This window comes from Pipistrellus kuhlii, unplaced genomic scaffold (assembly GCF_014108245.1).
Source record: "Pipistrellus kuhlii isolate mPipKuh1 unplaced genomic scaffold, mPipKuh1.p scaffold_m20_p_8, whole genome shotgun sequence".
Classification (NCBI taxonomy): domain Eukaryota; kingdom Metazoa; phylum Chordata; class Mammalia; order Chiroptera; family Vespertilionidae; genus Pipistrellus; species Pipistrellus kuhlii.
The window spans coordinates 19,468,984-19,539,849 of NW_023425584.1; the positions used below are offsets into that span (position 1 = coordinate 19,468,984).

The 70,866-nt window shown below is 46.6% G+C and overlaps 1 protein-coding gene, 1 long non-coding RNA gene and 1 pseudogene across 5 annotated transcripts in view; 1 reads left to right on the forward strand and 2 right to left on the reverse strand.

The window, feature by feature from the left end:
- Positions 1–201: 201 nt before the first annotated feature.
- On the forward strand, positions 202–48,964 carry SH3TC2 (SH3 domain and tetratricopeptide repeats 2). 3 transcript variants are annotated; one of them, XM_036423907.2, is made up of 17 exons: positions 202–455; positions 10,065–10,163; positions 13,602–13,729; positions 17,141–17,246; positions 18,169–18,312; positions 20,231–20,432; positions 21,201–21,274; positions 23,745–23,940; positions 29,568–29,701; positions 32,199–32,240; positions 32,364–34,049; positions 34,157–34,337; positions 41,159–41,309; positions 43,193–43,315; positions 45,036–45,186; positions 46,286–46,482; positions 48,093–48,964. In XM_036423907.2, the coding sequence occupies exons 1-17, from the start codon at positions 404–406 to the stop codon at positions 48,282–48,284; spliced, it is 3,858 nt and encodes a 1,285-aa protein (XP_036279800.1). In that variant the 5' UTR covers positions 202–403; the 3' UTR covers positions 48,285–48,964. The 3 variants fall into 3 exon arrangements, with proteins under 3 accessions (XP_036279800.1, XP_045432388.1, XP_045432389.1); XM_045576432.1 differs by having other exon boundaries at positions 13,602–13,711; XM_045576433.1 differs by lacking the exons at positions 202–455; positions 10,065–10,163; positions 17,141–17,246 and having other exon boundaries at positions 13,612–13,729.
- Positions 14,751–14,849, reverse strand: LOC118711919 (annotated as a pseudogene).
- Positions 48,965–57,310: 8,346 nt separating the features above from the next.
- The window catches only part of LOC118711029, a 33,282-nt gene continuing 19,726 nt past the window's right edge, over positions 57,311–70,866 (reverse strand). Inside the window, exons 1-2 of one of the 2 annotated variants that reach the window (XR_006740692.1) lie at positions 62,751–63,047; positions 57,311–57,456 (exon numbers count right to left, since the gene is read on the reverse strand). This is a non-coding gene — a long non-coding RNA (uncharacterized LOC118711029). Of the gene's footprint in view, positions 57,457–62,750; positions 63,048–70,866 lie in introns of those variants that run through there. The other variant, XR_004985616.2, reaches the window with a different exon arrangement.

Below are 70,866 nucleotides of genomic sequence, written 5' to 3' on the forward strand. Positions count from 1 at the left end.
CAAGAACAGCAGCCTGCTTCCTGGTGCTCTCTGGCCTCCTCCTCCGTCCTGGCTGCCCCCACAAGGACCAAACTGTGTATCTGAGTCTTAGAATGCCAGGAATGTGCCACAGCCTGATAGGCATGAAGCAGTCTGCAGAGAGGCAGGGAGGAGCTCTGCTCCAGGCAGAGGCCTGGCAGTGCAAGGACTGTGGGGCCTGAGGGCTGGGCAGCCCCTCCCATCCTCCCTGGGCCTCCTGCTGCAGCGGGATTTCAAAGGCTGCATTGTGCATTGAGCCGGGGCCTTGGTCCCTCGTGTGCCAGGGAGTAGGCGGGAGGAGGAACACCGTGGGGAGGCTGTGCCCTGGCAGTGCTCTTCTGGCTGGTGTTCTCAGGGTGCTCGGCCCGTGGAGGATGGTGAACACATGGGTGGCTGCTTCTGCATCCCCAGGGAGCGGAGTCTGTCCTGGGGCCCAGGTGAGTTTCCTGGGGGGCCCTGGCCTGTGTCTTGGCTGACGTGTTGGTTCAGTGAAAGCTCAGGGGTCTGCTGGGGTGGGGAAGTTGCTCTGCCAAAGTTGGGGAGATGGTTGTGCTTCCCGGCTCCCTCCTCCCTCCGTCAGTGTTTGTCACTCTGGCTTTGTAAAAGGGCATAAAGCTCGGGAAGCATCTACTTTTCCTGAAGAGAGAGGCCGGGAGCCGGCTCTGCGCAGAGCAGTGTTGCTCTTGGCTGCCACTCCCAGGGTGTGACTAAGCCCTTCCTTCCTTTCTTCCCAAGATTCCCTAGGTCAGGAAGAAAGCTCAGGCTGTGAGTTCCTCTGGGGCCTGAGGGTGGTCATAAACTTGGCCTCCATCCCTCAAACCCTATTTTCGTCAGGGTTGCTGTTATTGAAGAAAAACAGGCGTTTCCTGCCTCCTACCTGTGCAGTGTGATATACTTTTTTTGGTACGTCAACTTGAAGCCACGGAGAATTATTGCTCTGTGAGATTGCCAAGTTATTGAGACTTGTCATTGGCTGACCAACATCCGGGTCTGCCTGGGACGGAGGGCTCCCCCAGGCTCTAGTTGAGGCTAAAATTGGGACAGTCTCAGGCAAACCAGGACGATTGGTCACCCTAATGCAAGTTCCTTGCTTCTCTTCAGAGCAGGCCCAAGGTGAGGCTCTGCAGTCTTGTGAATGGCATTTATCGGGATGAATAGCAGCTTTGGGGTGGGGGTAATTAAATTGGGGGAGAGCTAGTGAGGAGATAGAAGAGCATCACACAAGGAACCATTTCTAACTCTCTCTGACATATCATCTCTTCCTGGAGCACCACCATGGCTCCTTGGAGCGGGAGCCAAGGAGAACCCCTAGACAAAGCTTTCTACTCCCTGACTGATGACTCCCCCGGGTGTCCTGTTACTTGGGTTGGTCAATGCCAAAGTGAATGGGAAGTAGCCGTGTTCTGGAGCCTGAGCACCTTGGCACCTCCAGCAGGGAGAGGCTCCGAGACTAAGGCCACCCCAGATCTATAAATTATAAATAAACAAACCCCTAAACAGTGCCACTGAGGCAGGCATCATCATGGTTAATCACCTGACCTTTAAGGCCAGAATGCCTAGGTTTTATCTCTGTTCCTTGACTTGTGTTGAGCAATTTCCTTAACTCTCTGTGTGTCAAGTTCCTCATGTAGATTTTATGGTATCATTGTTTTCCTTATAGGATTGTGGTGAGGATTAAAATTACATGTGAAACAACCTGGTACACAGTTGATTAAGCACAATAAATGTCAGCCACATCAATTACATGTCTATGGCCCTGGCACATCATGCTCTCTCTCTAGGCCTCTGTTTGCTCATCTGTAAAATGAGGGGGTTGTGAACTCGCCCTGGGACCTCTGCTCCTGCTCCCTGACCTCAGTTTCTGATACAGCAACTCTGCATCTGTGTTTTTTCAAAAATATATATTTTATTGATTTTTTTTACAGAGAGGAAGAGAGAGGGATAGAAAGTCAGAAACATCAATGAGAGAGAAACGTTGATCAGCTGCCTCCTGCATACCCCCTACTGGGGATGTGCCCGCAACCAATGTACATGCCCTTGACCGGAATCGAACCTGGGACCTTTCAGTCTGCAGGCCGATGCTCTATCCATTGAGCCAAACCAGTTTCAGCTCTGCTTCTGTTTGATGCCCTTTCAGCCCAAGATTTCATATAATAAAATTCTACAGTTCAAACCCACCAACCAACCACCATTGAGAAAACAACCTCAAACTTCTCAACACTATCATTCAGTTATTTTATTGGTTTGCTTGACTTTGCTATTAATAATTGGCTGGCATCCTAGATTCACTTTTTCACCAAGAGTCAACTTGCTGTTTATTTCTATTGAGGCTTTTCATGACACCCTCCCAGATTGTTCTCCAAACTTGTCAGGGCCTTTTTTTTTTTTTTTTTTTTTTTTTTTAGGGTATTGATAGAAGTGTTGTAGGTCTGAGGTCAGTTGACATAAACATTCCCTTCTAGGTGCCCCTATTTACCCTAGAAAAATGAAACAAAATATGAGACACATTTTGGAGCTATTTAATAATTGTGTGACATTGGGCAAGTCTCTTATTTTCTTTGAACCTGTCAAATGAACATAAATACAATAGGAGTCTTTGGCTAGAAAGAAAAGATAAACATTTATTCAAGGGTCTGGAGGTGTGCAAACTGAAAACACAACTAAGCAGTACTCAGAGTAGTGTGAAGAAGCAAGTAAAGCCAAGGATTCTTACAGTGAGGAGTACATTCTTGAGAAGAATTGGTTCTGCATTCTTAGACTCTGTATGGGTCCAAGATACTGATCCTAGAGGACTGGTGGTCTGGATAATGGCGTCAGGTGTTGTGAAAACTCTTTCCTTAGCTCTTTAAGGGATAATCAGAGGGTTATCTGGAGGTTTGATGGCTATCATGTATTGACCCAAGACTGGAAAGTTCAAAGGGGTATGTTCCCAGGCTCATTAAAACAAGAATAGAACTGTTTCCTCATACCTCAATCTGCTTGCTTTTAGTTAGTTTGCATCTTGACTCTAGTGACTTCATTTTATTTCTGCATTCTATTTGTCAAACCTCAGTTTTCCTGTCTGTAAACGGGATCTAATGGAAGTATCTAATGGAGCATTTGTGAGGGTTAAAACAGATCATTCATCTCATGGATTTAGCACAAGGTCTGGCTTCTGAAAACCCCTCAGTAGTGGGCTGTTTTATTGTTAGCTAGTAGGGACCACTGCAGCGTTCCTTCTTCCTGTTTCCTGACTCCGTAGGACTAGGAGTCTGTGCTTGTAATTCTTTGGCTGCTTCTGCCATTGTGTCTGTTTAAGTGGGAGTAAACAGTGAGGATCAACATTCCTCAGGGGTAAGGGAGACAGCAAAGGAGAAGGTTCTTGATAGAACTGAGCCCTGGCTGGCTGCCCAGCTGGCTTGCTGCTGTGTGACACAGTGACTGATGTTGGCTCTGACAACCCCAGGCATGCTGCGTTCTCACACGTGTGTGCTGCCTGCAGCATTAGTTCCCTGTGCTGACTCTCATTTGCTCATGTAAATCTCCTGACTGCAGGCGCTGAGAGGGCGAGTTACTGGTCAATTGACATCATTGCTGACTTCTGGGACCCTTATATGTTCTTGCCATTGTTTAATAAACTACCGTTGCTCACGTAGGAGTACAGAGCAAACCATAATGAATTTTGTCTGTTTAAAAGCTTTCTCCTTATTTTCAACACATTCTTGAAGAAATTTGGCAGACTTATACCCTTAAACAGTTGCCGTGGGAGAGATATATTTGCCTACAATAATCCTGTTTGTAACTTCCCTTCAACCTTTTTGGTTGAAATACTAGTCATCAGAGTAATAATAGGAGATTGAAGGAGAATGCCATGGAGTGGATTCTCATTTCCAGCAGGTTTCTGCGAGTTAGATGTTTCCCGGATTAGAGACTTTAGACCTCAGATTTCCGAGGTCAGGTTCATGTAGTTGAAACTGCAAGGTCTGCACCCAATGATCTGTGTGGAGCCCGGCTCTGTCACAGTTCTCTGTCATCCAGAAAATATATGGATGGCAAATGAGCACACACACACACACAAAAAAAATGCTCAGCACCATTAGTTATTAGGGAAATGCAACTGAAATAATGAGATAAAATTGAGCATCTGTAAATGGCTAAAATGAAAACAAGCAATACAGTCAAGTATTGGTGAGAATGTGGAGCAACTGGAGCTTCACACATTGCTAATGGGAAGCAAAATGCTACAGTCACTTTGGAGAGTAGTTTGATAGTGTTTAAATAAATCTGTGTTTTCTGAATTAAGTGTTAGTAACTTTATCTAAACAGTATTAATAATAAAGAAACTAGCTTCCAGAAAGTAATTCATTGAGTCATAAATGAAAAGTCCCGAGGTTATTTGTTTCAGGTATGGCTTCATCAAGATGTCCAAAAAATGTTATCAGGAAGTTATCTTTCCTCAGCTCTATCTGTACTAGGTTGGTCTCATCCTCAGGCAGGCTTTCTCTCTGTGGTGGGATCTACAGCTCCACGCTGTCATATTCACAGCTTCAAGTTCAGTGGAAAGAAATCTTCTCTTCCCTAAGAGTGCTGATGAGGGTCGTACGTCCAATTTTCATTGGCTTAACTTTGGCTGCATGGCTATGGCAGAGCATACTCGATTCACTTATGCTGAGTCCTGTGACCACATTTGGAGTTAGGGATGAAGGGAGTCAGCCTCATCTGAGCCACAGAGACTGGGCTCTCCTAGGTCACATGGCTAAGCTAATGAAGAAGCCGGGCTTTGAGTCCAGGGCTTTCTGAGTGCAGAGCCCCAGACACTGCTTCACCTGCCTCTAGTGTTAGAAGACAGTACAGAATATTTGGAAAGTAGGCAGAAGTATAGGAAAGATAATTTAAAATAACTCAGCAATAGCCACCATGGGCCTTTTGGGCTATTTCCTTTCAGTCATTAAAATACTATATATTTTCCCTAAAGTACTTTATTCTATGCAATAGTGTTTTGTTGTCTTCAATAGTGTCTGCTTCTGCCGAAACCGGTTTGGCTCAGTGGTAGAGCGTCGGTCTGCGGACTGAAAGGTCCCGGGTTCGATTCCGGTCAAGGGCATGTACCTTGGTTGTGGGCACATCCCCGGTAGGGGGTGTTCAAGAGGCAGTTGGTAGGTGTTTCTCTCTCATCGATGTTTCTAGCTCTCTATCTCTCTCCCTTCCTTTCTGTAAAATATCAATAAAATATATTTTTAAAAAAATAGTGTCTGGTTCTTTCACGAGGCCCAGCTCAGATCTTGAAATTCCATATATGAAAAAGCTTTGTGACTATAAATCCTGTGCAACTATTAACTGCTCTTCCTATTATAAAACTCACTCTCACGTCCCAGATTCCTTATTGTTTCTTAAGGAGCTAGCCTCTGGCTCACGCGTCCCAAGGCATCCTGTGAGTTAGTTGCCTCTATATACTCTAGAGCAGTGGTCACCAACCTGCAGTCTGTGAGGTCTGAAAGGTTGGCAACCGCTGTTCTAGAGGATATTGGAAATTCCCAACATGTAATTATTATAAAATATGTTTTATTGCTTTTTCACAGAGAGGAAGAGAGAGGAATAGAGAGTTAGAAACATCCATGAGAGAGAATCATTGATCAGCTGCCTCTTGCACACCCCCTACTGGGGATGTGCCCGCAACCAAGGTACATGCCCTTGATGGGAATCGAACCCGAGACCTTTCAGTCCGCAGGCCAACGCTCTATCCACTGAGCCAAACCGGTTTCGGCCCCAACGTGTAATTAAAAACACACATCCCAGTCTACCTCTAGATATTCTGAGGTAGAGTAGGTAGAGAAGGACGCCAGGAATATCTAAAAATTTACCCTTTTATTAAAATTAACCATTTATACAGAATTGAGCATAAAGTTAGATGTGTACAGCTTATTGAATTTCCACAGGGGAATATATCTAGCCGAGTCTGCTTTCGGTGGCAGTAACTCATTTATTCCCATTGCTGCATTGTATTTAATTGTACATGCTACCATTCACTTATCCATTCTAATGTAAACGGACATCTGTATTGTTGCCAGGGCTTGGTTCTTATGGCTACGGCTGCTCTGAATATTTCAGTAGATATATTTTGGTGAACATATGTATGTACTGTTTTGAGTATATATCTTCTCAAAATTGGAATTGCTGAATCTTATGCATGTATATAAATGGATATGCTCAGTTGAATTGAAACTCTCAGTTTACCAAAGTGAAAATTTTCAAAGCTTATTCTTACACACTTGCTATAAATGGGGTTCTAGTTTATGAGTATCCTTACAAACACTTGGCTTTATCTGTATTTTTTATTTTAGCTGGCCACTGTAAAGGTGTTTCATTGTGATTTTAATTTGTATTTCCCTGATGAGCTTGAAAAGGTTTTTATAAATGTATTGGCCATTTGAATATTTGAATATGTTTTTTATAAAATGTCTATCCAAGCTTGTTGCCCATTTTTTCTAGAAGATTGCCTACATATTAAAGATGTATTAGCATTCTTTGTATATTCTGGGTTCTAGCTCTTTGATGAATATACATATTGTCTGTATCTTCTTCTACTCTGTCACTTATCTATTCTCTTAATTGCATCTCTTTATTAACAGAAGTTTCTAATTTAAATGTATTCTAATTTCATTATTTCTTTTTGAATATAATTTTATCAATTTCAGAGAGGAAAGGAGAGGGAGAGAGAGATGGAAACATCAATGATGAGAGAGAATCATTGATTGACTGCCTTCTGCATGCCCCACTCTGGGTATTGAGCCCACAACCTGGGCATGTACCCTGACTGGGAATTGAACTGTGACCTCCTAGTTTATGCTCAACCACTGAGCCATGCTGGCTGGGCTATTATTATTATTATTATTATTATTATTATTATTATTATGAGTAGTGCTTTTCCATCCTATTTAGAAAATCAATGGCTACTCCAAGTCATGGATATTCTTCTATATTTTTCCTGTACAGGTATCTTTTACAAAACAAGCATGTTGTGTGAAATTCTGCAATTTCCTTCTCTAAACCTCACACGTCTTTAAGAGCTGTGCACCCACCCTTCATTCCCACCCCCCAAACCAGAACCATCATCCTGGCCTTCCTTCTTCAAGGTGGACTCATCCATGGGTCCTCATCATCCTATAACAGGGACACACTCTCAGAGCTTGCTGAGGCGGAGGGTAAATGAGTGAGCTGTCAGCATGGGGACGTGTGGCTGGAGAACAAATGGCCTGTAAAAGGGCAGCAACCACAGCCTCCACTGTTGCCACTGAGAATGAGGGCCTCGGGCTCATTTGGCCTGTAAAAGGGCAGCAACCAACAAATGGCCTGTAAAAGGGCAGCAACCACAGCCTCCACTGTTGCCACTGAGAATGAGGGCCACTGAGATCTTCCAATTCTCAAAGCAAAGCCAAGCAAAGCCAAGCATCCGAGTTATGCAAAATATCCCAATTTCTAAATGATGCCAAGCAAATTCAAACTTTAAAATTCACTGTGTAGAGGGGGCGGGGAAAGAAAAAGGAGAAATATTTGTGGGTTTTCTGCAGCCTGTGGCTTCTGGTCTACCAGTTTCCAAACTTTGTCCTAGAGTAGCAAAGCAGGCTACCATTCCGAGTGTGACTCTGGGACCAGCAGGAGCATCACCTGGCACCATGGTAGAAATGCAGACCTCGGGCTTTCAATTCCAGAAGCAGCGTCTGCATTTTATTAATATCCCCAGGTGATTCACATGCACATGAAGGTTTGAGGACCACCGGTGTAGACAAGTGGTTCTTAACACTGACTCAAATTAGAAGCATTTGGGGAACTTAAAAAAAAAAAAAAAAACCTGTGGCTGGGCTAACTGCAAACCACAGGAATCAGCATTTATGGAGATGAGGGTAGGCACTGGTATTTTAAAAAATCAAACTGGGTGCTTCACATAGGCAGCCAGTGTCGAGAAACACTAATGTAGGCCAATCCCTCATATATGGGTGGGAAAGTGAAATCTCAAAAATGGACACATGAAATGTCTTGCCCATGGCCACCTCACTGATGTGTGGGAGAATCTGATGGTGCCCAACCTTGAGTCTCATGATTCCAAAGCCAGTGTCCTTTTGCTACAGTTACTTTTGGCTCCTGGGGGCAGAACCATGAAATGATCCTGTTCAACTAGAGCTCATTATCGCCAGCTTTCCAGCTAAGCTGCTTAGCTTTTGGCTCTGAACCCTACCAAGATTTACCGGGTGAAGGGCTGTGAGCTGATGGGCCCCTCCTTCTGCCAGTTTAGGCCAAAATCCATTTCATTCTCCCTGTTCACCACCAAAAGAGGACTGACTGTTTTCAATATGAAGAAATGGAAGTTCCCCACTTGGATCTCAAAACCCCACTGCACAGGCACAGAAGGAGGCATAGACTCTATGCAGCAAGATGAGGATTCCTGTTCAGTGTGAACCGGCTGTGACCGGATAGAGCACATGTGTCAAACACAAGGCCCTCGGGCCAAATCCGTCCCGCCAGGCCTTGCAATGTGGCCCGCACTGCGCTGTCATCACTGCACTCCGCTGCGTTTCCATCACAATGACAGTTTATGACTGTTTAGTAAACCATTCGGCCCCGCGATTTAGGCTGGATTTTAGATTTTGGCCCCTTCTCTGATTGAGTTCGGCACCCCTAGGATAGAGCATGGTTGCCCTATCATTTATCATGCTTGGGATGCATCACCAGCAGCAAAGGTCTAGAGTGAAAACCTGGTAGCCTGCTTGTCTTTGACCTATCACCATTGTGCAAGAGAAGAAATGGTGGTGGGGGGATTAAATGAGTGACTCTAACAGTGATTGCCAAGATTGCTAACCCCTCTTTTCAGGGCCAGGTAAAATATGATTCAGACCCCATGCTATAGTCCTTGAACAATGTCATGGTCAAAAGAATGAAGTAGCTAAAAGTAATGTGTTAAAGACTTGAGTTGTCTCATATTTGGGGGCTGCCATAAAAGAGACCCACTTTCCATAGCCATACTTGTGAAATTTTCCTTTATTCTTTTTTAATTTTTTTTTTTTTACATATACAGGATATCCCAAAAAATGTACCCACACTTTAACAGCTGATAGTTCAAATAATGTTTCTTTCTTTTCAAATTTAACCCATTGGAATTAATAATTATTCAAAATGTGTATACATTTTTTGGGCACACCCTGTATATATCTATTGCCTCATGCTTTTTAGTCATACTTCTTCTCTTTTCAACTCTCTGCCATCAATCTACCCTTCTCCCTAAGCCTGGTCTGTGTTATAATCTTTTTAAAAATATATATATATATTTTATTGATATTTTACAGAGAGGGAGGGAGAACGATAGAGAGCTAGAAACATCGATGAGAGAGAAACATCGACCAGCTGCCTCCTGCACACCCTGTACTGGGGTTGTACTCGCAACCAATGTACATCCCTTGACCAGAATCAAACCTGGGACCTTTCAGTCTGCAGGCCGACACTCAATCCATTGAGCCAAACCGGTTTCGGCACAATCTTCTTTTTTTATCTTTTTCACTCCAATTCTGTAGCTGCAAAGACAGAAATATTTGGAGAGCTGGGGAGGAGAGACATCCCATATAGGACTCTATTTAGTGGGCAGACAGAGGCCAGTCTGGGGACATTCATGTTTCAGGATTATAACAGCCATGCCCCAGCCAACTCCCCAACCATGCCACTCTCCCTTTTCTGCTCCAGCACTTCTGTTGTCCTTAAACAACGCTGTAGTCAGATCTGTGATGGCCTTGTTGACTCAACATATATTCCGCACTTCCAGTGCACTATGCCAAGGGACTCACTCAGTCTGGCCTGTGGGTGGAAATCTGTTTTTATTTAAATAAAATGGGGAAACTGTGACTGTTGCATGATTGAGATGGCATGCATGCTTTTTTTTTGGATCATAGTTGAGTACTAAATACTTATAAGGCAATGATGATAGGAGTCTTCCATGCCACCAGCCCTGGAGAAAAAGCTCTCAGTCTCTGTTTATAACTTGCTTACACTTTCACAATGATCTTGCATTTCATCTCTTCCAGGTAAAGAAACTCTTTCCAAGGATCCAGCCATATCCAGTGAGTTTATATCCTCACCTGAAGATAAGGAAAAATGTTTCCTGTTACAGAACATGATTCCAGGTATCTAAACCCCAAAGACAAACCCTATTTCAAAAACAAACAAAACATTTTCCATGTAGAATACTGCAGTAACCTCCTTGCCACTCCCATCTGCGGGATCCCTTTCTCTTATCCTTGTTAGGACCTCACAAAATTCATCCTGTAGGCATGACCTTGATATGACATTGCCTTGCTCACTAGTCTTCCAATGCTCTCCACTGTCTACAAGATTTAAGTTAAACCTCCTCAGGCTGATACTCAAAGCTCTTCACAATCTGGCACATAGTAGGAGCTCCATTCATATTTCTTGAACTAACAAAAGTTCATTTGGTTAAATTTTAAAATCAGGGGTAATTTTTTTCTAAATATAATAATTATCAATATATATTCTACATGGTATCTAAAAGAATTACCTGTACATAGCTGGTGCTCAGAAAATGTCCAGTAAACAAATACAGCAATAGTTGAATAAATATGTAGCAGTCACATTTGTATTCCATATACTATCTGACACCACTTTATACATTGCAGGTTCTCAATAAATATTTGTTAACATAATGAATAAGTGAATAAAGGGCTGAATGTGTGAAGTGATTGACTGATCAGAAGGGCATCTGTATGAATTGTTCAGAAGCAGAAAAAAAATTTGAATTAATGTGAAAATTAAATCTTATTCTTGATGCATGCCTCTCATAAGGGTCCCCTTAAGTGATTTCAGGAAAGCTGGCAAAGGGAGAGTTGTCATCAGAGAGCTGACTCTTGACATGAGACTCGGGATAAACCTGTAGAAGACTCAGTTTTTGTTCTGTAGTAAAAGGGGCCTTTTTTGAGGGCAAATCTTGTGCAAAGTGTGTGCTAAGTGACTCTTGTGTGTTGTGCCCATCCTGCCTTGCTCACCTCGGGGAGGTGGTGCCACACTCCTCACTCTGAGGTGGCAAACCGAGTCTCAGAGAGGGAGGGGACTTCCCCACTGCCACAGCTAATAGGAGATGAGAAAGGCTTTCAAACCCCAGTCCTTTCTCACAGCCACACGCTCCACCGCCCCTCCAATCGTGTATTTCTCTCCAGCAGACAACAGGTTTGTGGAAAAGGTTTATATTTTGCATGTTCTACAGGACGTAAATCATGTAAATCGATATTGTGTACGTGTCTTACCGGGTTTGTTCTTTTCCTAATTCCAAACTCTGTCAAACTGCTTGGTTGGCCATAAGCAAAAACCTTACCCTCCACTTCCTTCTTTTGTGTCTATCTGCTTATCTGCCTGTCAACTGGGGCCATCCCCACCAAAAGCTGCATCACCATCTGCTGTTTTATGAACACAATGGATCAGCATTTTGCCTTATCTGAGCCCAAAGGCCAAGGCCAGTGAACAAGGGTATGTGTAGGTGAAACTTAATCAACCAAGGCTGAACTGGTTCCTTTTTCAGTGTTTTCTGCCAGGGCACTGCTTCCAGGAAGGTCATGGGGAGAGAAGGAGGACTCGCCTCCCGCTGCCAACCTCTCCTTTATAAGGAAGAGTTGTAGACAGAATCCATCAGATACCTTATTATAATATGATTAAAAGACCAAACAGAAATATGACAAAATGCACTTCGCTGTGAACTAGAGTGAACTTGGCTTCACCTCTGTCTGGTGACACCGAGGATCCCGCAGTGGGCCCAGAGTCTGAGATCTCAAAAGCAGTTTGCTTATTTACATCCTGGTCTTTTGCATTTCATGCCCAGAGTACACTGACATGTGTGGCAAGGGGATCTATATAGAGGGGGGCTGTCAGTCACCACGGGCATTCATTACCAGAGAGATTCCAGAGGGGAGTTTGGATTAGGTTTTGCAAGAATGGAACAGACAAGTATGGTGAAAAGGAATCAGAGACTCAGAGTCAAGGTTAAATATAGGTGTGACAGATGAGGGCAGTGAGAGCAGTAATTGCTGCAGTACGGGGTGGGCGTGGGGATTTGTGAGGGGCAACAGGAATGCTTATTGTGTTTAGTGAACATTTAGAATGTACCAGGCACCAGACAAAATCTCTATGTGCATAATCTTGTTTAGTAAGCCTCTGCAAACTCCTGAGGCATAGGTACTCTAAAAGCCATTTTGCTAATGAGGAAAGTCAAGCACTGGGAAGTAATTAACTTCTCAGGTGGTGCGGTTAGCAAGGGCAAGGCCAAGCCTTGAGTCCTTTCCTTGTGACTCCTCCCCCCGGACATCCCCTCCTTCTAGAGATCAGTGTGCAGAGGGGCTGCCCGATGCAGGGTGGACCTAGGCTGCCGATGACATAGGGCTTGGATGAGATTAGAACACAGGCCGGGGAGGAACGGAAGGCAGCAAACACCCAACTGAAGTTCACACCAATGCCAGGTCAGTTGCGCATGTCATGTTGCAGCTGGGCTCAGGACTTCTGGGTTAAAGGCAGGCCTCTCTACGGTCAGGGCCCAGCACTGCCCCGTGGACCCAGGCCTGTGTGACAAAGGCCATCTCGAATGTGCTCGGGAATTGCCAAGGTTCTGGCAACTTTGGGCTGGAGGAGAGACTTCTGTGATTCAGCCCAGCACCTTCTTGCTTTATTGTGTTTGATGATGATCATTGGCATTGCTACTGATTGTCTGAAGAAGACACACAGCGAAGTGCAGCTCTAAGATGAACCTCCTGAGTGTGGCCTTTCCTGACAACGCTGCCCAAAGGCACACCCCACTTCCAAGCGCCCCGTCACTCTGCCCCTTTACCCTGGTGCATGCTCTCATAGCACTTCTCTCCACAGGAAGTTCTTGAGTTTTCGGACCTGGTCTGCCAAGAGTACAAGTTCCAGGAAAACAGGGCCCATGTCACTAGGTTTCCCTCTGTGTTCCAGCACTGAAAACAGTGTCTGCTCACAGTATTCAATGTGTCATTTGAAGAAATTGAGGATAGATTTTAATAATTAACCAATTACCCCCCAAAATTAATAAATGTTTACCAGAAAGAGACAGGTGAGAGACTATGTATGTGTGTATGTAAAATGCGTAAAATATATCATATCTATTATAATCCATAAATGTGTACATATGAATACATTTCCCTAAATACACAAATAGTTAGAAACTTTCACAAGTTATCTACAGGAGGAGTATATGTCCTTGCTGGTTCTCCAGCGAATGCTTAATGTGCTTGGTGAATGTTCAGTGACAGTGTCCGGTTCTGTCACCTCAGTACCAGGCAGTGTAGGAGTAACCTGGCTCACAGCAGAAATAGCCAACCCAAGTGTACCAAGTCCTGGGATGCCCGGGCACCCCGGACTTCAGCATTCCTTTCTGGGGGACAGTTTAAAGGAGGTGCCCTGAGGATCGTTAAGATCACCCGTAATCTCTAACTAAGGAGGGCATCTAAGTCCTTTAGGGTTTAGATGTGGGAAACACTGGTGCTTATCTAGTTCTTCCTTCCCTTTGCATTCCCAACCTCATCCATTTCCCTGTTCTCTTTCAGACCTGACACTCTCCTTCAGTGTGAAGAGCCGCTCCAGGAGGTGTGTCAATGGCCCCTTGCAGGAAGCAGCCAGGAGGCGGCTCTGGGCACTGGAGAATGAGGACCAGGAGGTGCGTGCTCTGTTTAAGGTGAGCTTGGGTGTGTATCATCTGCTCCAGGCTTCCAGCACCTTAGATGGCACGGGAACTAAGTGGGCGCCCAAGAAAACATCTGACTGAACAAATGAGGGACACATTCTCTGCTCAACAGGAGGGCAGGAACTCGGATTGGGGGAGCCCGAGGAGTTGCAGAGTCAGAAAAAACTTCCTATCAAATCTGCCACCCTTCTCTGTGTGACGTTCCCACATTGTGTAACCTCTGTGGGATGGGAATCATTACACCTCCTTATTAAGTAGACTTAAAAAAATGGTGAATTTGAATTTTATTATTTTTATTGTGATAATATACATCTCATTAAATTTAATCATACAGGTCAGTGACACTGAGCACATGCACATTGGTGTGCAATCATCTCCACTGTCATTCCGAACGTTTTCACCATTGAAAACTGAAACTACCCGCTAAACAATAACTGCCCTCCATCCCCCTTTCTCAGCCACTGCTAACCACTAAGAATCCATTTTCTTTCAAAGTACCAAAATTGCCAATCAAACATTAGTAACTATAATATGAATATTAGAATGTGAGAAGAAAAAGGCGATAAGGTAAGTAAGCCAATTTCTGACCTTTCATAGTGGGAAGATACTATCTTCGGTTGTTAAACCAAGCGAGCAGAGTATGACCCAATTGCTTACAGTTTAGGAGGCATTTCCTAGGAGAGCTAAAGTCAGAATTGGTTAAAAGTTGTTGCTGTAGAGGTGGGGGGAGGAAAATAATACTTTACACAACAAACTATGATGTTCTAGTTATTTTTACAGGCTCCGCATTCAGTGGTACATGTTTAAAAGAGAAATGTGCTTTATTACTCTTGCCATGTAACCAAGGATCACACCTGTATTTTGGAGGAGTGAATGAGACAGTGAGGGCAGAGAGCTGGGCATGTGCTCAGGGGCGCTAAGTATTCCATGCCTAGTAGATCACAAACAATAGGGTGGTTTTGGTTTTAAATTTTCAGAATTCAGGAACCATAGAGTTTCTTTCTTTTTTTAAAAAATAATAGAACACTTTACAGATTTGCATGTCATCCCTGCTCAGGGGCATGCTAATCTCCTTATTGTTCCAGTTTTAGTACATGTGCTGCCTAAGCCATCAGTTTCTTTTAACCTGAGTCACTTTGGGCAGGGGCAAGAGCTGGGTTTGGCTGAGTGAGTGGGTCTGTGGGCCGAGGCCCCAGCAGGGCCAGCCTTTGGGGAAAGCCAAGGCCTGGTGTCATCTGGATCTAGGCAGGGCGCTGCAGTGCACTCACAGGTGACCTTGGGCAACTTGCTTAACCTGTCTCTGTCTCGGGCTCCTTCACCGTAAAACAGATAATCTCATTTTCCATTTAACCTGAAATGGCGTTTGATTATAAAATGCACCATTATTTTGTTCACCTCTAAGGATGAAAATAAATGCTGTCCGTCAAATATGATGCCATGCTTCCTTTATCTTCTGTTTCAGAAATGGTTAAATGTGTTAAGGGTGCATTTTAGAATGGATTAAGTACTATAATTGTACGTTTCCCTGGGGTTACTGTGGGAATTAAAGGCGGCATTGCTCATAAAGCTCTTGGTGAAGTACTTGACAAATAGTGAGTTCTCTGCAGATCACTGTTGCCTAGACCCCTGCCCTGAGTGCTGGGCTCTTCCTCCTGAGGACTCGGGCCTCCGGGGCCTGCTACGGCAGAACACCTCCATCCCCAGGATTCTGGCTTTGCTGAGCGAGGGGCTCTTCCTTCGGGTCCTTCCATCCTCTTCTTCCCCCACGCTTCTCCTAGGTCAGGGCTCCGGGGTTGATCAGTGATGTGGGACCTGGCCTGGGGAGACAGGGACTTTCTGATCATCACTCATTACAGTCAACTCCAGAGGCTTGGGCAAGCAACAGAGTCAGATTCCAGGGGAAAACCAAGTTTGGTCAGTGACTCAAGCTCCTGTTTTCAGGTATTAAAAGGGCGGGGGTGGGGATGGGGAGCTTGCTGGTCTCCTCTTTCTCTGCTTGTGAGCACATAACTGCCATAGCGTTTTTGGACGGCAGCTGACTCCTGCATTTTAGGACTGAAAATGTACATATCTTTGCATTATCAAGGATGCTTCTCAAAATTAATTGTGTCTAAACAGTCCAGGATATACACAAAGGTTTAGGTATAGGTTGTTTATCACAGTATTATTTAAGATGTTGAAAAACAAACAGCTCAAATGTCCAACCCTCAGGAAGTGTTTAGCATTCATTATATTAATGTAACAATGGCATTGTAACCATTAAACATAATGTAGACCAAGCATCTCAAACTCAAAGAGCAACATGGGCCAAATAAACAAGGTTTAAGTTTATGTGGGCTGCAAAAGAGCAAAAGCTTCAATTTTCATAGAAACATAGGTTTATTTTGAAAAGTATAAGATGTAAAAAAAGAACTAGAGCAATGGTAAAATTAATGTTTTCTTCCTGACACTTGGCTTCTCTTCTCTGCTGCTATCTTTCCTACTTTGGGAAAAATCTTGTTCTCAGTGGTTAATTTCAAAACTGACCCAAGGTGAATGTCAGTAATTCTGGGTCTGACAGGAGACTTATTTCCCTTCATAACTGTAAATAACTGTTCCCACTGTTATATTGGTTGGACCACAAATATTCGTAGTGGGCCACGAGTTTGATATGCTCAATGCAGACCAATCATGTCAAACTCGAGGCCCACGGGTCGCATGCCTCATTTATTTGGCCTGTGTTAGCCTTTGAGTTTGACCTGCTTGATGTAGATCATTTAATGACATGAAAGATGGTTCACAAAATATTGTTGAGCAACAAAAGATTACAAAACAATTTAAGTCATGTGATGCTATTTATATAAAAGTAGTTACATAGAAACTCATGTATAGGAAAAAAAGACTCAGTTGATGCACCAAAGTGGGATCTCTAAGAGAAGGAATTATGGGTGACTTTTATTTTTGTTTGCTTTTTCTGTTTGCCAACTTTATAAAAATAATCAGTAGACACAGATTCATGATAAAAGGTGCCATCTTCGATTTATCTCCCCCCCCCCCCAACTTTAAATATTTTTATTTACACACTAGGTAGCATTCGCTGCACTTGGTTCTGCACCTTGGTGTTGTTTTTCTTGGTCGCTGCCTTGTCCCATTTAGCAGTGTATATTTGGAGGTTGTATCAGTGTATAGAGTGTCTTTATTGTTTCTTGGCTGCATGACACCATAATACCCCACTCTCTGGATGAACCATAATTCATTTTCACCAGTCTTCTCTGATGGACACTCAGGTTGTTTCCAGTTTGTGTGTGTTTTTGATGTAAAATTCAGTGCCATGATCAAGAAATTGATACAAAGCATTTTGTACTCATGTGGGCTGGTTAACAGGACTCTGTCACCGGCTGACTCACCCTTCTCTTTGCTCAGGACCTCTCAGCCAGGTTGGTGGGCATCCAGTCCCAGCAGGCCCAGTTCCTCATCACCTTCAAGACCATGGAGGAAATATGGAAGTTCTCCACCTACCTGAGCTTAGGTACGGCAGGGAGCAGGCAGGGGGACGAGAGCCCACGCCACAGACCTGCCTGGCTGCAGGGCTTGACGTGCAGGAATTGGTTTGGCTCAGATCATTAAAAGAGGTAGAGCCCTAACATGGGTGTTAATTTTGAAATGTCACAGAATGCCTGAACTAAACCAAAAGCCAATGTTAACTGTTACTCTAAAATGCCAAACATAACACTGCTTTGTATTCAGGGAGAGACTTCTTTATTAGTCAGTTAGTCAACTGGCAGTAGTTATTGGTTAAGACTAAATTCAAAGAGCTGAGATAGATGTGAAATTGGTGGTTTACAAAAAAGAGCCGGTCTTGAGTAAGATCAGAGTAGCTCCTTAAGTATTATCCATAATTGTTAGAATTCTGCAATTTGCATGGTTTCTAGTTGGATTTTTAACATGCTTACTGGGCCTGGGTGAGGCGGAGGGTCAGAGTGGGGACATTGAAAAAGTCCTGGCTCTTTTGTGGACCATGGAGAACCCCCACTGCAGCCACTGTATCTCCAGGGGAACAGGAACGTGAGCCTCAGCTCAGGGGAACTTGAAGGGGGAGCCAGGAGCCCCCAGACTCAGCATTGTCATCTTGGAGATTCCTCTGTGGCTACATTAGAAAAAGGTAATGGGGTTTGGTCATCTCACTATGCATTTATGGAGACCCATAACCATGTTGAAATGGTAAATATCATTTAAAATTACTTGTATTTCCCAACAGATGCTGACAAGAATAAATTCATTCTAGAAATTGTTAAACTACCATCTTATGTTCTTCCAGTTCCAGTGAAATGGGGACGAATTGGGGACCAGAGTCTGGGAGGGAACTTGAGGAGGGGCTCGCTCACACTCCTCTGTGCTCAGCTGGTGGCTGCAGTCATGTTGCTCAGGACCCTTGTGGCCTTGCCTCCTAGGCTATGTGTCTGCATGTCTGGAGCATCTTCTCTTCGACCACAAGTACTGGCTCAACTGCGGATTGGTGGAGGACACAGAGGTCCAAGTGTTCGTAGATGACAAACACCTGGAGACAATATTCCTGGCCCTCCTTACACAGGAAGGTGAGCAGGGAGTAGGGGTGGGGTCTTATCTGGGTATTTATTTTCAAAGTCCCTGAAATGATCAGGTTACAAAGGAGGCAACAACCATTAAAATGTGGTAATATTTACAAATGAACCCACCTATTATTATATTTCCCCAAATATCTTTCTCAATTTAACGTTGACATCACAAGAGCAGCTTTGCTGGGCAGTCTCATGATTCTCTCATGTTGGAACCATGGGGGAATTTTTTTTAAATCTTATTTTATTATTTTTAAACTAGTGGCCCAGTGCATGGATTTGTGCACATTGAAAGAAAATTTCCTATTGTTTCATTTTGGGTTTTAGCAACATCTATTTTAGCTTTAGGTGCAATATTATGAAGTTTAAAAACCGCTGCTACCAAGTCACAGCAGCTTGGCAGTAATCCAGATTCAGGGCTGACAGTGCCCCCGCAACAACGTAACCCATAGCCAAAGGTGGAGTCGCCCGGGCCTGTGAGGAATGGGGCTCCCTCCTCTCTGGTTCTGGGAGAACTGCTACTGCCAAGTCATTGCAGCTCGGCAGCTCCTGTGTTGAGCATCTGCCCCCTGGTGGTCAGTGCACGTCATAGGTACCAGACAGTCAGATGATCTCTTAGCCTTTTATATATATAGATACTTTTATTACTTTTAGAGAGAGAGAAGAAGGGAGAGAGAGAGAAAAAGAGAAACATCAATGTAAGAGTGAACATCAATGGGCTGCCTCTTGCACATCCCCCACTGGGGATTGAGCCTGAACTCGGGTTTGTGCCCTAACAAGGAATCTAACTGGTACACAGGATGATGCCCATCCAACTGAGCCACATGGGCCAGGGCTTCTTGAGAGTTTTTAGAAGATGCCCTTGCCAGAACTCCACCCAGACCAGTAACATCTCATGAGGTGGGGGCCCAGGCCTTGGCCTAGCTTGAAAGTTGCCCAGGTAATTCCAATGTCCATCCAAGATTGAGAATCACTTTTCTAAACCTATGCTAGAATTTAATTGTAAAGTAAAATTGCAAATCTTACAAAACCTAAAAGGTTTCATGAGGTCAAAGAAAGGGGTGTTGAGGAACTGCTTGAAGCTCCCACCAATCTATTTGCAAGGAAGGGTCAGATCAAGGCTCCACCTGACCAGATGATAAGTGATGACATAATAGACACATTAAGGGCCAGATTTGCATAGAATCTTTTGCAAAATGATTCCCTTTATTATTACATTGCACAAATTGTATAAGAAGGAAAGGATATGACACTGTGCTACTATAAAACCTACTTGGAGAAATTATATTCATTAGAATCAACATAATTTATTCTATACTGGTCCTGAGATTAAACGTGAGGTTGTGGTTATAACTGTTAAATATATTTTCATAAGTTTTTGTTTCATTCTTTTTCAAGGTGAAATCCCAATTAAGTTTTAGTCTCATGAATTACTTAGAACTTTTTGTTTATATATATATATATATATATATATATATATATATATATATATATATATATATATTTGATTTCTAGATATAGAGGGAGAGAGGGGGAAAAATGATGTTAGAGGGAAGCATGGACTGCTGTCTCCTTCCCACCCCTTATTGGGGATCAAGCCAGAAACCTGGGCACATGCCCTGGCTGGGATTAAACCGGCAACCTTTGGGCACATAGGATGATACCAACCAACCGAGCCACACTGACGAGGGCTTTTAATGTCTGTTTTATGTGAATTCCTCTTAGTGGCTTTTTTTTCTGAGACCAGTTTTTTGGAACCACAAGGATCTCCTGCAGTGCCCTCTCCCCACCTTGACCAACTGTGTGCTTTTCTCCCAGAAAGAAAAGTGTCTGGGCCATGGAGAGAAACGTGACGTAGTGTTGTAATCCCTTTTCGCTTCCTGCTACTCCTCGGAAGGGCTTTTCTCATTATTTGCAGGCCACTTCTTCTGCAGAGCCATGTTTGCCGTGGCTCAGCCAGCTGAGAAGGAAGGCGAGTGTCTGACGCTCAGCGAGGGTGAGCTGATCTCAGTGAAAACAGCTGACAGCGGGTCCGAGTGGGAAGGCATGTCCCTGGTGACGGGTCAGCGGGGCCTGGTGCCAGTGTCAGCCCTGGAACATCTGCCACTGCCTTTCCACCAGTGAGTAGCCTCCTGACTCCCGGGGAGGGTCCCAGAGCATACCCAGGTATGTGCGGGATGAAGCCTGCATGCTGGGCTTCTGTGCTGCCAGGGAGGGAACACAATCTAGGTGGCTTTTTCTCTTTTATTTTTTGTAACAGGCAAGGTTTGCACAATTTGATGGCATTGGAGACAACTCTCAATGTCAGATGGGCGTTGTACCTAAAGGATAATATTCTACCTGGTCTCCAATGTGGTATTTCTCAATATGGGGACTGGGGATCATTTGTATCCTAATTCCCTGGGGATTTTACTACAAATTTAGACCCCCTAGCCCTTCTCCAACTCTCTTGGGGTTGGATCCAGGAACCTGCATTAATATAAGCTCCCTTAAGTATAGGGGGATGTTTTTTATACTAAAATGTGAGAATCCTTGCTGGAGGATACTGTGAACTCAAACATATATTATGGCAATGAACATTACCCAGGCCAGGGACCCGTGTGCGGCTCTGGCAGAGAACCTGATGGTGATAATGGAAAGGGGGTCAATGGTTAGTTATTGAACTGACACACTAATCCCAGAGCCAGCAAGCATGCCAGGCAGGCTGAACCCTCTCCCTTGCACAATGCCTCACACAAAGTAAGTCTTCAGTAATGCCTGCCAGCCCCGGACCACGTCATACCAATCACACATCATCACGACTATCACTGTTGTTTTAATGGACTGTTTTGCTCTCTGCTCTGATTTTTTGAAATCCATATTTGCAAACCCCATGTTTCCATTGACAGATGGTTCCTGAAGAATTATCCAGGAAGCTGCGGCCTTCCCAGACAGAGGGATTGGACGGGCTCCTCTCAGATTGGTACGGCTGAGTTGAAGAGAGTGTGGTCAGGGGGATCATGTTGCCCTGACTCCTCATTTCATCTGCAGATTTGGAGTCAGTAGATCTGAATTCCTGTCTCGCACCAGCTACTGACTGGGTTTGGGGAAGCCAGTTACTGTCTGTACATGTCTCTCCTCACCTGTAAAATGAGCGGTCTTGGTCCAGGGCTGTAGATGCCAGTGCCTGTAGGAGCGGGCAGAAGGCACATGCATGAGGGCCTGGCAGAAAGATAGTGGGGAATGATAGGGACCTTAAGGATGTAAAGACATGAGGAAAAACAGGCTGCTTGTTTTTTTTCTCTAAATTAAATTTATTGAGGTGACATTGATTATATAGGTTCCTGGTATAGTATATTGACCACTCCAAGTCAAGTCTTCTTCCATCACCATTTATCCCCCCTTTACCTTCTACTTCCCTCAGCCCCTTTCCCTTTGGCAATCATACTATTGTCTGTGTCCACGTGTCTTTCTTTTTTATCTTTGCTTAATCCCTTCACCATTCTCACCCAGCCTCAACTCCCTCCCCTCTGATATCTGTCAGTCTGTACCTGTAGTTTATTTTGTTCATTAGATTCCACATACACTGAGCGGCCAGATTATTATGATCTCTGAATGCAAAGTAATCTGGCCACTCAGTGTATATACAGTATAATTAAGATCATATGGTATTTGTCTTTCTCTGACTGGCTCATTTAACTAAGCATAATAATCTCTGTTCATTGCAGTGTCATTTACAATGGCCAAGATTTGGCAGCAGCCCAAGTGCCTATCATTAGATGAGTAGAGGAAAAGGCTGTGGTACATTTACATAATGGAATACTACTCAGCCATAAAAAAGAAGGAAATCTTACCTTTTGCAGCAGGCTGCCTGTTTTCAATCTCTGGTCAAAAAGTTTTTCATTTCCCTTAGAGTTTTGTGAAATTAATCTTGAATTTAGGAAGAGTAAGAATGCCTGGCACTTAGTGGGTAAGCATTTTTTTTGAATAAATAAATGAAATACACATACGTACACATTCATGTTAGGCAGTCACTATCTGTATATATGCATATGTCTGTGTGTATATGTGTATGTGTCTAGTGGATATTTTTAATGTTTGCCAGATACCTAGAATATAAATTCCTTTCATCACCATCCTTAGAGTACCGCCCCCCCCACCTCCTCCCCCTGCAGCACAAAGTAACATTTTGTAAGTTCTAAGCCTGAATAATACTTACGAAAAAAGAAATGGTGGAAATTATGGAACCCAGATATTAAATCTAATCAGCAATGGCCATAAACAAGATTTTTGATTACCTGAGGCCTTTAGCCTTGCAGTTAGTGATGAACATGGGGCTGTGAGTTCTATTCTGGGTTCAAATTCTCACTCCACAACTTAAAGCCAATGTGACCTCAGCCAATTCACAGGTCCTCCTTATGCCAAACTGTCTCGTTAGTAAGTTTTACCAGAAAACCCACAAATAGGTGGACATTTCTGATCTTGAAGACACTATCAATGGAAACTTGGCCAAAAATGTCAGGGGAAATGCCAGTAGCTTTAGCAGAGCAGCTAAAGCAAATACGGAAACCAAGGCACATAGAAAACCATGCTGTCAGTCAGAGGAGAATCAGCAGAAAGCAGGGTCACCCGCAGTGAGAGACCCAGCGTCGTCACACATCGTTCTCCTGCTTCCCTGTGCCCCCCACTTTCTCATCCATAAAAAGAGGGTTCCGATCACTGCTCTGGGGCTCCTGCAGAGATCTGAGGAAATGGGCACAAAGGGGATTTGTAAATTGACAGTACATGCTCATAAATATGTCATTACTAGGTCCTCTCTGGGCAATTCATCAAGCTGGGCACTGACCACAGTCTGAAGGGGAGACTTCAAAATCTCTCTGGGCCATCAGCAGTTTTCTGTTCACCAGTGAGAGGGGCTAACGGTTGTTGAGTGTTGACTGGGTACTAGTCATCGTGACTCTTCCCAATATTCGCAAGAGACAGGCATTCTTCGGTTCCTGTCTTACAGTTAAGGAGGCTGAGAGTCACGGGCCAAAGGAGCTGGGAGGAAAGGAGGGGATCCTACAGTGGTTCCCACTCTAGTCTGTGGACTTGTGCCAACAATGATGAAGTGTTCACACGATGCTGGCAAACAGGCTGTGGACAGTATAGTGAGCTTTGAGGTTTAAGGTATATCCAGATTCTGAGATTACCTTGCCTCCATGTGTTCAAACATCTTTATAAAGTGATGGCGAAAGTGCTTGGCTGTTCCTTTTATTGAATGTCCTAGTTTGGCAAAAAGAAAGCCAACTGCCCTATGACATTCCTGTGAATTTATTTTTTGGGGGGAGGGAACTATATTGGTCCTTGAAATTCTAAAGTATGGGACTCCCTCCCTTCATATTGCATTGAAAGCTAGTGGAAGGCTCTGCTGTCTGCCTCACTTAGCTGACCTGTGTGCTGTTTCCCCGCAGGCAGAGGGAGATGCAAGGCCTGGAAGGACTATGAGAGGGAAGAGAAGGATGAACTGGATCTCCGCCAGGGAGAAAGCATCGAGATCGTGGGCTTTGTCATCCCCGGGCTTCGGTGGTTCATTGGGAAGTCCGCGTGCTCCGGAGAAGTGGGCTTTGTCCTCACCACGAACATAGATCCCGACTCGTACTCCCCCATGTGAGTGTGATGGAGAGACCCCTGCTTCACCTCAGGAGCCCCCATCCTGAGCAGGATTGCAGATGAGCCTCTGTTCCCTGGAAACGCGCAGCCAGAGGAGCACACTGACAGGCAGGGCGACACACAGGAGTGACAAGAAGAAGGGGGTGACTGATCAGGGAGAGAGTCAGTTCAGGTCCTTTCAACAGCTGGTCCCCTGACTTCCCTCTGTGCGAGGAGAAAGGCCTGCTGCTGGGCCTCAAGGGTGCAGCATTGGTCCTCGAGTTCAGCCATGCATCTGATCTAATTGAGGGGCCCCATGAAGAAAGGTGCACTCCCAGGGCCTATAGATTACAGATGTCCCTGGAGAGCCCCTCCCATGAAGGTCTGCCTGCTGACAGCTTCATGTGTGACGTTGGTGTGGGCCCGGACCATGGAATGCATCTTTTACTTCTTCTGGCATTCAGACCACAGGGCTGAGCTGGGTGCAGGTCCCCCACTGTCTGCCCAGGCTCTCTGGGACAGCTTCCTGCACAGGGACCGGAAACAGTAGGAAGCCTGAGCCCAGGAAGTGAGAGGGAACGCAGAGTTGGCTGCTATCAAAGACTCCACAACAGGAAAACATGGCCCATGTCTCAGCTCTGAGCACTCAGACTGGGTCCCCTCTCTTGTGGGAAAGAGTCCCAGGGAGAGTGGATCCAGCCCTGCCTTTTGTGGGAAGTGGAAACAGAAGGTCATTTTCCCTGCGCAGAAATGTGGGATCCCAAGGAACTCTAAACCAGACAGATCACTCACTGAGCTGCTGGAGGGGGTGGAGTGCTGTGCGCGTCTGCAAGGAGGAAAGGGTAGCAAGCGAACTGTGACATCTGAGTTCAGTTCTGCACGGTGTAAAGGCATTTCAGCAGATATCAATGGGGAGGGGAGGGGACAGGGGGGACAGTGAGGGGATGTTATAGAACGACTCCTGCCCTGGGGGAGGGAGGTTACCAGGAGGTCACGGGTGCAGCCAAGGTTTAACGGGCCATGATGGGGAAGGCTAGAAATGCTGGGCCAGGCAGTCTTTCACCTGGCAGGGAGCAGGGAGCCACTGAGAATGTCTGAGCAAGGTGACCTGATGCGACTGGAACTTTTCTCTAGGAAGCTGATCCTGGCTTTGGATGAGGCATGACCAGGTGACCAGGTGACCAGGGAGGAGGCAGAGCCTGGTGGCACTTGGGAAGAGGTGGGGTGTAGAGAAGAGAGGGCACTGCTGAGGACCAACTGTGTACGCCTCTTCAAGGTTCTATCTCATTGGTCTGGATGGAGCCCGGGCAGCTTTGGTTATGAAAGTGCTCCAGGTGGGGCCAGTGTGCGGTCGAGGTGAGACCACTGGGCAAACCACCCTCATTTTACGGTGGGGGGGCATGTGAAGGCCCAAGGGTGAGAGGGCTGGACTCAGGGCCTTGGATCTGGAACCCCAGAATCCTGGCATTAAATCCAATGAGCGTTTGCACCGAGGTCCTTTACCGAGCAGGGGAAAGTAGCAAAGGAGGCGGGGTGCCTGCTGAGAGGGAAGGACCCGCCACGGGAGGGTGTGTCTATGATGCTTAACACGATCATAGGCCTTTGGGATTGGTCACTAGCAGGTCACTGGTCATTGCGAGGTCACTGGTCATGGGAGTCAGCAATCAAGACTTTCAGAGCCAAACTGCTAGAAAGGCATTCAGGGCCATGTGAGTGCGGCCTGTCTCCCTGCGCTGACCCGCTGTGCCTGTGGGGATATCTCTACGCCTCAGTTCTGTCATCTGTAAACTGCTTACAGGGATCATATTTTTTCATAGGATTGGCATGAGTTGAAATGAGTTCATACATGTCAGATACTAAGGGTGGCGCCTGACACTGTGTGTGTGTGTGTGTGTATGTATGTGTGTGTGTGTGCGCGCGCGCGCGTGTGTGTATGAAATGTGACTGTTGTGACTTATTATTGCTGTGACTGTTGTGGGTGGTAACCTTTGAGAGACAGCTTTAATAGGAGATTGTAGGCAGGTGTCAGATTTGATAAATTATATTTGGGCTTCACCTCATACCTTGTTCGAAATGACAATGACACAATGCCACAAAATTAGTTTATCCATTTTAGTTGCTCAGTTGTCAGGGATACACTCTCACCCTTCAGCCCCCGTACTGCAGTGGTGGCATGAGACCTTCTCCTTATTTCCACAGTGTCCTCTGTTGTCCTGCACCTGGTCCCCTGGGAGACCCAATGCTGCAGAGACTGCACACGTGGTAGGGAAAGGGGAAGTGAGCCAGGAGACAGGGAGGGGTGCAATGAGGGGAGGAGAGGGGAACTGGCTCATTGCATCCCCACAAGGCGCTCTCTAGATTGCAGACCTCCCTGAAGCAGCAGTCAGAGAGACCCCACAAATGTCTTGGACAAAGCAGCAGCCAGGGGCTGGAAGTCCTGGGAGTCACTCCTGTAGGCTGTGTTGGTGGTTGGCCACTGGGTGTCACTCTTAGCCCATGTTTGTTTGGTATCAGGATTTTGAATATGGTTCAGCATTTGCTGAAGTCTCCATCCTCTTCCCACCAGTTCCCTCCCTGTCTGGTATACTACTCCTTAAAGTGTATGTGTATGTGTGTGTGTATATATGTATGTGTGTGTGTGTGTGTATGTGTGTGTGTTAATCAGTTAACTTATCAAGCAAAACTGTTTTTCTGAGTCAAATTTGCTGTCTCTGACACGTGGGAAAGGGGTGGTGCTTGTCCACAGGAGTAAATTTGTGGGTTTCCTTTTTTTAGAGCACAGATTTCAATACCAGCCCCCCAGTTTCACAGCAACAGCAGCTGGGAGACAAGCTCTTATGACTGTCAGGCATTCTATTTCTTCTTTGCATTTGGCAAAATGGCTTCAGGGATCTCAGAGCTTTTGAGAATGACAGAACTGCACATCCTTCCTTTAAAAAATAATGAGATTTTATTTTTAAATCAACCTCTGGGTGTGCGTGTGTATGTGTGTGTGTTTTAAAGAAACTTTGTCTTTAGATCTAACTGAAGTTAGATCCTTTTCCCTTCCCACTCTCATCCTCTGATCAGATCCCCCACCCCAGAGGCAAACTCTATTTGAAGGTGATACGTATGTTTCCAGTCAGTCCTTAGTCTAAGACATTTTAAAAATAGGTATTTGTTCATAAGCAAGCATTCTATAGTTTTGTGTAATTAAAGTTTATATAATCCCTCCTCCCCCCCACCCCATAACTGCCTTTTTCGCAAATGACTTTGTAAATTTAGGATTTATTCCCATTGTAATTGATACAGTTCATTTTAATCGTGTTACTTAAAGGAAATTTATATACTTAAATGCCTAAATTTAAAAATAGCCCTAACTGGTTTGGCTCAGTGGATAGAGTGTTGGCCTGTGGACTGAAAGTTCCCAGGTTTGATTCCGGTGAAGGGCATGCACCTTGGTTGCAGGCATATCCCCAGTAGGGGATGTGCAGGAGGCAGCTGATGGATATTTCTCTCTCATTGATGTTTCTAACTCTCTATCCATTTCCCTTCCTCTCTGTAAAAAATAAAAATAATAAAAATAAATAAATTAAATAAATACATTTAAATAAAGATTGTCCAGCCAGTGTGGCTCAGTGGTTGAGCATAAACCCATGAACCAAGAGGTCACTGGTTCAAATCCTAGTCAGGGCACATGCCTGGTTGTGGGCTTAATCCCCAGTAGGCGATATGCAGGAGGCAGATGATTGTTGTTTCTCATAGATGTTTCCACCTCTCTATCTCTTGCTCTAAAAAATATATATATAAACTCCACTACCCCCCCCTCTATGCTGAAAACCACTCTTAGAGTTTGCCTATCTTCTTGGACTCTCCAAATACCTGGGCCTCAGGATGTAAGCAGATGAGCCGTGAGGCAGTGGACGCTGAGACAGGAGCCCTCAACTTCAGTCTCAGCTTTCCCACTTACTAGCTGTGTCCTTTTGAACCTTTCTGAATCTTCATCTCCAATAATGGATGAAAGTATCTACATCACAGGGCTATTACGAAGGGTAAATGAAATAGTAAATTCATGAATGCTTTGTAAAATTTAAGAGTTCTGTTGAATTTGGGATTCTATAATTCTTTTTAATCTCAAACTAGAGGCCTGGTCCATGAAAATTCATGCACTGGAGGGAGGGGGGGGTGCTCTCAGCCTGGCCTGCGCCCTCTCACAGTCCGGGAGCCCTCAGGGGTGGGAGGCGACCCGGCTATCAGGGGAAGGTGATGCCCCCATCACACCTCTGCTGCTGCCACTGCCGGCAGCACAAGGCTCGGCCAGTCCTGGTTACTGAGCCTTGGGTGGCCCCTAGTGACTAGGCAGCCATTATCCAAGGCTTGCCTGTATCTCAGGCTGGCCCTTGGCAGCTGGGGGGCTGCGAGGACTGGGCTTGTGGCTGTGGGCACTGCCATCTTTGAGGGGGTGGCAGTCAATTAGTATATCCCCTCCTTATTGGCTATGGGTGCTGCCATCTTTGTGAGGGCATGATGGTCCATTGGGATATTCCCTCTTTATTAGATAGGATAGGTTTAGTCATAGATTTCCATCAGATGCTCTTTTGAGAATGGGCACTCTCACAGAGAATTGGAGGCCAGGCCAGAGAGATGGGGCATCAGCAAGTGTCGTGGGAAGAATCCTGGGCCAGATGTCAGGACACAGCTTGAGAACCAGTTCTGTCCTAATTAGTGGTGTGGCCTCGAGCAGTTCATGTTAGCTGCTAGTTTCCTCATCACTGGCTTTCAGACTGCACTTATCTGAGCCATGGGGACAAAGGGTAGGTGCCTCCTAGGGCAGATGTGTATATTAAATGACATAACAGTGTCCAATTGATAACAAGCAACCCAACATTTTTAGCTGTTATTAACTCTTAAGATTCCAAGTTATTTCTGTTTAAAATTGGATTCTGAGGTTAACAAAAACAACTTTATAAGTAAGATATCTTAGCAATTGTTCAGATAAATACTGGATTGAACACTTTCTAAGGCATGTCTAGTTTTCAAATTCTTTGAGTCTAAGACGAATCTCTAGTAAGCAAGTTTAACAGTTTATAAGACAGGGTGGACATAAAGATCCTTACAATTTATAATTATTTCTTCCAGCTCCCAGTTCTTTTTCTACCCACTTCTACTCCTTAGCTTTTTGATTATCTCTGGATGCTACGTGACGCTGTAGTTCTGTGCTTTGGAATCTGATGTTGGCAGTTGGGAAAGGTTCCTTCTGACCATAGCCATACTTTCTTCATTGTCCCTCTAGATTGTGTCACCTGTCCCTGGTGTTTTCTTGCAGTAACCTAACAAAGAAACTTCTTTTAATGGTTCCTTTCCAACCCTTACAATTAGGGAAACCAATTCCTGTTCCTCTTATTAAAAATAGGCACCATATGGTCTTGAAGAAAGGGAAGGAGTTGAGAGAAGGGCTTTGTTTTTCTTTGGGGATGGAGTTTTAACAGCGTTCTTCTCGGCCATAAAATAACGCACTGTACAACAGTGAGGCAGAGTCTGATGCTAGCTGTGGCACATGGGTGATAGCTTCTTGATGTTCTTTACTGCGTCCTCACAGAGAGGGAGAAGGGGTCATGCCTGGAACCTCCCACTGATCTGTGTCCATGTCTTTTGTCTCAATACAGGAGCAAGAGCTCTGCCTTTTTCAGTGATGAGGAGAGATACTCTCTGGGAGTCCTGGGAAGTGACGGCAAAGCTGAGAGCACCAGCTTCCTCCACACGCTTGCTCAAACTGACATAACGTCTCTCTACCGGCTTAGTGAGTGTCTGCTCCTCCAACCCCTGGGAAAGCCTGGGCTCCTCAAGATTAAGCGAGTGTTTCCAACCGGGAATTGAGTCTCTTTAAGTTCTAATCCCACCCAGGAATTTGGGGCTGTGGTTACTATTCAGTTGATAACATGGATACTAGTTCATTACCAGCACTTTCACTTGAGATTTAAGGCAGTTCTGGATTTGGTGGGACTTGTGGCCTAGAAACTGTGAGATATGTTGATATCAACTCAGCTATCTCTTGGGAGGTCAGCCATATTGAGCCTTCCTTTCTAATCCTTGAGAAGAAAAACTTCCCAAGTTGTGGCTGTGGTCCCTCCTTTTAAGGCTAAAGCAAGTCTAGGTTCCCAATGATAAAGGTGGGGGCATAGAATGCTACAATTGGAAGGACCTTAAAAACCATGACATCTCCTCCAATTTCACAAATTGGGAAACTGAAGCCCAAGTGAATTAGTGCCTGATCCGGGAAAAGAATTGCCTTCAACCATTTTCTAGTCAACACAATCCCTTCTTTCACACAGACCCCAAAACAACATTGGACTGTTGGGTATGTTAGACTTGGGTGGGTGAGGGGTCTTGGTGACTAGCACAGTTTTCAGCAGTGTCAGGGTGATTGACAGGGTAAATGAATGACAGGCCCTTCCCTTCCTTTGGAGAGGGCCTGTTGCTCTGTGTCAGGAAGTACATTCCCCCGTTGACAGTGGTTTGATGAAGGATTCCTATTTCTCCCATCTCTTCAGCGATGGTGATATTGTGTTCACTCCCATGTGGCAAGATTAGTTGGGGCATGTTTCCTGGGTATAGCCAGAGGTTCTGCAGGAGGGACCCTCAGGTCAGCCCCCGGAGCAGAGGTGGGAGCTGGAGTCTTTCCCCAGCACAGGGAGGAGCACCTGGCTCTCCATCAGCTCCAGCCCCGCCATCACATTGTCCACCAGGCTGTGAGGAATCTGAAACTGTGGGTGCTGCCTGGTAGGTGGGGACTGAGATCTGAAAATTAAGGACTACTTGGGGGGTGTCATGGGCCAGGTCGGCCACAGACTTGAGCTAAGGTATCTGCCAACCATTGACCCTGTGGTTGGGAGAGATCCAGGAGCAGGTTCCAGGCAGCCCATGGCCTCTTACCTAAAGACCAGGAGTGCAGCTCAGCTGGATGCAGAGCTGTGCCTTGTGGTTGTCCCAGCTGCTTGGTAAATTCCAGCTCCCCAAGGGCTATGCCCAGGGAAGAAGTGCCTCCTGTAATTCTTCCTCTAGAGGAGCATCTTTTGGAGGCTCCTGCACTTTGTGGTCCTGGCCTGGAGAGGAATGGCTGTGTCCTCCACATCAGTGAGGGCCGGGCACATGAACACCTAGCTCTCCTGTATTTGCCTACGGGGCCTCCTCCCCCTCTGGGTTACAGATCTCAAGTATGTGCAGTGACACTCACAGAGAAAGCCTTCCCTGGAGAATAGGAGTCTGAGGCTTGACTTGGTGAGGGGCCTGATGTCCTCAAGTTCACTGGAGAGCCCAGAGTGGACTGCTGCTTCTCTGTCAGGAAGAGGGAGAATCTTCCTCGAGCAGACCCTGTCTGCGGAATGCGTCTGGCCTTTGCCTTCACAGCCCCCTAACAGCTGCTCTAGCCAAGAGGGTTCGCTTCTTTGCTGCACACTCACAAGGTCTTCTTGTTTTTCACCTAGTCTTGTTTCACTTTTGTGACATTAAGTGGTGGCACCATAAGGCACCTTGGTCTCGCTGTCTCTACTTTCCTCTCTGACTGTGCCTTCTCAGTCTCCTTCTGACAACTTTTCTCCCGCCAGATCTATTGCATTCTCTGTCTAGAGCTCTTCCACATACTGCAAGCTCAGTGTCTAAAACAGGGCCGAAGACTGTCCTTTCATCTCCTCCTCCTTTCCTCTGAGTTACTTCAGAGGACAAAACCACCAGCCTCTGATGCACCTTTGCTTTCTTTTCTTCATTAGTCATATTCGGTCACCTTGTCTAGTCAAAACACACCGCACATACTAAATCAGTGTCTGTTGAGTGGCTGGATGAAGAATGAAAGAGGAAGGAAGGAGGGATCTGGGACACCCGGGAACAGGAGGCGATGCCACGTGCCACAAAGTGCGCTGCCATGGGGTCTGTTCACGGCTCTGTCGTAAAACTGCTGAGAGATTTAAGGTGAAATCTTAAATCTGCTGAATTCATCATCGCCCACACCCATACCTCTGGGCATAGAGCTGATGTTTTCACCTTTTCTTCTCAGACTCTGGGTCTCATTTCCAACTCAGTTCCCAGCTGTAAAGCGAGTGGATTAAGTGAGATAATATTTAGGTTTTAGCAACTCTAAACTGATGGTGAAGGAGAGAATTCTGCCCAGTTCCTTAAAGATGCTGATGGTCTGAAGCACAAATACAAAGTCCCCCAAGGGGACTGGTCTGGGGCACACCTGCAGGCACAGGCGTGGTGGCCCACGAGGACCTAACCCCGGTCTGTCCTTCATCTCTATCCAGGTGGGTTCGAGTCCATCCAGAATCTTCCAAACGATCTGAGCGGTGAGTAGAGATCATGCTGACCCTGACTGCCAGTCCCTCGTGACGGCACCCTGTCCTCTTGCCAAGCACTGGCCACTGTAGTTGCAGGGGCTTAGGGTTGCTCAATGCTGCTGTCCCTTACAGTGTCCCAGCCCGACAGCTTCCAGGAGGCCCTGCCAGGGGAGGAGCATCAGGCCTCAGGCTCCGGACGGTCCAGCAGCTCCGAGGACTGCAGTCTGGAGGAGCTCCTCTCCGCCGCCTCAGATAGCTATCACCTGCCGGAGCCAGACGACCTGGACGACCCAGAGCTGCTCATGGACCTGAACTCTGGTCAGGAGGAGGAGGAGGCAGAGACCTTCGCCCCCATCCTGGCTTTCCTGGATCACCAGGGTTACGCCGACCACTTCAAGGGCCTCTATGATTTGTCCTTCTCTTTCCTCACATCTTCCTTTTATAGCTTCTCCGAGGAGGACGAGCTGGTGGTCTACCTGGAGGCCTCCAGGAAGTGGGCCAAGCGGAGCCACATGACCTGGGCCCACGCCCGGCTCTGCTTCCTCCTGGGCCGGCTGAGCGTCAGGAAGGTCAAGCTCTCCCAGGCCAGGGTATACTTCGAGGAGGCCATCCACATTCTCAATGGGGCGTTTGAGGACCTGTCCTTGGTGGCTGCCCTGTACATCAACCTGGCTGCCATCTACCTGCGGCAGAGGCTAAGGCATAAAAGCTCGGCCCTACTGGAAAAGGCAGGGGCCCTGCTGGCCTGCCTGCCTGACCGGGAGTCCAGTGCCAAGTACGAGCTCGATGTGGTGGCCTACGTGCTGCGCCAGGGCATTGCGTCGGGCAGCTGCCCCCTGGAGGCCAGGGCCTGCTTCCTGGCCATCCGATTGCTCCTGAGCCTCGGCCGGCATGAGGAGGTCCTGCCCTTCGTGGAACGGCTGCAGCTCCTCTCTGGACACCCTCCCGCCTCGGGTGCCGTGGCCACCATCCTGAGTTTTCTGTATGATAAGAAATACCTTCCGCACCTCGCAGTGGCCTCCGTCCGGCAGCGTGGTCCCCATAGTGCACAAGGGATGTCCCTTCCGATTTGGCAGGTCCACCTGGCCCTCCAGAATGCCACCAAGCTCCTCCGTGTTCCCTCCACAAGCTGGAATGAAGTTTCCCCCCTGGCCTGTCCGGCGCTCAGGCAGGCGCTGGCCGCCTGTGAGGAGCAGGCAGATCGGCGCACCCAGAGAGCCCTGTGTCTCATCCTGTCCAGAGTGTACCTCCAACACAGGTCTCCTGATGGTGCCATCTACTACCTGAGCCAAGCCTTGGTGCTGGGGCAGCTGCTGGGTGAGCAGGAAGCCTTCGAGTCTTCCCTCTGCCTAGCCTGGGCCTATCTCTTAGCCAGCCAGGCGAAGAAGGCTTTGGACATCCTCTACCCCCTCCTGCACTCCCTGAAGGAGACAGAGAATGTTATCCAAAAGGGGGTAGTCCATAACCTCCTGGGACTTGCACTTCAAGGTGAAGGCCGGGTGAACAGGGCAGCCAAAAGCTATCTCCGGGCCTTGAACGGGGCCCAGGAGGTGGGGGATGTGCGTAACCAGGCAGTGACTTTGGCCAATCTTGGCCACCTGTCCCTTAAGTCCTGGGCCCAGCAGCCAGCCAGAGACTATTTCCTGCAGGCCGTCCGACTCTATTGTCAACTCCAGGCCAGTGTGGAGACAGACATGGAATTAGTGCAGGTGCTTCTCTGGTTGGCCCAAGTCCTGGTGTGTGGATGCCAGCTGGCCAGTGGGCGCCTTTGTTACGAAATGGCCTTGCTGTTTGGCTTAAGGCATCGGCACCTAAAGAGTAAGTATGTCCCCTGCTGCTGGGCAGCTTGAGAGGAAAGTGTTAGAGCACATTTTGCCCTTTTCCTGTCTCAGGTTGTCTCATTCATGTCCCTGCTTTATGTTCAGGTCAGCTTCAGGTCACCAAATCCCTCTGCCATTTCTACAGCTCTGTGTCCCCCAACCCCGAGGCATGCATCACCTACCACGAGCACTGGCTGGCCCTGGCTCAGCAACTCAGGGACCGGGAGATGGAGGGGCAGCTGCTGGAGTCCCTCGGGCAGCTGTATCGAAACCTGAACACGGCCAGGTGAGTCTGGGTTAGGGAAAAGCCCTAGAAACATCCTTTTTCCTTAAGGAGAAACACTGTTCTTTCCTGCAGGGTGTCAAGTCCAGTGCCCATGGTATGTTTATAGCATCAAGGAGAAGAGCCTTGCTTTGCAGCTTCAGTGCAAACCCAGTATCATCATCACTTACTAGCTATGTGACTTTAGACCAGTTTTTTAATTTCTCCAAGCTTCAACTTCCTCCCCAGTCAAAGAAGGATGATGATGGCATCCATGCTATAGTATTTTTGTGAGGAATAAGGGAGTTAATGCACATGGACCACTTGGAATAGTGCTTAATACAGAGAAAGGGCTCAGGAATGTTGCCTTGGTTACAGTTACTTGTGTTTCCATAACAACCCATCACCTGCCCATGGCTGAGGATGCCTAATGCAGAGAGGTGGCTGTTAGGAACCTCAGGTCTCCCTCACCTGAAGACAGCTGGTACGAGAGAAAGGACACAAAGTAAATACATTTACTGAAAGTGGGTGTAACTTTTCAAGGTAAAGAAATTTGTTTGGTCCCTTCCCTTTAAAATTAAACTGGCAATTATAAAACTAAGTTTATTTTCACTTTTTAGTTCAAAGTACTTGGGCTATAACTGTAACTATGCCCTAAGTCTTGGAATAAACAACAAAAGAAGTGTTGACTGTAGCTTAATTGTGTTGACAAGATTGTGTAATAGTACGATGAAACATCCTTTGTTTTGTGGATCGCTGTTTTTTCCAGCAATCTCTTAAAAAGCTTTATTTTTGCAAAAATATACCAAAACCTATTTTACCCAAAGGCTTCTTTTAACCCTTCGGTGTTTAAAGTATTCTCCAGGCATCCGCCCCCTCCTGCTGGTTTTCTCTTGCCTGCTGGTCTAATCTGCTTCATTCTCATTTGTCAGGGCCTATGGCCTGCAGCTCTGCTCTCTAACAAGCCTTTAATTCACTCTATTAAATTCTACATGGTTTGCAAGATACTCAATTGCATTTTGCAACAGATTAGCCTTGTAGCATTGAATTCATAATTATGAATGACTTCTAAAATAGAGCAGAGGTAATTGCTGGTGTTGCACAGAGAGAGGTGGCTGAGGATAAGCTAATTACATTATAATTTTGCTTTTCTAGGCTACATGGTAGGTAATCTGGTAACCTTAGGCATTTGGATAATCAGATCATAAATAATAAGATAAGGATCTCCCTCCCTCCCTCTCTCTCTCTCTCTCTCTCTCTCTCTCTCTCTCTCTCTCTCTCTCTCATCCCCCTCTTTCCTTGCTATCACTCTGTCTTCCTCTCCCTCACCCTTTCTCTCTCATAAGAATCAGGAGTCCTGCAGTCTCCCTTTATCTATACTTTCAGTCCCAAGAAGGTGTTTTTTTTGTTTTGTTTTGTTTTTTATCTTTGTAGCATGTGTGGGGAAAGGAGGCCTGGACCCCGTGCTGTCCTTGATTCCATTAGGAGACCATAGGAGTTTGGGTAATTCTGGAACAGGTCAAGAAGTCAGACTTGAATGAACCTTTGAGACAAAACAGTCATGTTCATGGCACGGCCTCATAGGAATGGGCTTCAGGAAAGTTGGATTTTATGGGCCTGGAGCAAGGGTGGCAATATATATGTTAGGCTCATTGCCACCTCTCACTGTGTACAAGCTCAGTGTCAGATTAGTTGCTGCTCCCAGCCATCACCTGTCCCACTGCCATCCTTTGCCCACCAGCCTCCCTCCCACCGCCAGTTGTCAGAAACCACTGTGATCTTAGGGGGAAGCCGGAGAGAAAGCCCTGGACGCTGTCAGCACAGATGGCAGAGGCCTTATTTAAGCCAGTGTGAGGGGTCACTGTACTTCTTAGGGGTGACAGAGAGGAGGTGCGAAGTGGGGCTGCAATTGGTCCAAGAAGTGACTGAAAGAAGACGAAACCAGGGCTGGGAGTCAGGAAGCAATCCTCCCGGGAGCTAATAATGTGTCCTTAACCAAGTCATTTCTCCTCCTGGCTTCCCCAGTGATGAGGTTAGATTGAATGCGGTGCCTTCCACTTCCAGAATGTAAAGTCTTCGACCAGCCAGCTGTGCTATTCTGACCCTGGCAATAGCCCTTCCAGTACCAGAATTCCTGCTGCCTCCAAAGCATCTTGAGCTCAGGGGACAGATTCTTAAGGTCATGGGCTTTTTGGGTTTTGAAAACTCTGCAGTAGGTTCAGAAGGTCATGGTGTGGTGACCATAAGCTACATGTGGGTAGACATGTCGAGCAGAGAAGTTGGCACAGAGAAACATACAATACATATTTGTGTGGGTCAGCTGAGTAATTACAGTAGTCTCCCGTTATCCCCGATTTTGCTTTCTGCAGTTTCAATGAACCATAATCAACTGTAGTCCTAATATGTTAAATGGAAAAGACCAGAAATGAACTGCATGCTGTTCTGAGTAGTATGACATCTCTCTCTGTGCTCCTCTACCCTTTCTGGGACTTGAATCATACTTGTCCAGTGTGTCCATGCTACCTGCCCATTGGTCACTTAGTTCTCCTGGTTTTCAAATTGACTGTAGAAGTATCATGGTGCTTGTGCTCTAGTGATCCTTATTTTACTTCATAATGGCCCCAAAGCGCAAAAGTAGTAATGCTGGCAACCTGGATATGCCAAAGAGAAGCTGTAAGTGCTTCTTGTAATTGAAAAGGTGAAGATGTATAGCACAGTACAGTGCATAAATAGGGATCAATACTATCCATAGTTTCAGGTATTCATTGGGGGTCTTGGAACTGGGGGACTACTGTAGTTATTTAGTGCAGTAGTCTACTAGTTCTAACTCTTACATTTAAGTCAGTCAGTAATCTTGGGTTCATATTTTTATATGATGTGAAGTAGGATCCAATTTCATTCTTTTGTGTGAATATTCAGTTGTCCAAGTACCACTTGCTGAAAATTTATTTTTCCACATTGAATGTTTTGGGACCCTTGTTGACAATCAATTGACTATAAACATAAGTGTTTATTTCTGGACTCTCAGTTCTATTCTATTGATCAATGTGTCTAGCCTATGGGAAACTATGCCATTGTGTTCATTATAGCTTTGTGGTAACTTTTAAATTGGGAAGTGAGTCCCCCAAACATGTTTTTCAAGATTGTTTTGGCTATTTGGGTCTCTTGCCTTTTCATATGAAATTTGGCATCTTTTTACTTTCTGCAAAGAAGCCAGCTGAGATTTTGATAGGGAGAATGTTGCATCCGTAAAACAATTTGGGTGGTATTACCATCTTAACAACATCCTGTCTTCAACTTTATGAACATGGATGTTTTTCCATTTACTTAGACATCTCTTAATCCTTTCTAGTGTGTTGTTGTTTCTAGAATATACATCTTTCACTTCTTTTATTAAATTGTATTCTGAAGTAGTTTTTGATGCTGCTATAAATGCAGTTGTATTCTTAATTTCACTTTCAGATTGTTCATTGACATTTATAGAAATATAGTAGATTTTTGCATGTTAATATTGTATTCTACAACTGTTTATTAGTTCTAATAGTGTGTGTGTGTGTGTGTGTATTCCTTATAATTTTCTATATATAAGATCATATCACATGCATATATAGCTTTACTTCTTCCTTTCCTATCTAGGTGTCTTTTATTTCATTTTTTGTCTTATCACCTTAGAATCTTCAATACAATGTTTAATAAAGGTGGCGAGAGTAGAAATTCTTGTTGTGCACCTGATATTAAGAAGAAAGCTTTCAGATTTTCACCATTAAGTATAAAATTAACTATGAATGTTTCATAAATTCATTTTATTGGGTTGAGGAATTTCCATTCTATTCTTAGTTCTTTGAATAGAACAATAATTTTTATTATTAAAGAGTGTTAATTTTATTCAAATGCTTTTAATGCACCTATTGAACTTCTCATGTGGGTTTTTCTTTTATTCTAGTAATAAGGGTATTGAGTTGATTAATTTTACTATGTGGAACTGATCTTGCTTTCCTGGGATAAATCCCACTTGGTCATGGAGTATAATCCCCTTTATATGCTGCTGGATTCAATTTCCTACTTTAGGTGGAATGTTTTTACATCTATATTCATAAGAGATATTGATCTGTATTTTTCTTTGCTTGTGATAATGTTATTGTCTAGTTTTGCTATTAGGGTAACACTGGTCTCAATGTGTGCTGGGAAATGTTTCCTCCACTTCTACTTTTTGAAAGAATTTGTGAAGGATTAGTGTTAATTCTTCTTTAAATGTTTGGTAGAATTCACCAGTGAAGCCATCTGGCCTTGGGCTTTTCATTGTAAGGAGTTGTTTTGTTCTTTTAAAAATTAATTATTTAATCTTGTTGGTTGTTATAGGTCTAGTTAGATGATCTATTTCTTCTTGAACAGTTTGATAGTATTTATTTTAGGAATATGTCCATTTACATAAATTATTTAATATGTGGGAGTACAACTGTTCATAGTATTCCCTTATAATCCTTTTCATTTCACTAGTTATTTCTGGTAGTAGTAATGTCTCCACTTTAATTCCTAGCTTTTCTCTTGCTTTTCTTGATTAGACTAACTAGAGATTTGACTCTTAACTTTTTTTTTAAGAACCAATTATTTTATTTTGTTGATTTTCTCTATTGTTTTTTATTCTCTATATCATTTATATCCGATTTAATGCTTATTATTTTCTTTCTCCTGCTTACTTTGGGTTTACTTTGCTTTTTTTTTTTTTTTTCAAGTGTCCTAAGGTGGAATGTTAGGTTATTGATTTGAGATCTTTATTCTTTTTTATATAAATATTTACAGCTATAAATTTCTCTTTGAGCACTGCTTTCATTCCACTCAACTCCAGTTTTGGGATGTGGTATTTTTGTTTTCATTCATCTAAAAGTATTTTCTAATATCGCTATTTTTCTGGTTGTTACCTTAGGGATTATAATTAACATTTTCATTTATAATAATCTTGTACATTTCCTGGACATGCAAACAGTTTTGCACATTCAAATGGTTTTCTAGATTCCTGGGAATATGCTGGAGTTTTCAGGGCCTTCTATGGACCGCTCATTCCCCAACTTTTCCTTTTATTTGCTGTCTTCTTTTCAGCTTCTTCTTTGCTCCAGATGTTTTCACCATCTCAGGCAGCAGCAGTGTGAGACAATCGCTGCTGATCCTTCTGGACAAACACCCCAGGGAAAGGGTTATCTGCACTGAGCAAGCTCTGAGTCAGGTTAAATAAAAACAAGCCCTGTGAGTGAAGGCTTGCAGGGAACTTCCGGACTTGTCAAATAGTGACAGTTCCCTGGGGATAGAGCATGGGGAATTCCAAACTCACTGTGTCCCCTCCAGTGGCTGGGAGAGGTTGTTAGTTTTCCCAGCTACTGTGATGGCCAAGTGTTTGGTTTTTAAGGCTGCCACAGAGCTGAGGGGAGGAGATGCCTTAGACTCTAGATCAAGTTAAAAAGCAATGACACCCACTGTCCTTAACACGATTCAGCCGTTTTCTTGAATAAACTCTCCTCAAATTGTTGTAAACCTTTGGTTAACTTCCAGAGTTCTGAAAGAAATTGATTGTGACAGTTTTTGCCTGTGTTCTCTTTGGTTTTTACAGGAGAGTGGATTTTTGGAGGTCTTTCCTCCATTGTTCTGATCCAAATTAGGCTTTTAAAAATCCTAACATTCTATAATCCTAAAATTCTGAATTTTTATTTGTATAATTGGAAGGAAATAAACATTCACTTCTGCTTTACCTTCAATGAGTGAATACTAAGAGGAAGACCGTGAGGTACCTTAAATGATGGGAAACTCTGCAAACATAAGGTCATTATCCCTTTATACTCATATAGTTATCAAGGAGAATGCATTATGAGGCTGTGTTTATTTAGCATGCATAAATCACCCACTTCTGTAGAGCACTCAAGAAAAAGAGAGAACCAAGACCAGGAAAAAACAAAACAAAATAAAAAAAAACAAAAAACAAGCGTTTCCATGCACCCAGGGGTGATTACTGTAAGTTAGCACTAAGCTTCCTGGTGGCTGAGGTAAAGGGGAAAGCCACATGTGGTTCACGCTGCTTCATAAAAGAAGAGAAGCAAGTATGTCTGTTGGAGCAAATTTTTTCTTGGCACTGATTTCTAGGGGGAATTTATTAGGTGAGGTTTGCTGTAATGGACACATTTTTTTTTTTTCAACTGAACTTCCCTCAGGGATTTCCATTTCACAAAGCTCAGAGCCACCGCAGGCAAAGGCACGCAGTGCTCCCAGGTGAGACACAGGCACCTGCAAGGCTGGGTTTGGAGAGGAAGGAAGGAGCACCAGCAGCGAAGGGTCAGGGAAGACCTCATGAAGCTCATAGCATGTGAGGATGCCCTGGTGGGAGGAGTAAGGTTTGAAAGTGAGGAAGGTTAAAAGAATGGAATCTGGGGTGGAAGGAGAAGCAGTAGCAATGGAAATGTGGGGACGGCGGGGACACATTTGAAGGTTCCAGTGCAGTAGAAAGGTGGATAGATGGTCAGTAGTAACAATGATAACTAACATTTAAATATTTATCAAGTGCTTACTCTGAGCATTCTTGTTTTATTATTACATTTAAATCTTACAACAATCCTCCGAGGCAGGTAAAGTTATATCCCCATATTACAGATGGGGAAAACAAGGCACAGAGAAGTCCTGTACTTTCTTACAGCTGGCTAAGGCAGAGCCAGGGTTCAAACCACAGGTCTGGACCTTCCTGTGTGACCTGAAACAGTGTTGTTCCCCTCCGCCTCCCTGAGAGCCTCAGCTTCTGCCTGTGCTAAGGGACTTTGAGGCCCCCTGGAGCCCTCGTGCTTTATGAGTCCATGTTCGCCCCGCAGGTCCCTAAGGAGGTCCCTCACATGCATCAAGGAGAGCCTGCGGATCTTCATCGATCTGGGCGAGGAGGACAAGGCTGCCGAGGCCTGGCTCCGGGCTGGGCGTCTCTACTACCTCATGCAGGAGGATGAGCTGGTGGAGCTGTACTTGCAGGTGGGCCTCCTGCAGAGCTCATCTACTGACTTGGGCCAACGGGGGAGGGGGCTGCACCCTCCAGAGGGACCATCAGGAGCTAGAGAGAGGTGATGGCCTCTCCTTGAAGGGGAAGTCAACAATGGGCTGCTCCCTGGACACAGGTGGGAACCAGGACAGTCTGGCAGGCTGCATACAGGTGGCAAAGGGCCAGAACCAAGTCCATATACACATGGAGGCTCCCAAAGAACGTGGTGAGAGACTCCCTCACCTGAATGCCAAGCACATCCATCCTTCCAAAGCTCGACGCACACCTGACCTTCAGGGTTGTGCTGCCATATGAGGCGAGGCTGATGTGTGTGGAGTGTTAACGTTATTGTTCTCAACCCGTGTGTCCTTGGACTGGCTACCTGAGCTCACTAGGCTTCTGTTTCTTCATGGGTGAACCCAATCTCTAGTAAGGATCAGGTATATCACTTGTATAGTAAATGCATATGCATAGTAAGCAGTGCTATGTCTTGGAGCTTAGTAAGTGGTATTTCATTATTATTACTATTATTTGCAAATACTGACATCATGATGGTATGTAAGATTTGTTCCATCAAAAATATGCTCATTATCTTTGCTTCGTTCCCATTTTTTATTTTCTTCCTTTTTATTCCCCCTACTCCATTGGTTAAACTCACTCGCACTGAGACTGAAGGTTGTGTAACAGTGATGGAATGCACAGAAGACTTTGGTAAACACATCACAGGCATGATGTAGACTGATCCTCGTTACAAATGCAGCAGGAGTTTCTATTGAAATTCCCATTTTACAGATGAGGCCCAATGAGGCCAATAACTTGCTCAAAATGATACATGTAGTAAGTGGTAGAAGTGGCCCCCTGGCTGTGTGAAGTGAAGCTTTCGCTGTCAGTCTCCATTCTGCTTTGGCATTTGAGAGCTGGAAGGATTTTCAGAGCAGATGATTCCGTCTTGCCTCTCATTGTTCGGGAGACGGAGGCCCAGAGGAAGCTGTTCGGGGTGGCAGCAGAGCCTCTGACTCCAGGATTCCATCTCACCGCCCCCTCTCTGTGTCGCTGCATGTGCGGTAACAGTAACTAGCGAGAACTGGTCCCAGCCCCACCCAACCCCAGCCTGCCACCTACCTCGGCCTTCTGCAGGTCATTGCCATGGAATTGAATCCTCTTCGTCTGGGCTGAGCTCCCACAGCTGTGCTGTCGTGGGTTCTTCACTCATCATCTTCCATGCCACGTTCTGTTTCAGTGCAACATAGATTAGCCTGTTAGAGAGAAGGAGGCCATGAAGGCTAGGAGAAGGGATTGGAATGGGAGACACTAGCATTTGTTTGCCACTAACCACTGATGTGAATGTGGAGAGGTTTCTTAATATTTCTGAGCCCCAGTTTCTCTATCTGGAAAGAGCAGGTATTGGATGAAATCACTGCTTCCCAAAGTTTAGTCATTCATACAAAAAAGTAACTGTTTTGCCATAACCGAATACTATTTATATCACTATATACTTACTTTTTTCTGATTTCACTTCCAGTTCTTAGCATTGTACACTAAACAATGCTATCTGAAACCACAGGTTTTAATGTATTATTAGTATTTTTTTCTTAAAACACATTAAAATAAATACTTGTAGATTAAGACATCAAATGTTATGTGTACTGCTGAAAATTATTCTAGGACCATATGATGTAATCTCTCCTACAGTGATAGGGAAATGCTGGGCTAGAGAATCTCAGTCTTCCCGCAGCTCTATGAGTGTGGAGGACAATGTGGGATTCTGGGATGCCGCAGAGGGTTAAGCTAGGTGGTCAGGCTTTCACTCCTGCCAGTCCCGGGGACGCTTGAAGTCCTCCTCTCTGTCTTTGACAGTTGTCTCTGTCCCACGCAGGCAGCCATCCAGAAAGCGCTGAAGCCGGAAGAGCCCTCCCTGGCCCTCAGGCTCTACGAAGAAGCAGGTGATGTGTTCTTCAATGGGACCCGCCACAGGCACCGAGCGGTGGAATATTACCGAGTAAGTCCCAGGCCACACAGTGTGCCCGCCAGGCCCTGGCACAGACCTGGGAGAGGCCACATAGACTTTGGCCTGGATCTGTCTTTTCCTCTTTTGCTGATAGTTCTTTTCCTTCTCTTTGTTGATGTAAAAAGCATCCAACTCTGAGAGAATTTTTATGACTTTATTGAGCCAAACTGATAACAATTCCTGGGAAGCAAAAATCTCAACAGATTGAGAAAATGCTCAAAAAAAAAAAAAAAAAAAAGGCAGTTTTGAACTTATTTTATACATTAGAATCAAAGGAGGAGGTGTAAGGGAATACATGAAATCCACTGATGGGAGATTAAGGGGATGGGAAAAAGTAAGCAGGGAATTCTCCGGGGTTGGATAAAAAGTAAAACATTGGTGGGTACAGGATAGTTAATAATATTTGCAGCACAAGAAATTGGGGAAACAAGATAACAATGAGGAGTTCTGTGGTCTTCTCATTTGTGGATGTGCCCTAAGGGGTCTGGAAAAGGAGATTACCCTGACATTCCATGTTATCCTGGATGCAAAAAGACCATAGACAGACTTGCTTAAGGTTAAGATTGACCTTTGCCAACAAAGTTACAGGCCTAGGATGTGACTACTGCTATGACTCACTTTTATCGAGGGATTTTCGTTTCAGACCACCCCATGTGGTTACTTTTCATCTGAGTTTGTAGGGCCCACCATGCAGGCCTCCCCTGAGTGTGTAGGATATATGGCCCCTTTTTCTCCACCCCTTGCTCATCCAGTGCCCACATACTTTTGCTCTCTTCAATCTGGCAGGCTCTCAAAGGAGGAGCTAATGAACTCTGTCCTTCCCAGGCTTGGAGAACAGGCCATAATAATTGCATTTCTCAGGTGCCTGGTGCTTCGTGGTGTGTGTAGCACACTAATCTGTTTACCAGAATGCTCCCAGGCACTCCTGGAGACAGGTGGGAGATGGCTGGCCCATGGAGGAATACATCTGTTTTACTATGTTTTTATCAAGTATAACACCAGCTCATCAAGCCCATGATTTCACAGACATCGCTGCAAAAAATGAGACAAGATATTAAGAGGGAGTTGATTTAATAAATAATACTAATAAATAAACGTCTAGATGGTTAAGCAGATATGTCAATCATAATTTTTATCACCAACTGAAGTTGTAAGCATTATCTTATTTGATCCTAAAATCTCACGTATGCAGATATTAATTCATTGGCTTGTTCAGTTGATCAATCACTCATCAGACATTTGTGAGTCACCCACTATGTGCCCGGCACTGAACAGGGAGCATGACCCTGACTATTGAGGGGCTCATTGCCATACGCATTTTTATAGATGAGAAAACTAAGGCTCAGAGAGATGACGTGACCTGCCTTACATTCTGTCATAATAAAAATAATAGAAATGACCATTGGTTGGGCACTCTTATCCTACACACGTAGCTACTTCATAGATTAGCGCTGCAGGTGCTGATGGAGCACATGGCTGGGAGGCAATGTTCCTGCTCTCTGTTTTCCCAAACTTAGGAGGCCCGGTGACCTCTAGTCCTTCCACCCCTAAGAGCAACCAAGAGCCAGGAGCTGAGAAAACCTGTAGGTGGACGACCAAGTCCCTTAGCTTTAGTCACTACCATCCCCCAATCCAGTAACGTGAGCCTCCTGGAGTACAGTGCACACGGGTCATTCTTGGGAGACTGAGATTCCTGTGCCTCTCTTCCCAGGCGGGGGCTGTCCCGTTAGCGAGGAGGATGAAGGCTGTGAGAACCGAGCTCCGGATTTTCAACAAGCTGACTGAGCTGCAGATCAGCCTGGAAGGCTACGACAAGGCTCTGGAGTTTGCTACCCTGGCAGCCAGGCTCAGCACAGTCACAGGTAGGTGGTTCTGCACTGAATGGGCGGGGATGCCAGAGGAGACTTTTGGGCATGCTCAAGGGCATCGGATGTTGATGCTACTGGACATTTTTGTGTCTAATTGCACCTCAGAGCTCACTCTCTCTTCCTCCTATCTTTTTCTTTATGCAACCCCCCCCCCAAAAAAAAAACAAAAAACCACAAAACAAAACAGAGAGGCTGTCTCCTGAGCTCAGGAGAGGCCTTGAGGCACCAGGCAGTGCCTCTGGGCACATGCTTTATCCTCCTGTGGGCAGAGCCAAAGGGAGACTGTTTTCCACCCTCTTATGCATTTGTCCCTATCAGAATGATCTCTCCCTTGGATTTTCTATTATAATTTGGGCTTTTGGCTCTTTAAATCTCAAAAGTATTGTTTTTAGATTGCATCAAACTGCCACCTGGCAAATATGCCACTCCTCCTCCCTTCCCCCTGCTCCCCAAACCACCCATTGGAAGCCTTTGTTCTCTTTAAAAGGCCACTTTGTTATTGAAACAACAAACCCACCCAAAACCAAAACAAGATCTAGGCTCCCCTCAGTGTGGGGTACTGGAGAGCAGGTCTCTGTGGCTTCCGAGCTGCTGAGGGACAGTGCTGACCACTGCTGCCAGCAGCCCAGAGCCCTCAGGACAGCCCATGTGCGAGCTGACAGGGTTATCTCATTGTAAAGAATCTGTAGCTGTTTCAGCAAGCTCATCTGTCACCACGTTCCCCACAAGAATTTGGAAATTATTATTTCCCAGAATCTCAAGTGAAGATGACACTTGTAATAAGGAGAATGTTTCCTTCAGGAATCATTCCAGAAAGTCTTGACTGGTGCACTCTCAGACAGCTCTGTGTCTTCTTTTGTAGCACTTATCCCGGGTGTAATTCTACTTTTATTTGTGGGATTATTTACAGGATGTTTGTGTCCTATGAGATAGTAGCCCTCGTGAGGGAGGGGCCTGTTCTGCTTTGTTCCTCGTGTCCCCAGCACAGTCCCTGACCCCCAGCAGACCTCCACAGACTTGTGCATAGTGAACGAGGGGATGGGTGATGGGAAGTGCTGGCTGCCAGGGCCTTGGTCAGTCTTCCGATTCTTAGGAGATCAGAAACAGGAGCTGGTGGCCTTCCACCGTCTGGCCACGGTGTACTACTCCCTGCACATGTACGAGATGGCCGAGGACTGCTACCTGAAGACCCTGTCCCTCTGTCCAGCGTGGCTGCAGAGCCCCAAGGAGGCCTTGTACTATGCGAAGGTCTATTGTCGCCTGGGCCGACTCACGTTCTACCAGCTGAAGGTAAGAATCAGGCTCCGAAGATCAGGTGAGAGCTGCCATTCAGCCGTGTTCTTCCCGGACCCTGAGCCTTCAGGGTAGAGCTGACATGGCCTCAAGGGGGCATCCAGTCTCAAAGGGTGGGGACCGACTCCACTAGGGACCAATGCTCCTTTACCCCCATGGAGAGCTCAAAGGTGCCTCCCATCTCTGAGAGCAGATGATAGCTCCTTTCTCCTTGCTCTGCTCTGAGTCCTGTGACCACTTTATCTATCAGGCACAATGGACACGTTGCCTAATTCGAGATCCTGTGAATATATAAGAGACCCAAAGCAAACGCTCCAAAAGAAAAAGAAAAATTAATGCTTACCTGTATGTCTACGAGATGTTATGGGTTAACTAGTCCATTGCAACTCACTTATAAAGTTATGTAAACTCCATTTTAGGAGAAATCTGGGTCCAGGCTAATCTGTTTGAGACAATGAGGAGTGGGGTCTTCGAATGCCAGCATGCCTAGGCTTGTGGAAGGTCTTAGTCCTGATTCTCCTGTTGGCTCTGCTGGAGTTGAACCCAGGGCTTGCTTTCCCTGCCTCTTCTAGTACTGCGGGGGTGATCTGAAACTCTGTTACACTTCTGGCTCAAATCCTGTCCCCAGTCACTGGCTTCCCTTTGCCAGAAGTCCGGTCTGCTCCAGCATAAGCCCTAATCTCTTAATAAGGTGGCTTCCGAGTCGCCTGCATTTGGGCCCAGGGGATCCTTGGGGCAGCTCTGCTGGCCTTTTCTTCTTTGCCAGACGGTTTCTGGCCCAAGCTGATTATTGAGTTATGAGGGTTGATGGGAACCAGACATCCCTTGTTGAGTCTCACCCAAAGCAGATCTGTGCCTCATCCCCACCCTGTAGGAAGGGAGGCCTGGGGAGTGGAGGCCCCCGGCCATCGTGCCTCTGCCCACAGCTCCCAGCAAGTGGCTCAGAGACAAAGTGCATGATGGGATTGTGTCAATTAAAGGCCCTACAGCTGCCAGGGGAAGAACTCAACTCCAACTTGCTTAACATGTTAAGCGCCCAGACTGTTTAGTCTTCCGGACAGAAAGTATAGCGTCACCTACCGGTGACTGACCGGGCGCTTAGTGCGTTAAACAAAAGAGGCAATTTGTTAGTGTAGATAGGGGGGAAGTTCAGGAATGAATTCAGTTTTCCATCATGCATTCCCTGCCTCTCTCTATCTGTTGGCTCTGTATGCTTCTCCTTCCCCATATTTTTTAGTTCCCCTCCCTGCCCCCCACCCATTGGCAGGCCCAAGCCCATGTCTGAAAGGGTAAGGGACCATTTTCTCTGCTAGGGCACACTGGAAGGCCTTGGGGAGGGACTGGGATAGGTCAGCTTGAGTCATTTATACTTCCTGAAGCACTGTGCCAAGGGGATGCTGCTTCATGATTGGCTGGCCCTGGTTAAGGTGCCACCCCTGTGCCTGGAGAGGAGGGGAGAACCCCCCCCACCCCCCCCACCCTCCCGGAACCAGGAGAGGGATGAAGGTTGTGGGGCAGATACAGCTAGGGCTGCCAGTGCCTTCTCCCAGCCTCTCCTGGAAATGCTGCTAATGCTGTCTCTTCTTTGCCCTGTGCCCGGGGGTTAGGATGCCCACGATGCCACTGAGTACTTGTGGCTGGCCCTGGCGGCAGCGGCCCTGCTGGGTGACGAGGAGCTGCAGGACACCATCAGGAGCAGGCTGGACAGCATCTGCCAGAGCCCCCTGTGGCTCAGCAGCTCTTCCGGGCGCTCCGCAGAGCGGGCGCGGTGGCTGAGTGGCGGGGGCCTGGCCCTCTGAGGAGAGCTGGCCCAGCTCTGACCAGTTGCCATGTTGAAGTGCCTCCCTGCCTTGGGCTCCTGGAAGCTCATTGGAGGGCCTAAACCATCACCTGTCCCAGCCCCTCGTTTTCCAGGGAGAAGAGGGGCTCATTCTGTGCTAGCCACACAGCGGAGGGAGATGGAGCGGGAGGGAAGTCTGGGATGTGGGTCCAGCACCTTCCCAGCTGACGGAGGCCCTTCCACACAGCGGGCCTCAGAAATGCACTTTGTTGACATGCGATTCTCCTGGAGACAATGAGAAACCGTGCCTGTGGGAAGCCTCGCTCCTTCCCCTGGGAAATCAGGAACTGGCTGGGAGGAGGCAAGCGGTTGGACTTGGCTGCCTCACTGACTTTGCTCAGGGACAGACCCCTCCCCTTGCCCAGGGAGGGGCCTGAGGACCAGCAGGTGGGAATGACCATGCTCTTAGCCCAAAAGACAGCCTCAGAATGGCCCCGGGAAGGCACAGGTGGGAGGTCTAAGGCAGGTTCACTGTCTCCATCCTGTCCCGAGGCTCTGCCCCACCCCCCCACGACCCCCGGAAACCAGAGGAAGTTTACCAAAGGCCAGGATGTAAAAATCGAGCCTTTAGAAAGCTATGATGTAGATGACATGTAAATAGTGTATATTATTAAAATTGCCCGTTTGCATTTGCACAGACATTTGTCTCCTTTGTCTTAGGGAGAGGGGGAGGGGAGACCTGAAGGCTGGGCGTCATGATGTCAGGGCAGCTCCCTGACCAAGCATCTCTATTAGCACCTGCCACTGTGCAGTGGCTGGGAGCATAGTTATCTCAGGTTTTGGAGGAGGGCAGGGGTCCAAGTGTGACCTGGCTCAGGGTGGCTCTCAAGGCTACGGTCCAGGTATCAGCCATGGCTGCAGTCTCCTCAGGCTCAGCGAGGGAAGACTCCACTTTCACACCCACTCCCGTCATGCTGGCTGGAGGCAGAGCCTTGCTCCCTGTTGGCCAGGGCGGCCCGAGCTCCTGGCTTCATCAGTGAGCGAGCGAGAGAGGGGAGTCACAGGCTTTGCATGACCTAACCTCAGAAGCAACATGCACTTATTTTTGCCTTTTCTGTTCTTATAAGTGGGTCACTAGGTCCAGCCTACACAAAAAGGGAGAGTGTGCATCCCAGGAGGCGGGCATCACTGGGGGCCATTCAGGAGCTGCCTGTCCCTGTGGTCTGGGAGATGCCCAGGAGCATGCATTTTAATGAGCAACTCCAGTGACCCTGACGCAGGTGGTTCACCCTCACCCTCAACGGTTGGAACACACAGGAAGACCCAGCCCTGGGCTCCCTGCCTGCTGCCCAGCAGCTTCGATTTTGCTGCCAGCCCCTCTGTCCTTAATTTCTAGCTTCCCAGGCCAACCATATGGCTGATGGTGTGTTGGGATGGGAAGCGGGTGGTGAATTGAATCAGCATTGCATCCTTTCATCACCAAGCTTGTCTGCACTCCATACCTCTCATTTTCTCTTAGGAGCGTGCTTGGTTGTCAAAACACTCTCCACAGAATGTTCTTCTCCAGAAAGGAACTAAAGTGGCCTCATCTACTACCATGTGAAATAGATGTGATTTTGTTCCCTGCACAAACCATAAAATCCTGAGCAGGGAGGGAGCTGTGGAGGAGGCTAGCCTCCCACAGAGACCTGTCAGCTGCATTCCTGCGAGCTGACCGGGGTGTGTGCGTCCCAGAGCCACAGGGCATCTGACAGGTGAGGAAGTCTTGCTCGACCCTCGAACAGGAGCCGTGACCATTCGCCATCTGACTCAGGTTACACACCCTCGTCCCTTCCCACTGACCCATCACTCCTGGACAGGTGCCAATTTCTGTCGCTCTGACGATGTGATGCCCGTGACTGCAGCAGGCCTCTGGGATTGGCTGGTGGGATACAGAGGGATGTGACAGTACTTAATGTTATTTCAATGTTGTGTGAGGATTTTACTCTTCCCGAGCCACCACATTTACCTTTTGCTCACAGCTCACAACGGGCTTATGACCAATTGAAACATCACACATGACCGTCTGTTTGACCAGATCTTTCTCAATTGCTACATATGAAATTTATACACACACACACACACACACACACACACACACACACACACACATATATATATATATATATATATATATATACACACTGAGTGGCCAGATTATTATGATCTCTGAGGGCATAATAATCTGACCACTCAGAGTATATCCTATATAATAAAAGGCTAATATGCAAATTGTCCCCTAGACCAGGAGTTTGAGCAGCAGGCAGGCTGGCCAACTGCCCATGTCCCCTCCCCCTGGCCAGGCTGGCCTGACCCCACCCATGCACGAATTCATGCACCAGGCCTCCAATACACACACACACACACACACACACACACACACACACACACGCTGAGTGGCCAGATTATTATGCATTCAGAGATCATAATAACGTGGCCACTCAGTATATATATTTAAGTGAAGGCCATTAGATCTACCCATTTTACATTTCATTGGGAATTTTGGTTAACAGTTTTTGATTCTGTGCACTTTGGTTCACCTGTAAATCTGGTAAGTCTGCTTCTAACCGGCTCAGCTGTAAACATGTTCAGCGCACTTGCAAAGACAAGGGTAGAGGAAAACACTGCACTGTGTCATTGCAGGGACTACATCCTATCTGCAAATTACTCTGCTGAGATAGTTTGAAAAGTGTTTAAAAATTCCATTTAAGAAATGTGGGTGACTATCCCCCTTGAAATCCCGTGGAAGCTGTTTTTCATCACCCACAGAGGGTGAAGTGGTGACTGGATCTGATCTTCATAAGCAGGTTTTATTATACATGTACTGAATAGTAACCCAAGGTGATTCCTTTAAACTTGTGTGGCCTGCCTGGCTCCTGGCTCCTTGTGTCTAACCCACATAAACAACAAGGGAATTACAACATTGTGGAAAGCCCTGTAACATATTTTCTCAGCTCCCGGGCTTATTACTTCCCTATTTAACATTGTTAATGCTCTGAAATCCAATATGGCCTTTATCTTTTTCTTATTTATTTTTCCATTATTTCAAGATGTTTTTCTATCGTGTGTGTGTGTGTGTGTGTGTGTGTGTGTGTGTTTCATAAGGGGGTGGTTTCAGAATGAGGAGAAAAACAGATCACCAGGGGATGGGGAAACCTGGATTCCGGTCTTGAATTTGACATTCATTTGCAGTGTGACCTTGTGTAGGTTGCTTGACCTCTGTACCCCTCAGATCTTGGATCTTTAATATAAGAAGTATAATCACCTGTGGGTTCCTTTCCAGTAAAGTGATTTCCAAATCGTATGAGCAGGAAGAGAGATTTGTATCTGGGAGACGAAATCATTTGCTCCTATGGCCCAGTTTTGTTCTCTTCTTTTTACAGGTGGCTAAACTAGGAAACAGAAAAGTGATTTTCTCCCAGTCACACGGTGGTTAGCACCCTGCCTCTCATGCCCTGAGGACTTACTGCACTAACGGAGGGCTCTCTCCTGCACAGTGACCTTCACGCTTCCATGCACGTGTGCGTGTGAGTGTGCATGCATTCAGCACTGTGCACGCCACCTGGGTAGCCATTTGCCAATCTTTTTCTAAATTGATTTACTTCCTTTACTCACATAAATTAATTCTATAAAAGAAAACCTTGCATTGCTTTCCATATTAGATTTATAAATAAAAACAAATGCAGTGAAAACAAAACAATCCACTAAACTCAAGCCAGAAGCTGTTGCCAAGACAAGTGCCCAGCTAGGCTCTGTCGGGCATTATGTTAAAATAAGAAGATTGGCAAGTGGCAGGGAGCGTGGAAGACAGACCACTCTTATCCTCCTGGGGCCACCAGAGAAACGGAGAAAGCAGTGCCAAAGGCTGCCCTCCCCGCCAGGAGAGTCAGTGCTGCTTAGTGCCAAGCCCGGGCAGGTTAGATAAAATGAATGTGATTCAGGAGGAGGAACACTGTGTTGGGAGCCAGTCACGGAGTGTGTGGGACTCAGGGAGGAAATTTAACTCGGGCACAGGAATGAGGGCATCATGGAAGGCTTCCTGGAAAAAGTGACATCTAAGCCAAGTCCTGAGAAAGATCTATCATTCTGGCTGCAGGCCAGGGGGTGGAGAGGACCTGGCATTTTCTGAGAGAAGAGCCACAAGTTCAGCAAAGCTGGAGCCCAGGCGGGGAGGTAGGGAGCAGACGTGAGAAGAGAGGCTGGAGAGGACGCTGGAGACAGACCCTGAGGGGTTTAGCCTTCACCCTGAGGGTGAGAGGGGCCATAGAAAGGAGAGAGAGTGGTCAGATTTGCGCTTTGGAAAGATGAGCATGGGAATGGGCTACAGAGCAGCAGGGGGGCAGGTGGGAGACTTCTGAGGAGTCTGGCTATGGCAACCCCAGTCAGTTATTTTGGACCTCAGGAGGCTGGAGGATGGAGGCTGCTGGCACCCTGGCTCTGAGAACTTGCTGTTGGTTCGCATTCCTTTAAGGGGTGTAGTCTCCCCAGAGAAGCAGAGGCAGGTGGCTGCGTAGGGCTGGGAAGGCTCTGCCCAGCTGGAACGTGGGATGGGGCCGAGGTGGGACCAAGGATAACATGTGACTGAGAATCAGTCATGGAGCTGCTCAGCTTAGTTCCCAGGAGAGACTGTGGGGGTAGGTAGGAGGGAAGGACGCTGTGCTAAAAATTATTTTTAAGGTCGGAGCGCCAGCTCCCACTTCTAGTGCTGCCTTGACTCGCTGCCGAGGGCATTGAGGTAGCTCAGGAGGTGAGTCCCCTCCAAGTGATCCTCCCTAGGGGATAGGAGAGGATGGCTGAAGTCGCATGGGCAGTGACCATCAGGACCTTTGCTAACCTATGGTGTCCCATCTCTGTGTGAAATCAAGAGTAGCCCCAGTAGGGGGCAGTGATGTCTCTCCTAAACCTAAACCGTAGATGATGACTAAAGCGCGTACAGTATTTAATAGCTCTGCATCAGCCTACAGCAGCAACTTTCAGACTTTTTTTTCTCTCTTACTGTGACACAGCAAGAAATGCTTTTACATTGCATCCTCCTATGCATATCGCCACGTAGTCCCTGCAACACGAAATGGACTTGGATATACTCTATTCTGTTCTCTTCTATCCTGCCTTTCTCTGACTTTTCTTCTATCCTGTAATTTTTTTTTTTTTTTTTTTTTTTACATTCTACTTTAATTTAAAAATGTCCAGTTACTGGCCTTCTAAATTGATTTCTAGATTCCTAGGCTGCTGTTTGAAAAGCACTGACCCAGCGGGAAGCCTCTCAGAAAGCATAGGAAGGCTGCAGCCTCTGTTCCTTCTTGTCATTTGACAGACAACTTTGCTGAGACCAGAGAGCATGCACAGATCAACATTAAAATAATGATTCATGCTGCTGAATGGATACTATGCACCAGGCAAAAATCTTTCTGGGGACTCTCCCGTGTAATCCATTTTGAGGAATTCCATGGTTTTTATCTCCACTGAAGTTCAGAGGATGGAAGTGGCTTAAGTCCACAGTTAGTAAGTGGTTGAGAGTTGAACTTACATTTTCCCGATGCCGGAACTAGAGCTCTAACCCATTACATTATACGCGCCAGGAGACAGATGCTATCACCAGTGTGATCACAATAGAAGCAAGATTAAAACTTGTTTCCTCAGCCTGGAATATTGGGCTGAAATCAACACTGTGGTTCCGGTGGGTCAAAAAGAAAAAAAAGAATTCCTCCAGAAGCGATTGGAGAGACCTGATTTTTCTAGGTCTTAAGAAAAACATGGAGCTTATCGGGTGTCTTAGTCTAGAAAAGATGAGAAACCATTTTTCCCGAATGGAAAATGAAAGGAGGAACAGAAAGCTTATATAGTGGCGTAGTGGTGATGGGTCAAAAACAAATTACAATTAGATTTTGAAGATTCCAGGTGAGGAGTAGGGCAAGTGAAGGGAATTTGCAGGAGACCAGAGCGGATAACAGAAGGCAGTGACCCCTGAACGGTGAGGCAGCAGGTGGAGCCCCATGGGTCTCACTCGTCATGGTAATGTGGCTGGAATGACAGCGGCAGGAAGGAGGTCACAGGCCTGAGAGAATCACCTACTTCTGACCTCATGGGAAAGCTGGCAGCGACACCATCGCCCTCCAGATGTGTGTGTAAAACAGCCTGTAGAAGCACGTGTTCATGTCCAGGTGCCTTAAAAATTCTCACACCGAAGTAGTGTTAGAAACAGTCTGTTCCTTATAGGATTCAGGAATGGTTATCTATCCTCTTACTCTTCCATTTTATTTCTATTCAAGATTGCACCTTTTTACCATCAAGGATGCAAAGGATTTTTGTGATAGATACTTTCTTCCATTTCTGATTCTAACCTTTTAGATCTCGAGTATGATATTTAAACACGATGTACATGACTTTCAGCCACGTCACCTTTCTTGCATGGGCCAAATATTGTGTGAGGCGCTGATATTTTTGTTCTTGAGCTTGCTTGTAAATTGAGAACGTTGGCTGTTTGTTCATCTGGGGATAGATGGGGCACCTGCTTCGTAGGGATGCTCAGAGGCACGCCCTGGCTCCCCTGTGCGCGGTACCAGACAGCGGTGACAGCAGCCGCATCGGCTTTCCCCGGGGAGTGGCGGGCCAGGCTGAAATAACAGCTGCCTGGTAATTCTGGGACCGAACAGCTACTATTCATGAAACAAAACAAAACAGACTTTGTCTGGCCCAGAACATGCAGCTTTGGGACTCTAGTGGGTGGAGGAAGGACAGCCAAGCAAAGGGATGAATTGGAAGATTTGTATCTTCAGTTGTTTGAAGGTCCTAGGGGGTTATCGAGACAGATATTCTGACCCTCTTCCAAGTCCAGTGACATTCTCTTCTTCCTTTCCCTTCCCTTTCCTCCTCTCTTTTCCCTTCCCTTCCCTTCCCTTCCCTTCCCTTCCCTTCCCTTCCCTTCCCTTCCCTTCCCTTCCCTCCCCCCCTTCCCTTCCCTTCCCTTCCCTTCCCTTCCCTTCCCTTCCCTTCCCTTCCCTTCCCTTCCCTTTCCTCCCCTCCCCTTCCCTTCCCTCCCCTTCCCTCCCCTTGCTTTCCCTCCCTCCCCTCCCCTTCTTCCTCTTCCCTCCCCTCCCTCCCCTCCCCTTCCCCTTCTTCCTCTTCCCTCCCCTCCCTTCCCCTCCTTTCCCCTCTTTTCCCTTCCATTCCCCTTCTCCTTCCTCTTCCCTTCCCCTTCTCCTTCCCCTTCTCCTTCCTCTTCCCTCCCCTTCTCCTTCCTTTTCCCTTCCCTTCCCCTTCCTTCCCTCTTCCCTTCCCTTCCCCTCCCTTCACTTCCCCTTCCCTTCCCTTCCCTTCCCTTCCCTTCCCTTCCCTTCCCTTCCCTTCCCTTCCCTTCCCTTCCCTTCTTCCCTTCCTTTCCCTTCTTTTCCCTTCCCTTCCCTTTCCCTTCCCTTTCCCTTCCCTTTCCCTTCCCTTCCATATAAAAATCTGTCTGCCTGTCTTTCTCCTTGTGTTCTTAGATCAGGGTCTTCTGTTTGCTCAGAGATCCCTATCCGTTTCTTTGAGGGCACTTACCACAGTTCATAGTTGTACTCCCTGTGTGGAGCTTTAAAAGATGACCCCCGCACCCCACTGAGATCGGAGGCCTCATGGGAACAGAGACCTTGTTTGGGTCACTCACCGCTGCATTTCCCGAGTTGAGTCCAGTGTCTGCCACATAGCAGAGTCTCAGCAAAGATTTGGTTAATAAAAAATGAATGCAACTTTGGAGTCAGCTCGTGACCCCTCTTATCACTCATGAGAGGGAGAAAGTATTAAAACCGCACTCTGACTGCTTTTTGCTCATGAGTGACTAAAAAATTGGGTAATATCCCCATTCATAGCAGCTGTTCAGTAAAAGTCTATTAAGAATAATAAGCTTCATTTTCATTTGCTCATTTGATGTACATGTGCTGGCCTTTAATTTCCCCAGAGGGAGCAGTCAGAGCAGTTAGGACATGGTATTTCCCCGAGCGCTGCCCGCCACCAGGCGCTGTGCTAATAATCCGCCTGCAGCGATGGCGAGACCCTCCAAACGACCCTGCACAGAAGTGAGGTTCCTCTCCCACTTCCCAGAGGAAGGACTCGAGGCTCCAAGTGGTTACTGTACTTGCAGAGACTCAAAACCAGCTCTTGCCCTGCCGGTGTGGCTCAGTGGTTGAACACCAACCTATGAACCAGGAGGTCACGGTTTGATTCCCAGTCAGGGCTCGATCCTCACTGTGGGGTGTGCAGGAGGCAGCCAATCAACGAATCTGCCTCATCATTGATGTTTCTATCTCTCTCCTTCTCACTTTCTCTCTGAAATCAATAAAAATATTTTTAAAAACACATACATATAGTAAGAAACAGTGCTTGATTTAGGGTATAAATTATACAGGGATAAAATAATGAAATAAATAAATATACCCCCTGCAGGACCATAGCATGACCAGAAATAGAGAGGGGCCCCCTGAGGGTGGGGTTCCTCAGGGCGCACAGCCTCCAGGAGGCACTGGGCCATTCTTTCCAGTTCTAACATGAGCTGTTCTTTCAGGCCTTCACAGCATCCCCAAGTTCTCTCTCCAAACCATGTGGCCAATCCCTAAGGAAAATAAAGAAGGACCTTTCTTCCTGTTGTTTGACTTCAAACTGGGGTCAAAGGCCATAGGCTGGTGTGAAAATAAATAAAGGCCCTGAACACACAAAGGCCATTCTGAAGCTGGCCCTCACTGTAAACACAGGCCTTCCTTTCCGAGGCCTGGAGCTCCCAGCCCTTCCCAGGGCCCACCGTGACCTCACGTGGCCTGAGGCCCTGGTGGCTGCGGCAGGGCCTGGTGGTCTTGTGGGAAGAGGTGAGGGGCTTCTGAGGGGAGTCGGAGGGAAGGAGCTAAATCCTTAGATTCTCTGGGAAAGAAAACGTGTGCATGTATCTGCCCCCTGTTGGACAACTTGCGTATATGCTTACTCAAGCTTATCAATTTTCCTTTTACAGCGGGTGTGCAGCACACAGTTCACAAATAACAATAAAATAGAAATGCTTTTATTGTAAATTTCATATTGGCAATTGGTTCTAAGATAATGGACACATTGATTTATGTGGAACTCGTGTGTGTAGAGTAGCAAGCATCGTTTTGACATGAATATTGGTCAGTATTTTCATTAGCAAGTACCTGAAAGTGAAACAACAAAGAAGTTAGGAAATTGCTCATTTGTCAATGCTATGAGTGATTTTTTTTCCCTGTATTCAAAAGCACATCCTGTTTGATGTGCTCCTCACCATGTAAGAGATACAGACTTGACACAGTTTTAAATAGAATCGGCTTACTAGTATCACTTTCTTAAGTCTGTACAATTACAAAGCCATAAATTAAGCCTTGATTTATATTTTTTTCTGTTTTACTCAATCCCTCACCCCCCATCCAGCTACCCAACCCCTCCTCCCTGCCACTGATAGCTGTCAGTCTGCCCTCTGTCTATGAGTCTGTCCCTATTTTAGTTCATTTTGTTCATTAGACTCCACAGATGAATGAAATCATATGACACTTGTCTTTCTCTGACTGTACTTGAAATCACAATAACTTTGAAAAACGTATTTACAAGAGCTATAAACCCATAGTCACTGACATGTGTTTGGATCCAAGTTTATAAAACTATTTTATAATATGTTTTTAAAAACTCAACTTCATTGTTTTACTTCCCATGCAAACCTATGCAAACCCAATAGGAAAAAAGTATCCTAACTTCAAGAAACATCAATGCTAAGAGAGAATCATTGGCTGGCTGCCTCCTGCACACCCCACACTGAGGATGGAGCCTGCACCCTGGGTATGTGCCCTGACCGGGAATCAAACCATGACTGCCTGGTTCATATGTTTACACTCAACCACTGAGCCATGCTGGCCGGGCTGTGGTTTTTAGCCTAATAAGTCACTCCAAAACTTTGGCACCACACCACATTCTCTCCCTCGGTCTGGTGGGCTCATCTGGGCAGTTCTCTCTTGGGGTCTGTCATGTGGGCACTCTCAGATGATAGCTGGGGCTGGAGCAATCCAGAGACTTGTCTGGGCCAGGCCTCCACGATGGCGCCCTCATAGGGCTGGCGGCTGATGCTGGCTGCTCTCAGGGAGCTCAGCTGGGGCTGTGGTCAACTGGAGTGCCAAGAGGTGGCTTCTTCTCTATGTGGCAGGGGTCTAGGAGTGAGCATTCCAAGAAGCAGCATTCCAGGAGATTAAAGTGGAAGCTGCAAGCTCTCTTGTGACCTTGCCTTAGAAGTCACGCAGTGTCACTCACTGCATTCTGTTGGTCACACAGGTGTGGCCTGCAGGTGTGAGAGAGGGCCACTCAGTGGTGTGGATACTGGGATATATGATTCACTGGGGGTCATCTTTGAAGACCAGATGCCTAATGGGCTTTGGGAGACCAGATACACCCATCAAGGGTAGCATATTTGAAAGTTATTTTCATTTCCATGGAAAAGGGAGAAAGATACTTTACCTGTTTTTTTGTTGTTGTTTGTTTGTTTGTTGTTGTTGTTTTTTTAATAAAACCCAGTTGGTTTTCTTGAACCTCCCTCCCACCATGTAATTCCTAGCATGCCCAAGTTTATTACCTGGTAGGGCTGGAAGAAATCAGCCTCAGCTCTAAGATGCAGGAAGGATACTAGGCCAGCCAGCTCTGTCCCCTCGGGGGCATGCACGACTGGGCCTGGCTCAGGACTCTTGTGGGCATTGGGGAGAGGCAGAGGTGGAGACGGGCTCACTTTGGGTGCATCCAGTGTAAAAACTGACTCTAGACCACAGAGTGGAGATTTTAGGTGAGAAAGCCCATGATCTAAAAAACTGCTCAGTTTGGGGATGAGGTCTGGAGTGAGGATGTGATTTTGGTGAGCTTCACACACTGTGTGGGAGGGATTGACTTTCATTTATCTAAGACTTCTTTCCCCCCCCAAATTTAATAAATCTTTATTGCTCAGATTATTACAATTGTTTCTCCTCCCCCCCCCCCCATAGCTCCCCTCCACCCGGTTCTCACCCCACCCTCTGCTTTTACCTCCCCCACCCCCATTGTCCTCATCTATAGGTGTACAATTTTAGTCCAATCTCTTCCTGCATCCCCACACCCTTTCCCCCCTGATAGTGGACTGATAATCATCTAAGTCTTTATCTCACAACTCTCCCCAGATAACTCCTCCTCCATCCCTGTAAGGTCCCCTTAGTTTCTGTAGTGGTTCCTGGCACTCAGTTACTTCCATGCTCTGAGAGGGAGGCTCTGAGAAAAGTGCCATAAAGCAGCTGGAGACCATGGATGTCACAGGTCTGTACTGGGACTGGACTGAGGGCTAATCATCTAAGTCTTTATCTCACAACTCTCCCTGAATAAGCCATAGGAGGGTTTCAACTTAGGCAAATAACCCACGTTATTTATGTACTCGCAAATCATGATGAGATTCCTTATATGGCCTAGCACTGTCCCATGCTCTAAGAATACACCAACAAACAAAACTCCCAAGTCCCTGACCTCTAAGAATTCACAATCCAGGAGAATATTCCTGGACATTCCCAGTGATGGCAGGTTGAACCAATTTTGGTTGAGAACAAAGATGGTTTGGAAATTATGAATTGTTTTCCTCCATGGAGATGAGTTAAAGTAATTAAGATTTAATTTAAATTAAATTCAGAAGCATTTGTTTCACATGTTTCTTCTAAAAAAAAAAAGTGAGACTAATAAAATGATTGTGGAATGGATCTAAAACCAAGAATTTCAAATTATAGAATTAAGCATAATGAATTCCCATGAAAGATTATTTACCGAGTTAATCCTTCATTTTCTAAAAATCACTTCATACACAATAGCTCCTTGGCATGGAACTGGAGTCTTTGAAAACCCTGCCTCTCCTCAGAATTCTTGATATGACCTCATCTTAGTGCATTGTTAAATAATCTCAGCCCTTTGGGTGTAACTGATTTAGCAAGTTAACACTTGGTACTGTTTAGACAACGGGTGCCGTAGAGGAGCAAGACGGAGCAGGACCAGGCGATTACGGCATGGGAATGGGATTCAGGCCCCTCTTGTCTGGTTGCCTGAGCCATTCTTGCCCTCCCATTTGGCCCATGAAACCTCCAACTCAACCAAACAAATGGCTTAAAAATTTGTCAAAGCAGATACCTGTCATTAAGTCAAACCTGTTGTCAGCATAAATCATTTGACTAAAGCCCATTTTCCTAACCATCATTCGGTAAGGACTTCTATGTACCAGGCATTATGTGGTCAATATGGCTGAAAGAGGCCCATACCCTGGCAGAGCTTAGCTTCCAGTGGGGCGTGCACAGACACAGACACACACACACACACACACACACACACACACACACACAATGCGTGAAGTGAGAGGAAAGTAAGAAAGTAGGACAGACATGTGATGGGGAGTGGTTGGGCCTACTTTCAGTTGTCTGAGTTGTCTGATTATTCCTTTATGGTGGGGATTGTCCTAAAGTTTGGTAATGTCTGATCACTGTCCAAACCGGCCGTTAGAAGGAGCTTGTGTAGGCTAATGAGCGCACTGGGCACAGGGTCAGCAGTTCTGAGTTCTCGAACTGGCTGTGCAACTAGTAACTTTGTGTGGCCTTGGCCTTCCAGGGCCTCCATTCCTATCATCAAGAGCTAGGACTTGGTGGAAGGTCACGGAGTTTCTTTTAGTTCTAACACTTAAGAATCACACGGCACATGCTGTTAGGTTTTAAGAACACCTGGTCTTGATAAGGTTGCCTGTTTAATCTCATAGTCATGTCTATGTTCTTATTAATACCTAATGTGTCATTGCTTTATGATCCCAGATCTCTCTCTGATATTGTTCTCTTCATCCTCACAAAACCTTGGAGAGATGAAGAAACTGAGGGTTAAAGCAGCTAAGCAGCATACCCAGTTTCACATGGGTTGATTGATAAGGGTTGGATCAAAACACTGCTATTCAAATAAAAAGAATTCCTTCCTTTTTTTTTTTTTAAATCCTCACCCAATGATATATTTTTTTATTGATTTAGATAGAATGAAAGAGAGCGGGAAAGACAGAGAGAAATATCAATGTGAGAGAAACACATCAATTGGTTGCCTCCTGCATGAACCCAGACCAGGGAGGAGCCTGCAACTGAAGTACCTGTCCTTGACCAGAATCAAACCCGGGACCCTTCAGTCTCTAGGCCGAATCTCTATCCTCTGAGCAAAACCTGTTAGGGCAGGAGTTCCTTCCTCTTTAAGGCTGAATACTATACCATTGTGTATACAAATGTGAGAATTGTTGTCCATTCATTTGTAGGCAGACACTTAAGTTGCTTCTAGATCTTGGCTATTGTGAATAAGGCCACAGGGAATATTCTACCATTTCCAGCAACATGGGAGGACATTATGCTAAATGAAATAAGCCAGACACAGAAAGACAAATACTACATGATGTCACTTATATGTGGAACCTGAGAAATGTTGACCTTTTAAAAGCAGAGAGGACAGTGGTTGCCAGGGGCTGGGGAAATGGGGATTGAGGAAGTGTTGATCAGAGGGTTTCAGATATAAAAGATGTACAAGTTTTGGAGACCCAGTGCATAGCATGGGTCTAACAATACTATATTGCATTCTTGAAACTTGCTGAGAATAAATCTTAATTTTTTTACTGTATGTAAATCATACCTTCATAACCTGACTGCCTCAAAAAGTATTAATATATATTTGTGTCTTTTGATTTTAAATTTTTTTTAGTGAATAACTTTGTCAGAAAAACACCCCATTTCCCCCACCTCTATCCTCACCTGAGGAGATGTTGTTTTTTAATTGATTTTAGAGAGAGAGGAAGAGATATATAGAGAGAAACATTGATGTGAGAGAGAAACATTGATCGGTTGCCTCCAGTATGCTCCCCAACTTGGGATCAAACCTGCAACTTAGGTATGTGCCCTGACCAGGAATTGAACCCGAAACCTTTTGGATACGGGATAATGCTCCAATCAACTGAGTCATCTGCTCAGGGCAAAACACATTCCTCCTTATGCACTGTCTACTTTCTGAAGATGCAAATGAGGTAAAAATTAATGGTTCCATCAAGAATTGTCATTCACCAGATCAGCTTGTCCAAGTCTAAAAACCATGAGAAACAATTTAGAAATAATAACCTTTCATGGCTTAGTCCTTAGGACTCACTTCCTCTTCTCTGTTTGGTAAACTTTTAAAGTGCTGCCTCCATAACCCCTCATGCTTTCAGCACCAGCACTCCTTTTGACCATATAAGGATTGCAAACCGAGGTCAGCTAGGTGAGTGGAACAAGGAGGGTGCAGGATCCCACAGGAAGTAGACACTTCCCTAGGAGTGTAAGTCATTCGAGGGCAGGCACCAGGAATACGGTTACTGACGGCACCAAGCTGGATTCTTTGATGGCAGGAAGATCCACTAAACCTCTAAGTAAAGGTGGGTATTTACCTTTTGGGGCCACAGGCTGACAAATTTCTCCCCACACCCCAACCTGAAAGACCAAGCAAAATCAGAAGCACTGCCCCGTCCCGATGAGGCAGAGGACTGAGTCAGGGGTTTCTTCTTAGTCAAAGGGATGCACCAGTTATGCACCCCGCATACCTTCCTCCTGTGTCATGAGCCCAGATAAGGGCCAGGATTCTTCCCATTAGATTGCTTCGGGCAGTCCTTACCAGCCCACTGGCGTTGGCATGTGTGTGCAGGTCCTCGGGACTGTGAAAATGAGAAAGTGGAATCCAAACTAGCTTAATAATAACTATTAAAAAGAGAGAGAGAGAGAGAGAGAGAGAGAGAGAGAGAGAGAGAGAGAGAGAGAGAAAGAGAGAGAATGTGTTAACCTCTTTCCTCCTTCCCTCCCACCCCTCTGGGATCTGTTAGTCTGTTCCATGCCTCCAAGCTTCTGGACCTATTTTGTTTGTCAGATGATTATGTTCATTCGATTCCACTTGTAAGTGAGGTCACAGACACACACACACACACACACACACACACACACACACACTATGTCTGTGCCCAATGCTTATGCATATATGTATATGAGGCCCTCATATACATATATGCATAAGCATTGGGCACAGACATAGTGTGGTGAAGGCCTGGGGTGGGACAGGGGCTGGGAGGAAGTGGGTAAAAAAAGGGGGCTGGGTATTGGGAGACATCTGCCAACAGTCAAATAAAATAAAGACCATAAACAGTCTGAATAATAAAATGGGGGGGGGGGGATTTATCCGTGTTTCATATTTAACAACCAAAAAGAATGTGACTTAGAAATCCAGCTGGTTCCAAGAGCTAGTGCCTGTCCCTCAAAGCTGTTGCCACCTCCTGCCTCTGCTTCCCTCCTTCCTGAGCTTCGCACAGTTTCAGTGTCATCTCTGGGTCTGATTGTGACAACACAGGGAGCAGCTCCTTTCCCAGTGCTTTATCCAGAAGCGCTGGGCCTGGTGAGCGTCCCCACAGGGCAGACTCCACTGCTGGGCCAGCCGCTCCCTGGACCCAGGGCAGCAGCAGGTGGACTGCGGGCAGCAGGGACTCCCAACGAGGAGAGAGGTGCTGTTACTGGAAGGGGAGTGTTCACATCAGAGAGATGAAACGAGTGTTCCTGACCTCACCTGAAGTCGGATTACTCAGAGCAATTTAGCTCCCAGGGATGCGTAAGGGTGGGGGGTGTATGTGAGTGAAGGGAGCTACATTTGGTTTCTTGTGACATCCAGCTGGGTAAACTGAGTCCAGGGGTTCAGCTCCTGCACCTGAGAGGCTGTCCCCATCCCAGGGAGTGTGATTCCTGGTGCTCCTTGCTTCTGCCTCTCCACCCAGGACCTGGCCTGCCCCTCTACCACCGTACCCAGGTCATGGTCATCTTCAGGGTCAGGTGACCTTCAGCAGAGACAAGGTGGGAGCTTCTCAAAAAGGTAAGTGGCAATTCTTAAAAGAGAAAACTAATGAAAAATTAAAGCAAAATACAGAACTCTCAGTGCCTTAACAGGGCGTACTGTGTAGAGCATGTAGTTTCATTCAAGTTAAGTGCAGCCTCGAATCCAAATGTCAGAGGAGTAAGGAACCTTTAAAAATCTCCCACTTTGCCCACATTATGTATTGATGGGGCACCAAAGGGCGGGAACCACTTCCTCACGTTAACCTCAGCTCACCCTTAACGTGAACGTCGGAGCTGATCCGGCCCGAGGCTTTTGCGGCTCCAACCTTCTAAATGATCTCTTGCATGCCCTGCATGTTAAAACAGCCATTTCTGTTTAAAATATTTTTTTAGCAATGTATATGACCAGATAATCTCTTCTCACAGTTCCCAAATGAAAAATTAAACAGGCAGTGACATAACAAGCCTTCCTCTCTCCCTGCCCCCTCCTCCTATTCTAGGCATGCCTTTTATTAGTTTCTTGTTCATTCTTGAAGGAATATTTTGTGCACACACAACCAACTCAATGACATGCCCACTCCCCACTAAGACAACTGTAGCATTCAGAACATCTGTTTTGCATTTTGTGGTTTTTCACTGGAGTCCTCATCTTGGAAAACTTCCCATAGGAGTATCTAATGATACTCTTTAGTGCCTGTACAGTAATTTTGATGGTTTTCAATATTTTGCTATTATAAATAACAGTAATTCTCTTTACAGTAATTTTGATGGTTTTCAATATTTTGCTATTATAAATAACACTGCAGCTACTGCCTTTATACATATGTCATTTCACGTGCTTGTGGTTATATGTGTAAGATAAATTCCACAAAAAATGCAATAGCAGAATCCCGATGGAATGCACCTTCGTTGGTTCAACAGATGCCGCTGACTTCAAGGAGACTCTCAGCATCCCTGAGAGGCCTCTGTCCTAAGGTTCTCCACTCAGCCTGCTTCCAAGTATTATGTCTTTGTGCATTTGATACTGATGGGATGGCAGCTCAGTGTTTTTCAGTTCAAACTATAGAAATATAAACAGTAACAACAGGCTTTTTTTCCTTCATATCTCCTGAATCCCATTTCCAGGCTGATTTCCAACATCCCTCTGATGATATGACCTCATTAGATATACTCACACCTGTTCTTCACTCAAAATACACCAGTGATGTTGAAAACACAGAGCTCTGCCTCATTCATTCACACAGCAGGTATTTTCTGAGTATTTAATCAGGTTTTAGGCTCTGGAGAGAAAGCCCTAAACAAGAGGACACATTCCCTGTCTCCTGGGGCTTACATTCTGATGGGGGAAGACATTTAGAAATGGGTGAACTGTCGTTGGAAAGAATGTAGGTGTCCTGAAGGGTAACACAGAGTGGCGTGGTAGAGGGGCTTCGGGTGGGAACAGAACAGCCTGCCTCCCCGCCCCCTCCCCCCAAGAATGCTATGAGCAGACAGTACTCACTCACTATTAATAGTAGCAATTTGTTATTTATTATTTTTGGCCTGAGTCGGCCTGTCGCTTTGGTATTATGTAGCAGAACTTTGAACTTTAATATCACCATTGAAACTGCCCCAGAGGTGCTTGAACTAGAGACATAAAAGCCACTCGAGTTCCTCTACAGGGCGGTGCTCAAAATCCAAATGTCAGTCCAATTCCCAAGGACACAAGCCAGGACTCAGTTAAGGGGAAAATCACCTCCTCCTTTCACCAAACTTAATAAACAGCTCTGTGTCTGCTGTAAGTCTACAAAATCTTGTTTGGGCTTGGGATCTGGCCCAGTTAGGTGGTACCCAGAGGACCAGATGCTCAGAGGACTGGGCCAAGGGGGCTGTGTTTCTGGTTCCTGCCCCCTGTGTCCGTGACTTTGGACTAGCCTTGGTGGAAGATCTAACGGCTCTGGGCATTGACTCACAGCATTGAGTCAGCTTGCTGCTGTTCTGACTCTGACCTTGGCCTCGAACCATGGTTTCCCCTTCAGAAGCAAACAGTTCCCCACCTTGGACTTCAGTTCCAATATGCATTGTCTCTTTGTATTAAATGGGGACCTCACTTAGCTCCCGCCTATCTCTCTGCGAGACCCTAGTCCTGTGACCTGCTCTGGTCATTGTCATTGTCAGCCATCAGGTATGCTGTTCTCTGTCCCGAAGGCCCAGGCAAGGCCTGTCTCCACCTCATCGCACCCGACCTTTTATCAGTTGTTCTTTTCCTGGGAGCACCCACCACTGCGCTTCCTTAACTGTCCTTCCACCCCCCTCAGCTGCTCCCAACCTGGGGGACTTCCACTGTCTTCCACTTGGACCCAGGCCACGGCCAGAGGAAGGCTGGGTGAGGGAAGTGGCTTCCAACTCTCATTTTCAGGACTCTGTGATTCAGCCTCCCCTCTCCTACTTTCTGTGCAGCTGGGAGATGAAGTGGCTCGCTAAGGTCACTCTGTGAGACGGGCAGAATGCAATCTTCAGAACGTGTTGCCCCCAAATAGAGTGTGGCTTCTACCCTTGAGCAGGTGCAGGCCTTCACTGCCGGGTGTCACCTCCGTGTCCTCTGTGAGTAGGGCAAGGCCCACACATTGCAGGAACCTGATCAGTGGTGGTGAGCAGATGAACACATCTTGCTGAGGAGCTGTGTTGGAGCCAGTCTCTGCCCCTAGCTCTGGGAACAGGGCCAAAATAAGGCTGACCGATGTGGTCCCTTCTCTTACGGAGCTTAGAGGTAAACAAGGACTTAGACCCAAAGCAAATTATCCTGGGAGGTGGATGAAATAATTACAACTCTCTGGCCCTTTACAGACAAGAGGACAGGAGCTAGGCAAGCCACTGGAGGGTGGTGAGCCAGCCCCCAGGCCCACCTGTTCCCTCCCGATGTCTTGTTTCAGAGCGTTGGGCTCTGTCATCTCGGCTAAGGGTGTGGCCAAGGCCTGGTTGAGGGAAGGCAGTGGCCTCAATTTCTCAGATGTAGGAGCCCTGCCAGACTCTGTTGCACCTGCCACAGAGCTGTCTCTGCCTGGGGCCAGGTAGAAAGGCTCCACCCATCAGCTATATACTGTTCCCTAAGCACCCTTCTATCCTCTCCTCCCAACCTTTGTTCTGTCAGGCTCTGCCCAGGATGTTCTTTTCTGCCTTTCATTCCCAGTCAAAATCCTTTCCACTCTTCAAGGTGAAATTTAAATACCACCTCCTCCAGGGAGTCTGCCCTGATTACCACCCCTATGTCCTCATTCAGGAGGAAGTGATGGCTCTATCTTTTGGCCTCACATCATGCTCAGTCTCTCACTCCTTAATTGCAAAGACAGAAGCAAATTATGGGTTCCTTGGGGTGTGTTAGAGCACTCATCCATTCACTTCCCAACTGTTTATTGAGCATCTACTATGGGCCAGGGTTGTAGGCAAAGTCTCTGCTTTCATAAAATTTGCTTTCTGATAGGAGAATCATAAAAAAAGAAAAGTAAACAAATGAAATATTTTCAGGTTGATAAAGGCTAATGAAGAGCATGGTTTTGGGTGGGGTGTCCCACATCAGGTTGGACAGGTCCATCAGGGACAGCTGCTGAGGAGGTGAAATTTGAGCTGAGTTATGAATGACGAGAAGCAGCCAGCTATGGGAAGAGCTGGGAGAAGGGCATTCCAGGTCACGGGAGGACAGGTGCCAAGACCCCGAGGCAAGAAAAAGCTTAGTGTGTTAGAGCAGCAGGAAAAAGCCTAGTGCTGTGGACACGGGTGTGTGTGTAGGGGGTGTCGGAAGAAGGAGGTACGAGGGAGGATGCAGGACCCAGTTCAGATCTGGCTTTGTGGGCCATGGTGAGCCTCTTGGGGTTTCCTAGACCTAGAGCCCCTGGGCAGTGTCAGGCAGGGGAGAGGAGAGAACTGACTGAAGTTCATTCATTCATTCATTCATTCACTAATTCATTCATTCATTCATTCAGTGATGATTCATGCCTCCCTGTGACACAGTGTTAGGTGCTGAGAACAGGGAAGGACTAGAGATGCTGTCTGCCCTCTGGATGTGTTTGTGGAGTGGAGGTGCCTCCCCTGAATTCACTCCACCTGCAAGGTCTGCCTTTTCTCCTTGCTGATTCAGTTGTTATCTGATGTCACGTTCCTTGCGAGAGAGTGAGCTGTGAGCCCTGCTGAGCGACCGGGAGCATGTTAGACATGCAGACCATGCAGACCATGCAGACCCAGGGCCCCTCAGACCCACTGCGTCGGCATCTGAACCCCGGTTGATGTATTGCCCCATGAGAGCAAGGTCGGTAACAGACTCTTACTAACCAAGCGGAGAAGACAGTAATGAGTCAGACACCAGCTCCACAGGACACAGCGGGGCCTAGTAACCTTCCATCGCTGCTTCTCAAAACCGAAGCGCACGCACGTGTCTGGGGAGTCTTGTTACAACGCAGCCCCAGCCCGGGGCGTTGGGAGAGGGGCCCCGAGCTCTGCGTTTCTAACAAGCCTTCCGGTGACGTGGTCGCTACGGGCCACGGAGGACGGAGCCCCCCCAAACTCACACAGGGGCCACTCCATTTCCATGATCACCTGCTGTGAGATGCTCATTTACACCATGTGGATCAGGAAACAGTTCACAGCGCTCAAAACTGAGCTGCGGAGCCGCAGCTTGTTTTTCTCACCTGCAAAATGAGTGATGATATTACTGCCTGGTGAGAAGAGTAAATAAAACAAAACCTGTCATGAGCTTAGCATAATGTTCGGCACACAGCGAGGGCTCAATATCTGGCAGCTTTTACAATATTTCTGGAACCCGAGTCCAGCTTTTCTGATTCCAAAGTGGGGGGGGGGGGGTTTCCCACCAGGTTGGTAAAAACCAGGGAGGTTGCCCAGCTGGAAGTTGGAGTTAGCAAAGAGATATTTAACAAGCACGTGAGTGGAGTCAGCAGGTGGATTCCTAAGGCGCGGGACAAGCTCACATCTTCCCTCTGAGGGTGCTGTGTTTGGAACTGGTGACCCCTGACGAGCTCCCCTTCTTCAGCCTGTGCTCTCTCCCCCTCAGGGCCGCATGCTCACAGCCTGTTTTGACAAGAGCCATGACCTCCAACCTGTCACAGTCCAATTGCAGCGATCTCAGCGCCCTGTCCTGGGCCAAGCGTGGCTTCCCCACCGCCATTGAAATCAAGAGGCCACCTCCGAGGGCAGGTCCCGGCTCCTCCAGGCTTCATTGATGAGGGACCTTGTCACTGTCCTAGGGAAAAAAAATAACAAAACTCTTGAGGCTGACATCCACAGATTATGACCACAGGGTCCCTGCCTGCCTTCTCAGCCTCCGTTTGGGTCCCTCTGCCCCGTCCGCTCACCGCCTGCTCACTCCCATCATTCCCCAGTGCTTCATTTCTTGTTTGGGAAATGCTCACCTGCATACCTGGTCGCCTGGCAACCTCCTAAAGTCACGTCTTTGGCACATCTGATCTGTGCCAGGACTGTTGTAGACACTGAGAACACAGCGATGAAGGCAAGGTTCATGGTCCCCGCCCCCGGGGAGATGGCACAGTATTGGGGGGAAACAGACAATACACAACACACAAATAACTAGGCAAGGTGCTGCCAGATGGTGACAACGCATACAGAGGGAAAGGGGTTACATGGCAGACTGTTGGGTGTCTGCGGGGTGGCAGCAGTGGACGACCAGATGGTTGGGGAAGAACTCCTGTGCTGACTGATGCTGAGGAGCTGAACAGGTGGGGAGAAGGGGAAAGTTCATTCCAGACAGGAAGGGAGAGAGGACAACCAGGAACAGAACGAAGGGCAGGAGGCCAAGGAGAGGGAGGAGGGCCGGAGAGCTGTGAGCTGAGCCGGAGGGGCCGGCAGGGGGCACCATGCTGACCTTCTGCCCCCGCGCCCCCCAAAGTGCTTTCCATGTTGGAGTGTCATCAGGGCACCAGGGGCCGGGCTTTTTCGTGCCTGTAGTCTCAGAACAGAACCTGGCTTGTAGTCAGGTCTCCCTAAGTGTTGATGGAATGGGCCCATTTGAGACGGAGATGGAGAGTGTGGGGATGGAGTCTGGGCGATGCAGCTCGTCCGAGGAGGTCTTTGCCGAATCAGCGCCCTCAATACATGTTTCCCCGCTGATTCCAATAGTGGCTGGGCCTGTGCCTCAACCCCAAAACAGCTCCAGGAGCAGCCCTGCCTCCGGTTGAGAGAAACATAGATCACCTCTCGGTGTTCTGAAAAGGAACGTGAGCGGTTGATCAAGACCCGATCAATTTCAAAACAGAAACTGGAGCTGAGTACAAATGGCCTGAGAGGAAGAGCAGAAACATGGCCTCCCCCAGAAATCCAACAGGAGGCAGACAAAGAGCACAGCAGAGAGGGGACCTCACAGCTGCACTCGCTGGAGAGGTCAGACCCGAGCGGAGCAGCGCCAGGAGCGAGGGTCCGCGTCACCCTGAATGAACTGGCCACACTCGGCCTTTCCTGCCCGCCCAGTGGAAACCGTTCCCTCAAATCCTGTTCTATTTCAGGAAACGCCCGCTGCGGCATAGGAAGTCCTGCACTTTCCACATCAGGGCCAGGAGTCAGGCCTGGGCCGTGGGCGCTCACACGGCGGGTGCCTCAGCCTCGGCTGCTGCTCACATAATACGCCGGGTACAGTGCACCCTGGGGGCTGAGCAGGCTTCCTCTCCAGGCAGGGAGAGGCTGAACTCCAGC

Coding starts and splice junctions, on each gene's coding strand:
- SH3TC2 (XM_036423907.2), top strand. CDS start 404: ATGGGTGGCTGCTTCTGCATCCCCAGGGAGCGGAGTCTGTCCTGGGGC. Junction 18,313..20,230: donor GGCCCTCCTTACACAGGAAG/GTGAGCAGGGAG, acceptor CATTATTTGCAG/GCCACTTCTTCTGCAGAGCC. Junction 34,050..34,156: donor AAGGCATCGGCACCTAAAGA/GTAAGTATGTCC, acceptor CTTTATGTTCAG/GTCAGCTTCAGGTCACCAAA.